Raw genomic sequence first — 71,795 nt, forward strand, 5'->3', positions numbered from 1 at the left:
AGAATCCATCAGTCTCTTTAAATGGATTTTTCTTTCATTTTAATTGGGATTTTCAAGTTCCTCCAATAATATAACTTAAAAGAAGCTCTGAAAAAAAAAAAAAGAAGCTCTGTAAATAATTACAGACTTGAGTGGCTTGTATTGGTGAGCATTCCCCATGGCATCAATACCTTCTCCTAGAGGACTTATTTTGGCAGTTACATCATTGAGGGAGCGCTCAGCTGAGGTTTAGAGAGAGGATTAGAGCTATATACATCCTAAAATGCACAATACAGTTCATACCTTCAAGAATTGCCAGAATAAGGCATGACTTTTTAGTACCCGTCCACATATTCCTGTAGTGAAAAATCTATTTATAGTGATGAAGGTCTAGAACTCAGCTTTATCAATTCATGAACTAGTTTGGAAAGATTTTAATATACACTCAGTTTTCCAGGAATGAAGCAATTATGGGGAAAGATTTTTCTCTTTTATAAGTATCTGCAAGTTTTAAAACTATCTGACATAGTTTTAATGTCACCAATAGCAAAGCTACTCTTAATGTTTGCACCACTGTTAGAAGACACCTATATCAGTCTGCATCTGCAGCTCGTATAGTCGGGGTAAACCTAAAATTAGCTGACACACTTGACTATTATGTCTCTGTGAGTTACAACTAAACAATTATGTATTTACAAAATGTATATCCTGGGATTAATTCTGTTTTTTTTCTTCCAATAAAATGTGTATTTTGATCATCTTATCTATGAATTTATTGTCAGAAAAGTAAAGAGGATGTTACATGATGTCAAGTTTTAAAAAAGGAATGTTAAGTCTGATAAATGTAATGGAAACCTGATATAAACTCATTCTGTCTCTTTTGACTATCAAGAGTCAAATTTCAGGATCAGAGAAGGAATGAATGAGAGAGAGAGATGCAGAGATGAGTCCCCAGCCATGCAGTGAAACTGTGCATTGCTGTGTCCACTCGACTCTCTTCCACTCACCCTACATACCCCTCACCCACCCTACATACCCCTCACCCACCCTACATACCCCTCATCCAGATGGTTCATGTTAGCCATCAGTCACCCCATCTCCAAATATAGAAAGAAAGAACTTACAGCTGTGTTTGAGTGGAACCAAACAAGCAGTGGGCAAATTATCTTGAAACAACAGCCCTTAGGCAGAAATCATTGAACTAAATTCTTTCAATGTTAAAAATATGAATATGGAACCACAATATCTCCTGGGATATTTAACAATTACATAGGCCTATTTTAAGGGAGGGAAAAAGTCACTGCTAAGTACCAGATATTTCTTGATTACATACAACACACAGGAATTTGACTTTTTGTGTTTCTTTAATGTTTATAATTAGCATGAGTAAAGAAAATCAAAGCAATTCAAAGTTTGGGATTTAAAAGAAAATAAATTAGCTCGGTAGATACCTGAACAATAGATACCTCTGGCATTTCTCTATTACAGGTCTCTCAACATCTTTGAAAATGCCACTAACATCCCTTCCTTTACCTGCCGAAGAACCTACTTTTTTCAACTGATCAGAAATAATGGTTTCAAGAGAGAACCTCTAGGGCACATATGAGCCTGACAGAGACAGTGTCTCTCCCATGAACACAAAGCATTCTCTTGACATTTCTTACCTATACCTATACTTTATGAGTTTATATCCTGCTTCCTTAGAATGAGTCAATCCTAAGGATGATGGAATATTCCAGACAACTTTATGTTTTTACTGGAAATATATAAGCTACAAAGAACTACCTCGGTTCCCGAGATTTTTAAGAATTTTAGACTTGGCAATAATGATTTTAAGCTATCAGTCTCTGCCAGTAAAGGTCATGAGACAAAAAAAAAAAAAAAAAGGGTAAAAAAAAAAAAATACATGTTTGACTCAGCCAAAGCTGGGAAATACAACCAGAGACCTGAGTGACAAAGAACTCCTTTTGGGCAGCTGGCCCTGAATTAAAGGAGTTACCATAAAACATATCATCCAGAGTGGAAATGTGATTAATAATTACCTGAGAACAGGTAGATGTCTTCCCCTTCTAACAAGCCAAGATGTAGGCTAGTGCTACCTAAAGGGTGGATGTAAGATAAAGATTCCCTAAGGGGAAAAGAATCCACTATGGAATCAACTCTTGGATTCTTCAGGGGACTTTCCCCTGTGATACCACCACAGGAATGAGCTTCTATGTCCATGATGTTTACGCCAAAACCTAAGTTCTGTTTGGTTACAGCACTTTCTTCTGTTAGCAGTAGTGTCAAAGCGAGAGATGCCTCCCCTCTCCTCCAGGCGTTAGGACTACAGGTGGAGGGCTAGAGAATCAGTAAGCATTTCCGATAAATGTCCAAGAGTTCCCCAGGGAGATGACTACCTAGGCAGAAGGGGCTGGACTAGTTCTGCTTTATGCAAATGAGGTTTCCAGTGGGGGCGTTTCTGATTGATAGAAACTGTTGTGATTGGTTGAATTGCAATCCTGGGTGTGGTTTGATGGTGTGGTTTACCTTGTGCTAAACTGTCGATGTTGCATGCTCCAACATGCCTGGGCACATGGGCTAGGCTGGAACCTGATTCCCAGAGGCCTCTGATATTTACCCAGACTCCAGGAGGCTCTGTGTTCATTTCTCTTTCTGTGGTTTTGTTTATCAATTTTTTTGTGGCTCCTCTGATTTTGACTGATATTTACTGTAGTTTCCCATTAATATTATCAGTCTTTCTTGAGAGTATTGGCTTGAAAAAAATCACCAACAGTCATCTATGTTGGCCCCACCTGGGCAGTTCATTATAGTGCAAGTTCCTGGGTCTGTATCTGTATCTTTGCTTGGGAAACTGGAACTCTGAATTTTAAAAGCCATTCTGAAAGATTCTTATGTACATGAAAGTTTCAGGCACGTGGCATGAAGAGTGGTTTTGTGGCAAATGATGCAATCAAGTTCAGCGCTAGCAGTCATCTGACAAAACTGAGGCTACTCTTCCTGGCTTGCAAAGCTGGAAAACCAAACCAAATCAGAAATAAAACTAGTGAGAAATGGACTTAACATTCATATTACTGATTCCTTAGTGTTTGTTTTTAGAGGCAGCCTCTACAGTGTAGAACATATTGATGAGGATTGTTCAAACTGGGGAAGGGGCCCTTCCTGGTGGCGTACAAGTTTAAAGCACAATACTATGAAGCAAGTCGCACCCACTTTCAATCCCAGCTGGGGGGGGGGGTGACCCACATGGTGCGGCAGACCTCTCTTTGCCTGCTTCTCCCCTCAGCAGTCCATCTGCCTGTTCTGCTCCCCACTTTGTCTCTGGTGAATTCTCTCACCCCTTTGCACCTCTGGCCTGTACCCCAGTTCTGTATGCATAAATAAATAAGCCTTAAAAAAAAACAACTAAGAAAGAATACATTTGGCAACAGAGCATAGCAGGTATACAAATTAACACTGACCCCATCGTGAACACTTTTATCTTCTTAGTTATCATTGTTTTCCTTGAGACGGATCCAGCTGCGATTCAATGGCACCCTCAAATATGCAGACATCCCCAAGCCTGATTATTTCCTTGTTCATTTATGGGTTAATCTCTCAACAAACTCTTTTATTAAGGTTCTACTTCATATTACAAACAGGGTGAAGAGACATGAGAGAACAGGGAAAAACATAAAACTAGGTACCCGATTCTAAGCTGACATGCCATGACGGTGAGGTGGGCACAGAAACAACCAATTACAGCAGGGAGCTAAATACGAATTTGTTGGAAGTAGGACACCATTGCAGTGTACTCGTTCTGAGTCAACAAATCAGGGAGACTACAGCAGGGAGTAGCTTTGGAAATGTCCCTGGAAGGATGAGTTCCATGCAGTGAAGAGGTAGGCCCGAGGAGCATTTGATGAGTTCACTTCATTCCCCATCTTGTAGCATTTAGAAGTGGAGCAGACGTACACAGAAACAGGTAACTGAACCCAGGTTAGCGTGAGGAGGCAAGCGTGCGCAGGGTCAGATCTGTGCTGTCACTGGTCACTTGAGGGGCAGCTGTCTTCTTGGCCACAACCAGAAAACAGTATCTCCATCTCTAAGGTTACTGCCTGACACTCAGATGAAAAAGTCCCCCACTGGGGGACGGGGATGTGAGAGGGAGGGGTCTGGGCCTCACAGAGAACTTGTGAGCTAGGGGCATTGCCACAGCTCATGGTTTTGTCATATTAAAAAGTATTGGGGCAATAGGACTTTGTGGTCAGGTTTAGGCTTACTTCCTCCTTTATGTTTTTAGAAAACATTCAGCCAGTTTCACCGGTATGAGGAGGGTAAACAGCCTTTGATTTTCTTTCTTTCTTTTTTTTTTTTTTTTGAAAATGACAGGTATCTTGAGTGTCATAGAAGACTATAATTTTACATAAAATTAAATACTACTTGTTACTGTTTTTTAATAGCAACTTAGAGCCAACAATTTAAAAAAGGCCAGAAATTGTATTTCAGACCTGACATTATTGCCAGAATATTTGGGGGACGAGATAATTCTCTGATTCTCCCTTCCTCACATGTAGATGGGAATTTTAAATTGACTTTAATGAGGCCTTAATCAGATATGACAAGCCTTACATGTTGTGCAAAATGATGATGAATGTACAATTCCCATGTGCTTCCTAGTGTCTCTTTCACAGGGGTCTGGAGATCAAGTCTTTACTCTCTGAGCATAATTCCATTTCACTCTCTGATTCCATGAAAACACATATCTGAGGATTGATGTTCTATCAAACTCTGTATTTACTGCTGGGGATTACAAAGATGTCACCATAAACGTAAGCTTTTAAGACGTTATTATAGTCTTTTCCCAGGCTCACAGTATCTCTGGATCCTCCTTCTTTGTGTCCCTTCTATTTGTCAGTCTGTGTCTTTGATTTTGCTCTTCAAAAAGAAAGAAAGAAAGAAAGAAAAGAAAGAAAGAAAGAGAAAAACATGTTCCCACTGCAACTCACACGTGAGCCCTGAGCAAACAGTAAGGACACAGCAAGGGCATTTTGAGAGAGAAATTCTAGTTGTGAGAAATAATGCACACATTCTATAAAGACAGTGAGCAACTAAGGACGTTGGAGAAGATTAATTATGAGAAAATCAAATGTACAAGGAAATGAAGAACTGTGTTGAAATTATAGATTTTAACAGTTGGAAGAGCCCATTTGAAACTTTATTTTTCTCTCACTGCCTGGACAAGAGATCTTACAATGTTATTATCAGGGAATGAATGTGAGTCCATTTAAATAAATCCAAACTGATCCCAGCTTGACTTTAATTCTATTTCTTTGTCTTTTTTTAGGATATCACTTACAATGGAATTACCATCATGTGCTCCAAATATTTATATGTAAATCCCCATACTTACTCCCTGAACATTACCTACAGGCAAAATATTCCCTGAGTGACATTCTAATTTTACAATCCGATCACTCCAATTGCCAGCATAATCTAGTTCTCATGAAACTGAGCAGTATGAAAACTCCAGAGACGGTGCCCACAAATTATTCATACAACACAGGACAAATACCCAAAATGGGTAGTGTGACAAGTTCAAGGTGCCAACAATTAGAAACAGAGAGATAGGTAGGTCTCAAAGAATAATGGTATAGTTACTGGCACAGGGAGCTGACAAGAATCAAACAGATAAAATCTGTTGACTTTGTTTCTGTTGTGTGTTTGGAACAGCCAAGAATGCCAATTTGGTATCAATGAGATTATCACCAGCCACGGTGTCAACGGACCTCTCCACCTCCCAAGTTCTAAGACTAGAAAGTGGGCTGAGATAATGCCTCTGTCCACACAGAAAGCATGTTGTATGATCCTTACAGTGGCTGAAGAGAGCAATGAAAAGGAATGACTTTTAATTTCCAAAGGGCAGAGTTAAGCCCCCAAATAATTCTTTGGTTTGGGTTCTTGGGGGGAAGAGTCAGGAATTATCGTGAACATTCCCCAGCCAGAGTCTAGGGCTCTTAGACTTTCCAGTCAGCAGTGCTTACTGTGTCTCCCATCACTTCTTTTTCTGGGTGGTGGAGTTTTGCTTGAAGTTTTTGAAGTCCCTGTAACAGAATTGACATTGAGTAGCGGGGTCAATGTCCTTGTGAAGATGCTTCACAAGTCTCCATATGGAGAGGACTCACTTTGGAAACCAGGGCTTGGAGTCTACTGCCATGATTCAGTGGGATATTGGGGTGTCCTCTGTGGAGAAGAAGTAAATACATTTTTTTTAAGTAAGAGACGGAGGTAAATATTTGAGACCAAGATGAAGGATGATAAATTACATCTGAATTTCAAGTTCTTCCCTTTCTTCTCAATGTATACTCCTTGTGAGTCCCATCCAAAGCCCTTTGATTCTAAGGTTCCCTTAAGAAGAGGCAGACTTTCTTATCCCTCAGAGCTTGGCCATGTGACCTATTCCAACAATGAAGTAAGAGTAGAAGTTTCAGATGCCAGTTCTGAAAAGAAGCTTTCAAAGCCATCACACATTTCTGCTAGCTCTCTTGTTCATTTGCCTCCACCATGAATGGGCATGTCCCCCTTGGGGACTGATCCTTCAGTGTGGCTCATGGCATGCAGACACAAGGAACAGTGCTATAGCCAACTTCCCGTCAACACACGACAGAGCATGTTGGTCAGATTTGAACAAAACAGCACAGCCACCAGGAATGATTCTGAATGTGAGAGGCTTAAATAGAAAAGTTGCATTGGTCTGGTTCAAGTCAAGAAGAAAACTACTAGGAATGATGTAGAATATGTGATTTCTCTTAAGTAAGGACTGAAGCTGAAACAGTTATAGACCCTGGAAAGAGCTTTTTGGTTGGCTGCTTCAGGGGTGCTGAATCTGAGGTTCTAACACAGTTGGGCAGGAGCCCATGATGGGCATGAAGTGGGGCTGAGCAGGGACCACAGGATCCAGGAGGAGCCGGCTGGACATGCATCCGTCCATCCCTGAAACTACACTGGCCTTCCCATGTCTAAGCCTCCGACCTCCTTGCTCTGGATGCTCTTCAGGGGAAGCAGGTATTCTTGTCACCAAGCCACACTCCAGGAGCAGGGTTTGGGTAGCAGAATGAAGTGATCTGCCGGGCACTGGAGCTTGGGCCAAGTCCACACAGTGCTCCAGCAGATCGATGAAAACATGTGCATAGACTGTGATAGTCTGAGCGGTGAGACTTCCTAGGGGAACCAGGCCATGTTCCACTCCCACCCTTCAAGTCCTTACAAAATGTACTTGTGACCCATCATAGCAAAGGGGCAAGGAAAGGGACTCTGGGGCTTGTGGTTCAGCCTAAAAATACGACTGCAAAGCCACCTCATGGAAGAGTTTGTCGCCATGAGACACTAAGACTTCTGAGTTGATTTATATGATAGCATCATTGCTGGATAAAATGACCAGCCTCCAGCTCCTTCCAGATCATTTGCCTTTCCAGGCTTCGGCCCATCTACCTCCTGGCCTGTGGTATGTGTGCAAAGAGCCCACCAGACTTAGGTGGAATAAATGCTACTCATTTAGTATTCTTGCATCTTCTTGCACTAGACTCTAGCTTTTCATAGAAATTGTAATAGTAAACTAGAAAAGCATGGTCCGCCTTCTCCCAAAGCTCACTGCATGGAAGGGAAGACCAGCGGCAATAAAAATCCAGTTCATGGGCCCTCATGGGTGGCGCAATGTGTTAAAGCACAGTGCTATGAAGCTTTCTGAAGCCCCTGCGGCATGAGTTCAATTCCCAGCCAGGGAGGTGACCCACAGGGCGCGGCAGACCTCTCCTGACCCTCCCGCTGCTCCCCTCAGCAGTGTACTTCATCAGTTGGCCTGTTCTGCTCCCTGCTCTGTCTCTGATTAATCCTCTCACCCCTGCACCTCTGGCCTGTATCCCATTCCTTGTAAGCATAAATAAATAAATCTGTAAAAATATGGTTCTTTCATGAAATATTATGCATGTTCCAAAGGAAATGTATAGAGAGCTGTGAAGTCTAAACCTGGCCCGAAGGGCACAGAGGGGCCGCTTAATGGGCTGTTTGTGACTACATGTGTGATGCCCGTGGTTTTTCTTCTGGTGTAAATTTGCTTTGGCTATTAAGCCCCATTTGTGGTTCCATGTGAACTTAGGGCATCATTTTTCTATTTCTGCAGAAATGTCAGAGGCTTTTGATAGGGATTGCATTGAACCTGTAAATTGCTTTGGGTGGTATTCACAGCCTAATAGTGTTAATTCCCCCAGCTCATGAACAGAGATATCCCCATGCCTTTCCATTCAGTTGTGTCTTCTTCAATTTCTTTATCCGGCATTTTATAGTTTTCAAGGTATAAGTACTTTACCTCCTTGGTGAGATCTTTCATTCTTCTTGATGCTATAGTATAAAGTGAAATGGGAATGTCTTCTATGTCAGCTTGGTGAGCCTCTGTCCTACATGTGAATAACAAGTCTTCTTTTCCAGGGCTGAGAGGTTTCAACCAGATTGTGTAGATGCAGTTGCCTCTTCTTAACTGGGCTTCCATATCTGAGGTGCCAGCCAGCCATGGATGGAAAATAGAGGCTGCCAGTTTGGTCCCAAGGGTGGCACCTATGCTGAGCACGTGCAGGCTGTTTTCTCCTCATTACTCCTCAAGTGTAACAAAATAATAGCCACTGAGGTAGCATTTCCATTGTGTGAGCTGTTAGAAGGAATGTGGAGATGACTTAAAGTAGATGGGAGTATGCCCATAGGTTATATGCAAATACTACAAATTTTCCTACATGGGACTTGCAGATCCGTAGATTTTGGCATAGGGAAAGGTTCCTGGACCACCCCCTCAGCTCCCAAGAGACCACTGTGCAGTATTTTATTGGTATTCATTGTATTTAAAAGTTTTTTATTATGTATATATTTTTACATCATTCTTCCTTTTTGCACAACACATGCTTTCTCCTTTCAGGTCCCCACAAAATTCCCACCACCAAGTCACACATGCACCATCACCATAGTCCCTTGTGCTCTTCCCTACCCCACCCCCCGTTTTGATCTGTCTTCCTCTCCCTGTGCAGTGTATGTGCAGTGTGTGGTTCCCAGGAAATGCTCACATGTGTTTGATGGTGTCGTTACCCTTTACAGGTTAACTATACAAGCCCAGAAGCCAGCTTGACAGACCAGCTCACTTTGAGGAAAGATATTGAATCCCTGTGCCTCAACTTTCTCATCTGTAAATCAACAGTATTCTGATTAAATTTTATGGTTAATATATATGTGAAAGAAATTTAGAACACTGCCTGGCACATGGAGGACTCCATCAAGCTGTCAATTATTATGGTCATTAATGAAACCCTAGTATACACCATACTGGGAGAGAAAGTACCAGCATCTGCCCAGCATCAGCTCTTTGGGAAAGAGGGTTGGTGGGTACCTGTGGAGCAAAGGGTCTTGAAACAATGAGAAGGATTTTCCCACCCTCTTCTAGAAAACACTAGCCAAGGCTGGCAAGAAGATGATGACAAGTGTCACTGAAATAAGCACCATGATACAGTGAGTTCAACGTTGAATACAAGAGAAATGTTTTTAAAAGGTCCCCTGGAGCCAAATGGAGGCCCTAGGCCGGAAGACCCTGGGCAGCCGTCTTGCGTGTCTGGCCCTCGCCCCCTGCTCCCACTGCTCTTGAGTGGTTTAGCCTCAATTTACACAGGTAGGTTCCATGCACAGAAAGGCTACATAAGCCAAGCAAAAGGTCAACAGAAAGACAGAACTTGGAAGCTGACTGTAGGTCTGAGGCATGCAGCTGGAAAGGGGAGAAAGAGGAGTTAAAGTAGGGGAGGGAAGAACACCAGGGGTGGTGGTGATGGATCCAGGCGCTACGTGGCGGGAGGACCAAAGGGACTACACCTAGGGGAGGAATCGGAGACTGTCCCAAAGTAAACAAGGCTCTAAGGACACCAAGAAATAATATACAGTATCTCCTCAGTGAAGAAAAGAATTACATCGAATTCATTTCTAGCATTTTCACTTCACTAAAGGAGGTTTTTTTGTAACATTTCCCTTAGTTAGTGGATAAAAGAGAAGACTGTGGGTTATTTCAAAGCCACCGCTTCTCTGCTTCACCCCACCCTCAAGCTGGAGCAATCATCCATTTGTTGATACAGATTTGTAGTTCTGATGTCTGGTGTGGGGGTGGAATCCACCAAACCTGTGCCTGTAGAGCTTGTTGAGGACACTTCCCAACAGGATCTCATGTCATTCTCCAAGCCACCCAGTCACATACAAATGGCTGCATTTATGGTGGAGAAATCACAGTTCACGGAAGTTAAGTGCAGGTCTGTGTGCAGATGGCTTGCCTTGCAGACAGTCTGGGCTCAGCCCGGGCCATGCCATTCCAGGCCCAGCACTTCTCCTGAGTCCCCGGAAACTCTGTTTCTCTTACTGCTCGCAGTAACAGAGATTTGTAGGGATCTTCAACTGGCATCATGCTCTTTACATGCTGCAAAAATAGGAATGTAAAATGGCACCCATAACTTCATGCAAAGCCTTTGGGGAATCCACCAAAGTTTTTGGGTGATAACTTATCACCACCACACACCTTTTCATCTGCTCAAGCTCCTGGTCTTTAATAGTGTCCTGAATATCCATTTGTCAATTTACATACTGTCTGTGCATTATCATCAAGAAGTATAATTGATTCAAAGAACACTTGTGCTATGCATCTGAACATAGCTAGGAGATGAGAAACAAGAAGTGTGGCCCCTCTCAAGTTTTCTCATTTCTGGCAGCTAAGGGTGAGGAGTGAGCTCAGAGCATCACCCTTCAATGCATCTAGCTGGACCTCTGCAGAGGCTGTCTCCCAACCCCCCCACTCCCTCCCTCTCCTTCATGGCTCCAGGAGACCTTCTTGAGTCTACCTCAAGCTCCTCAATGTGAAAGCCGCTGACATGATCTGGGCAGGAAGTGTGACCTCATAGGCTTTGGTTCCGCAGGCTGTTTTTTGAAAGAAAACAAGGGTGTTGGTGGCACTTGCTTTCCCAAGACCTTCATGCTCTTCTATTCTAGGAAACAGCAAAAGCACACAGATTGCTGAAGACTGAACTCTGCAAACACCTGCCTCCAGCCACGGTTCACTCCTGGCCTTGCTCAGAAGCTGGGAGAAATGGACTTTCCCTTTCTTAAGGAACTTCCACACCTGTTGATGTTCTGACTGCTAAGTCCTGGATCACTCTGCTGACTGTCACCCACAGGAAACTTCAGATTCCAGTAATTATTTTGTCATTTATCAATGGGAGGAAGAGATGGGGAACTTCCTTAGGAAAGTACATGTTCGGGCAAATTATTTGTCAGAATAGATGTGTTGCTTTGATGGAACTGGCAGAAGGCTGTCTGTTTCTTGAAAACTTTTTAAAGCTGTAGCTAAAGTCTCCCCTGTGTTACTAATACTGTATAAACTGTTAACAGACTGCCACTAGTATTTGTAAGATGCAATAATAACACCTTGTTCTCTGCTGCAGGGTTTGTTGGCTGAAACTTAAAGTTAGTGTGATTGAACATATCCATATCATATTGATCAAATATCAAAGGGACAAGTGACTTACTATTCTATTGCAGGGCAAACAATATTATGCTCCAAACAAATGCAATCTATGCAAGTGTACTTTGATTTAAAAGTCTTTCAAAGGGTATCAGAAGCTTCCCCTAATTTCTCAAAAAGTCCCGTAAGCCAGGATCTATATTTTCTAACAGGTTTTGTATGATTTATAGAAAACATCGATCTGGAGCTAGAGAATTAACCAGGTTTGATTTACCATATGAAGACTACAAAAGTAATCCACTAGCAGTTATTCCATTTAAAAAAATGTAGATTCAAGTGGTAAATTAGAAAGGAACTTAGTTCTTCCTTCTAAAGCTACTAGAACAGCACTATGTACAAGGTTTCATTGGCTTAGGCAGGTCCTTCAACTGAAGATACACATCATGATGAGTGCTAATCATAAAGGTTTAATAACTTACACACATGTATATATGCTTAATTTGTAAGTGAAAAAGCAAATTATATATTCATGAGAATCATATACTATTTTTAGTGCAATATTGCTTATGCTGCTTAGGCACGTCCGGGCTCACAGAAGCTCAAGGAGACCGCCCTTCCTCTCTGCAACTGCCTGTCCCTGTTTCCAGCTGTTGTGCAGAAGACACCAATCCCCATGATTGTTTGAAACTTGGTAATGAGGCTGACACTGGATGAGAAAAATACAAATACATGTATTCTTTGGGCTCTAGAGCCAATCTTAATCAAAGAACTCCTTTTCATTATATTGTTTTGACTACAAGTCAACTATTATAAGTCTAGCTTTTTTAAGTAAAATGTTCTTTCTTAGCAAAAAAAAAAAAGTTGATTTAGATTTACTGAGACAATGGAAAGAAAATGAATAGGAAATCGTCAGCAGACAGTCTCAGGGGTCCTTCAATCTGCTCTCCTGCCTTCCATCCTATATCTGTATAATTTAAGTCAACAAATCTGACTAGTGCAATTAGTAGATGCCATCTGTTTTGGCATCATTTTTCTATTTTTAATATATAATCCACCTTTTTTTTTAACATCTTTTGCAGAAAATCTGTGAAGTTTGAACAAGCAGCTTTCCAAGATGTACCGACTCTCTCAAGTGATGTCAACACCAGTAGCAAGTACACGTAGGAGCTCTGCTACCCTCAATTATCATTTGAATGATTAGACTTCTTTTAGCAGTTTCCTCGCTTTGATTTTGCTGATCCTCATACCATTAACCATCTGTCAGTAGCTTGTGCTTCCTAAATGCCAGTGTTCACTTTGGCAATGATTTTGACTTCATTTTTTTCCTTGAGAGAAATGTGGTACTTTTCCTTTTAGTAGGAAAAAAAAAATAGCTGTTTTTTTTTTAGATGCCTGTGCATAAATGTGAAAGGAGGTTGTTTATCAGATACTATTAAGATGCAAAACTGTCTATGAAAAAAATAGTGAATGATTTGGTAGCTACTTGCAGAAAACAAGGGCGTTGTTGAAGCGGTAGTGGTTTCACTTTCTTCCTTCCTCTTGTTATTTTTTTATCCAAACTCTGCTTCTAACCCTCCCTCGCCTACCTACAATTTTCTCTTTATAAATCAACCAGCTCCAAATGAACGTCTGAATTCCTTTCTAGACATAGATAGTAATTGTCAGTAATGGAATCCAGTTTCACCAAGCCTGTCTGTCAGAAGTTTTCACACCATTACTGCACAACATGAAATTCCGCTTTAGAGTTCAGAATATTAATCAGCTTCAGCTTTCTCCAACTGAAATCTGTTGTCATGTCTTTGGTTCTTCAGTTAAGATGAAATACATGTATATTTTTTAATGAATACATTAGAAAATCTTTTTTAATGAATAATACTGACATTTCATACATTAGAAAATCTTTTCGATGAAACACACAGAACTTGATTTTTCACACACACACACACGTGTATATATATATATATATATGGACGTGTTTTAAAATGCACCAAGGAGCCAGTCTGGACAGATGACTGAATCCCTCAGCTCACTGAGCAGGTTCAGATAACCAGCATGTTGCTTAATTGACTTTAGTTTTCTATGGCTCCATTCAAGTCGTTTTCTTCCCCCCTTCATAAATCAGCTTGCTGTTACTGATTTATTGTGGGAGCTAAGTAGCTGCCAAATGGGTGTTGAGTGAGAGAAGCAGCAGAAGTCTAAATCCCCTAAGTTATTCCTGGCTCCCGGGAGAGACGTGATGACCAGTACCCATCCTGTCCATTGGGAGCAGCTTCAGCTGGAATCGGCTGAAGCTGGTACAGGGCCCTCACACGCCCTGAAACCACCATTGTTGGCTATCATGCATGCTGGTGGCGGGCGATGAGTACTTGTCTCTCATTTATTTACGCAGGATCTTCCAGGCCTGGGTCTGAGAGAGAATATTCTGGAGAGGTGTCCTCCACATGCATTTTCCCAAGGTATGCCAAGGGAGTCTTTCCTAAGAAAAGCGAATACTCTTTCCATATGTCTTATTTTGTTGTTTTTCGGGTTTAAAAAGAGAGGTTTTAGCGATGAGTATGTGGCTAAATATATGCATGTATGTTTTTTGGTACAGATATATATTTTCAGTTCTGTGCACACACAAGCAAAATCTCACATAACCTAACAATGGGCATTTTGGGGATGGGAGGGCTAGCATGTGGGTGACTATGAATTTTTTGGTAAATAAACTACTGAATACTGATGAATGGTTACTTTTTTCTCGTATTGATGTTTTCTTGTATGAGCTTTTCTATATCACTCTAAAAGAGAATGAGATGCTACACCAATATCCACATGGGTCACATGTTATGCTCCACTAAAACATGTAGTGCCTGCCACTTTGTTTAAGTTCTGCAAGGAAGACCCTTTACTACTTCCTTTTCTTTCCACCTGTCCTTGTACTTATGCGGATGGTGCTGATGTTTCCTCTCACATTTTGTGAAGGATGTCAATAGGATGAAGGGCTCATGCATTGTTCATAATAGCCACTTGCAAGAAACCTTAGTGTCCACTGAGAGAGAACTGGAGCAAGAGGATGTGATCTAGCTGCACTCTGAAATAGTATTCAGCCCCAAGAAAACATGCAATGTTGGCATTTACAGAAAAGCAGAAAGGATCTGAGGAAATGATGTCTAGTTAAGCAAGTCAGAAGGACAAAGACAAATATTGGACATTTATATGATGGACTGTTTGACAAAGTAAAAGACCTCTAAAGACCAGTGGATATTGTTAGTGAAATGAGGCATTTGGGCTTAAGGAGAAGAGTTGAGGGGAACAAAGGGCTTAAGGGAAGGTGGGGAAGGGAAGTGACATTTTTATTGCAGAAGTGATTGGTAGTCAGGAATGCAAGGAGGTGTTTCCATCCACAGAGTCTAGGAATGCATTTTTTTGTGTGACTGGCTGTACTGGCTAGGGAACTTCTTTGTTCTCCTCAGCTTTGCATGTGAGTACCTGGATGGTGACAGTCCCTTTGAGTGCTGCTCCTTCGACGCCCTGTCCGGCTCATACCTTGCCTGTCGCCGAAGTCCAAGACTCCTCACCAATGGCTACTACATTTGGACGGAGAACAGTTTCTTCTGTGACAAAGATGGCAACATAACTCTGAGCCCATCCCAGACCAGTGTTCTGTACAAGGAGAACTTGGTTCGGTAAGTAGGGGACACTATATGAAGGAATCCACCGTCCAATCCACCCATTAATTATTCTTTTATGTAGTTGTTCATTCAACTATAAGGAGCCTATTTCTCCTCTAGACTCTGGGAACACAAAGGCTGATAATGGGCAGGAGTAGCTGACCTAACAACAAATAAGAGTGAGACAGTGTCACAGAGTCTGGAAAAGAAGTCTGAATAGAGTTGAGGGGGGGAGTCAAAGGGACCTGCTTTTCCTTGGGGTCAGGTAAAAATAAGCTTCTGAGATGGTTGAACTGAGTCTTGAGAGATAGTGGATGTTAGCTAAAATAGGTGTAAACAGAGAGAGATGGGCATAGAGTCCTGAGAAACCCTGTTACATACTGGCCAATGGCATGTCATTTAGGGGTACAACTTAGAGTGGAAATGGCTGCTCAGGGAAGGAGAAGATGGAGCACAGATGCTGGGCTGGAGGGAAGGGTAAATCCAGAATATGGAGCTGGGGATTTATTTGGTGGAGGAAGGGGAGCCATCGACGAGTTATCAAGTTTACTGTTAGGGAGATAATACTGATCACCATGTAAAGGGTGGGGGGTCAGGAGTAGAGGGGCGATGTTGAAGGCAGGGTACTGAAAGACAGCAGATGCAGGAATCATAAAATCATAGCAAAGAGATAGTTTTAGAAGTGCAGATATTCTGTGGTCATGGTTGTTGTTTAGATGTGCAAGTTCTTGCTAAAAATGGGCTCTTGCATGAAATTGAAGATTCTGACTTTGTCAACTGCCTATATAATATCATATATAATAATACCATATATATCATATGTCTATATAATATAAAGTATACGTAATATTTGACCAATACCAAATCCAAAATAATAACCAAGGGAGGAAATATGTGGATGAAAGAAGATAAATGATTTCACTTCTGCAGGGATGAATCTAGGCAATTAATTTATTTTGTTTCAAAAGCACCATATGCTGACTGTATCAGTCAGCTATCAGTACAATAATGCTGTGTAACAAACAGCTATAACATGTCTATGGCATATAGCAATAAGCACACAAATTCTTACAAGTTATTTGGGATAGGCTGACCAAGGCTGGATAAGGCTGAGTTTGGTTTCATGTTGGAATCCACTTATCCATTTCTTTTCTTTTTTTTAAATATTTATTTATTGATGCATACAGATCTGGGGTATAGGCCAGAGGTGCAGGAGCAGTGAGAGGATTCACCAGAGACAGAGTGGGGAGCAGAACAGGCAGACTAACAAAGTACACAGACTAACAAAGGAGCAGTGGGCAAGACAGGAGAGGTCTGCCGTGCCATGTGGTCACCTCCAGGGCTAAGGATCGAACTCATGCTGAAGTGACTGTAGCTTCTTAGTGCTGTGCTTCAACCCGCTGTGCCACCAGGGAGGGACTATCCCTTTCTTTTGAATCCACTGGAAAACAAAAGAAATATTCTTCTCATGGTAATCAAACAAATGACAAGGGAAACACCCCAACTGAAAGGCAGAGGACGGCTCTGGACATAAATCACTTTCATTGAATTCTCTGTCTGGAAACTGAGATAGGTGCTGTTCAGAATTCACCACATCACCCTCAATTCTCCCCCAGAATATTTAGAAAGAAAAAGAGAATCCGCCGGCCCTTCTCTTCTCTCTTTGACCTCAGTGCTTCTGAATCCTGGTTATGTGACAGCATCTTTGGTGAAACTGACTCTTCTCCCAGTGAGGACCTCTGGTTGGAGGGGGTCAGGAGGTTGGACACCCACCACTGCAATGAGAACAGTGAGTTGGAATCTCCTTTTCCATATTGAGTGTCACTTCTGAATGGGAGCAACTGGGTGGGCTGATATTTGACCAATACCAAATCAGCAGGACAGAGTAAAGAGATATAAAGGATGAGCTGCATTTAAAAACTAGCTTGAATTGCTTTCCTGACTACTTATATGATCCAAATACAAAGTATCCATGCCATGCAAAACACCCTAATTTTAATGTGTAAGTTATTAACTTGATAGTATCTGGAAAATATTTGCATTTCTCTGATGTACCCGATATGGGAGGAGAAAGGACACTAGAATTATTAGAGTTCAAGTCTCTGTGTGGGCACATTGGAATAATTATTTATCTTGGCTAAGTCCCAATTTTCTCATTTTTCAAACAAGATATTTTAAGTAGACATAATTATATATGTGTATGTATTACTACTGAAATATATGCCATATGTGTATAATAGCTATGTCATATATAATTGTGTCATGTAATACCTTGTAATTAATAGGTACATATGTACACATATACTGATACATATCTGCACATACAGGTGTATATATATATATATGTGTGTGTGTGTGTGTGTGTGTGTGTGTGTGTTTGTATAGCACATATAATGTTCTTTTGAGTGATGGAAATTAAAGACACATCTTAAAGTTCAAAAGGACAATGACTATCAGTTATAATTCAATACTTGTGCAATCATTGCAGTCATAATTTTTTTATTACTTGAGTGGAAGTAACTGATGTTATTGGCACCAATCATCTACCAGGTGCTGATTTAGGGCTGAGGATACAAGGGTGAACACAGGCAACATAACCTCTCTCTCTCATTTGCTCTTGGGGTTCAGACCTCCGTTGACTAACCGCACAAGTGAATATAAGGTAATATTAGGGGGAAGCACCAAGAAGGAAAGGTGTGTGCTATATGGGAGGTTTCACTCACTCAGAAACTCAGGGAAGGCGTCCTGTGGAAGTGGCAGTAGAGCTGAGTTCTAGATAATGAGGGAGTTTTCTGGGTCCCCAGAAAATGAAGGGGGGTGATGAGCATTCTGGGCCAACGAGACGAAAAATACTAGGGTTTACAAAGTCTATTAGGTAGTCTGCTGGGTGAGGGAAGACCACTTATTTAGTCCAGAACATTTGGGGAATAGAAGTGAGTCCAAGTGGAGCTAGCAAGGGCATCTGAGGTCACTGGCATTTGTAGGTTGTTTCATCCAGGTAGCCCAGGTAAGGCCTGCAAAATATTTGCACATATACGCTGGACCTTTTCAGACTATGGTAGAGAAAGTACTCTAGAGATGGAGTCCAAGTCCACGAATGCTCTGGAGTGGCTGAGCTAGGTTAGGAAGAAGGCAGAGTTGACCAAAGGGTGAACCTACTGTTAGGGGAAAGGATGTCCTGAACAAACTCTGCAGATATAGGTTTTGTGGACTCCACCCCCTACTCCAGTCACTGAAACTACAGCTCCCAGAAACACCAAAGGGAGGACTGTGAGGACCTAAGGCCAGAGCTAAGCAGCCATTTTGAAACATTTGGGATATATAGAGAGGAGCCATGTTGAGCTGGCTCTCACTCTCTCCCTTGGCCTCATGGCTGGTGGCTGGTTGCTTGGCTCTTGATGAGCTTTCAGTGTGTTGTTGGGGTCCAAGTCAGCAAAACGGGTAGGACACTCTAGTTAACTCGTATCTCTCTGACTCTTTCCCTGGGCTGTTCCTTTCCTTTCCCTTTGTAAATAAACCCGCTATTGACCCCTTTTGTGTGTGCCTGCAATACAATTGAATTTTAAGTGCACAGGTGAGGACCCACAGACAGGCAACCCAGTTCACATCGGGTTGCCCTGTAACACTACCTCTGTGAGCTCTATGAGCTCAATACTGAATGCCTGAGTAGGACGGAATTAGCCTGCAAAAGAGAAGAAGCACCCAGAGAGGTGGGAGGAAACTGAGAGGGTGCTTTGTAGTGAAAATCAAGGGAAATCATGGCTCCAGAATGATACACTTCATAGATAAAGCCAAGAGGATTTGCTAGCATGAGCCAAGACTGTTTTATGGTTGGTACCTGGTTTGTATACAGTATATTGTTGAAATTGCCTCAAGCTCTTAACACTAGGTCAAATTATTATATTTACTGTAATTATGACGAATCAAGATTCAGGGTGAAATGACTTGCCCATGTACATTTGGTTTATAAACAGCAGCGTTGGAATTCGGCCCAGGTCTGTCTAGTTTGAAGACCCAGCCTTTGCTCTACTGCCAGGAAGAGTTGCTCCTGTCCAAAGCAGAACCCAGCACTTGCCACATCATAGCCCAGCCCAAAGAGCAAGACATTTATTACAATATATAATCACTTGAAGGTATAGTACTTAGTTGTTACTATTTTTCTCAACTTGCTTCCTGAGCAGAAAATTCAAACAGTACATTTTTAAAAACTTTTTAATTTGCAGTCATTATAGATTCACAAGAAGTTGCAAAAATAGTAAGCAGAGGGCCACCTACCCTTCCTCCAGCTTCCCCCACTGGTAATGAGTTCCTCAACTATATATAGGACATTGTCAAAACCAAGAAACTGACATTGACACAATATCCATTCAGATTTTTTGGGCTTTTGTATGACTCATGGTGGAGGGTGGGGGGTGGGGGGAGTATTTAAAAAAATAAACTAAGTGTTAAATGAATAAACAGATTCTTATAGATGAACATATAATTAATTAAATTGATTGCATCCTTGTTCTTCCCAATCATAAGGATGTCAAAATGGGATTAGAAAGGCAAGGACTTGAATCTGGAAAGATGGGATGAAGATATTTGAGGAAGCTTCTGTGTCATGTTGAGGAAGCTGAATTTTATCCAGTCAATCACAGATTCTTGAAGTCTCTTCCGCAGGGTGTGACACAATCTGATTTGCATTTGCAAAGATCAACTTCACAGGGAGAGGAGGTTCCACTGAGAGTACCTGACTGACATAGCTTTGAGGCAATTAAAACTAACAGGCATCCTAGAATGCTGTTCTGGGAATGAGGGGAGGGAAGGATTTGAGGACTGTTTTTCAAGGTAGACTTGACAGGTTGGTGACAGATGGAATGTAGTGATGAGAAAGTGGGAGGAATCAAAGAATCCTGACGTGTTTAATTCGGGGGACTACTTGAAAAGTTCTGCAGTCACAAAAGACAGTAGACACTATGGCAGAAGAGTGAGAAATATGGGCAGTTAATTGAGTGGACCTGAACTCAAGTCCTGAAACTATTTTTTTTTTTTTAGGTCCAGGGTATTCTTGGGCAAGTTAATTAATCAGGAAACTTAATGATCTTCCATCAATTTATATATAACATAAGAAAAATGATTGCATTTAGAGTTATGAGGATGAAATGCAGTGATTCATGACAATTACACATCAGCACAGGGGATGGTGTTTGACTTAATACTGGTTAGCTGCCGAATGGCTGAAAAGAACTGATTTGGGTCAGGAAAAGAGCCAGTTTTATTTCCTATAAACTGAATTTGAGTCACTCTGGTAAGTAGAAAACTAGCCAGTAGAGCTTCAGAAATGTGAGAATGGCGTTAGCAGTAGGTGAGGATCTAGAGATGCTGATTTGGAAGTCAAAAAGAAAAGTAGAAGAGGTCCTTGGAGTAAAGATGTCTACCTATTGAATGAGGCCCTCCCTGGTAGTGTAGTGGGTTAAAGCACAGTCCTAAGAAGCTAAAGCCACTTCAGCATGACTTTGATCCCAGCCCCAGAGGTGACCCACATGGTGCCGCAGACCTCTCCTGACTCACCCGCTGCTCCCCTCAGTAGTGTGCTTCGTCGATCTGCCTGTTCTGTTCCCCACTCTGTCTCTGATGAGTCCTCTCACCACCCCTGCACTGTACCTGTCCTGTATCTCGGTTCTGAATGCAGAAATAAATAAATCTTAAAAAAAAAATTAATGAATGAGTGGAAAGAATGGAATTCAAGGAGTTGAACAGAAGCTGTAATCATCAAGCTCAATGTCAGATCTACTGTCTTAGCCAGACTTGAAGGGTCCAGCACAGGGCTGATAGTGAAAGGTATCACGCTGCACAGCAGGTCTCGGGGACTTATTCATATGGCACAATGAAATGTATACTACTGAAATCATGCAGTATTTGTCTTTCTGTGTCTGGCTTATTTCCCTTAGCATAATGCCATGAGGTTCATCTTATGTTGGCAAGCATATGTCGAGAAGGGAGCCCTTTTACACTGTGGAAATGTAAAGTGACACAGTCAGTAGGTCTTGTTTCCTTAGAAAACCAAAAGTAGAATTACTGTATGATCTAGAAATCCCATTTCTGGGTATTTGTTCAAAGGAATCAAAATCAGAATCTCAAAGAGATCTCTATGCCCCTGTGGTCATTGTGGCAATGTTCATAATAGCCAAAACCGAGAAACAACTAAAGTGTCTATTGATGCAGAATGGATAAAGAGAATGTAGTCTGTAGACACATGGAAAAACATTCAGCCTTATGCAGGATGCTCACTGGGGAATCAAACAATTGCAATTCAGGAAGCACAGTTGGCAAATCCAAAACATGCCCTGAGAAGGAGTCCAGCTTGGGGGTCCTTATAAAGGGTCCTGCCATTTGCAACAACATGGAGGGAGTAGTATTCTTCTCCCCAATTTCTAGTGGTGACACTAAGGGGAGAAGCCCGAACAGATCAGATGTTTCCCTGGACAACACAGCTAGTAGGCAGGCTCGCCTGGCTTCAAGCCCAGGAAGTCTTGAGCAAGCAAGTACTCTCCATGCTACATTCAGGAAAGGCTCTGTGGGGGAAAGTTCTCGAGCAGGCAACCCAGGGCAGGATGTCATGGAAGAGAAGATCAAAAGGGCTGGCTCACAGTGCACAGCTTGCAAGGCTGAGCCAAGCATCCTGTAGCCCAGGAGAAGTCCGGTAAGCAGGTTCTGTCTGGAATCTCCAATCAGGAGGCAGCACAGAGGTCTTCCTACAGAATCTCAGCTTCCCCTGTCATTGTACAAATGCCCACGGGAATAAGGAGCACCCATTACTTTCTATTGCGATATAATTTTTTCCTTATAAAATAAAATGTGCTCACTTCAGTGATTATTTTTAGTGTTTTCATGAAGTGGGTTATGTAACCATGACCACTTTCTAATTCCAGAACATTTGTATCACCCCAAAGAGAACGTCATCCTCATGATCAGCTACCCCCACCCCCCGCCATTCCCTTCTGTCCATGACAACCACGAGTCTACTTTCTGTCTCCATGGATTTCCTGTGTTGGATGCTCATTGCTTTTTAAGGATGCCTCTGCCTCTTGTTGGTGCTACTGATGGAGAAGCCGCTTGCTTCCACCCATGAAAGTTCCCATCCCTGGGTGGATTTTCTGGGGCACACAGAGCCATTCTCTTCTCGGTTCCTAAGCACTGTTTCCCAAAGTGACAACCCAAACCTTCAGGAGACGATTAAACAGGCTCAGGGTATTCACTGGTGGTCAAACAGCTGCAATTCGGGGAGTACAGGTTGACATTCCCCAAGAAGGGGTCCAGGTTGAGGGTCCTTATAACGGGGGAAATAAGGTTGAGGTGATGGGAGATGAAGGGATGGATGAAGCCATGGGCAGGTGGAGGACTGGCAGGTAAAAGTCCCTTTATCAGCCCTTTCAAACAGAATATTCTCATCCTGTTGATTTCTTGGAATGTTGATGGTTTGAGGGCTTGGTTCAGGGATGTAGCCTTTTCTGGGTGATTTCCTCTGACCCTGTTTAAAAATGGCTCCAGTGATGTCAACTTTTTGCAGCAGTCATCATCACTGCATTTCACAAGAGAGGCCAGTTCTCCATTCCTCTCGCGCAATCCTAATAAAACCAGAGAGAAGGGTTCTGTGTAAAGCCTTCCTCGTGTTTCGATTTTTTAACACTGACTGTTGGCTTTTTCAACAAGGTTCTTTTAACAATGGACCAGTCAGAACTTTCTGCTTACTGCACAAAAATAAGGCATCATTTATCTTATACTTATTTTTACTTATGCTTTCTCTTTAGGGCATGGTAGTGATTGACACAAGTTTCCTTTAAGGTAAAAGATTCCCTGAAACAATCTTAAGAGGCCACCACAGTGTAGTGGTAAAGATGGCCCAGGATGGGGCAAAAATTAGGGAAATGATGCTTGGAGGCTGAAGTTTGGGAATCACTGTTTTAAAGGCAATGTTGCATAGATTTGGAAATTAACATCTAGTTTTTCCATAGTTGCCTTTTTGAAATATGTTCAAACAATTTTAGAGCTATTGGGCCACAGCAGTTTGCACGTGCATGAGATCATTTGTTAAAATTCTTATGGTTTCTGCTAAATATAACAAATCAAACCACCCCCCTCCCAAGTCAGTAATTAGCCAAACCTGGGTGCATACAGGACTTTGAAATCTCTCATCTCTGCTGTCAACTGTAATCAAAGCTTCCCCAGACTTCTTTGCCGGATTTACCAAAGCCCCGTGACTTTTATCAGCAATTTATTTTTTCCCTGGAAATGTTGTCTAGCTAGAAGACGCAAGAAGAATTCAAAATTATATTGTTTTGCTGTTTTCTCTCTGGGCAATGGATGCAATCAAAACTCACTTCCCCTGATTTTTTCTTGCTTCATTTTTTGGGCAAAAACGGATGGATTTTTGCCTAGTTTATGTATCCTTAGTTCACCCCTTCCACAGCTGTGGGGACACCTTTCCTCATTAGTTGCAATTCATTCTTTAGCCAAGGCATTTTGCAGATCCCCAAACCCCAATATTGCAATTGGGGATGCATTTCCAGAGCCCATGAGTCATAGTGAGAAAGGATAGGGGGTCTATGCTGCCTGGGGTGGGGGGGGGGAGAAGGGATGAACAGAACTTCCGTTCTATTTCTGCCAGTCCAGGGAAAGAAAGGTGAGAAGACTTCAAGGCCTCGCTCACTCTCCTCCCCTCCCACCCCGAAGCCTGGGCATTACCCCTCTCCACCTGGGGTTTGGGGTCTGCAGTGCTCTCTAGAGATGATGCCTCAACATAAATATCTACTCTTTTAAGATTTGTTTATTTATGCATACAAGAATTGGGTACAGGCCAGAGGTGTGGAGTGAGGGGTGAGAGGGTTCACCAGAGACAGAGTAGGGAGCAGGACAGGTAGATTGTCTGAAATACACTGTTAGGGGAGCAGTGGATGAGACAGGAGAGATCTGCTGTGCCATTTGGGTCAGCTCCCTGGCCGGGGATTGAACTCGTGCTACGGTGGCTGCTGATAGCTTCATAGTGCTGTGCTTTGACCCGTTGTACCATCAGAGAGGGACCTCACCATGTATTATGGCAACATATGTATGTGGCTTTGTCTTTCCCCACCACCCCCCACCCCAGCCAATAATCATGTCCACTTTACAAGCAAGCTCTGGAAGTGTGCTTGGAAGAAACAGATTTATCCTTTTAAAACAGAAGTAAACTACATGGACTTTACATCAATGCAAAGAACAGAATGAAATTAATATCTTCAGATATAGTACAAAAGAACTGTTTGCTGGGAAGTTTTCAGACTTCTGATTATTTCATTTATTATTCAGGTTGAGGAATAAAATTAAACGTCACTTAAGGAAAGGGTCAATCGTGAGGCAAATCATGTCTTTTCAGAGATGACAAATCCTTGATTTTTTTATTATTAAGATTTATTGTGTTTTCCCTCTTTAACGCTGTCTGTTCTGCTAGAGAATTCTGAGTACTATTCCCAGTGTTCTAGATGGGCTGTGTTTTCTAACTCACCCAGTTCTCAGTGGCAGAGTCAGAAGTTCAACAGGGCAGGCAAGGTGACTGCACAAGAATGAGCTCCCTGCGGCCACCATCTCACCCCCAGGTCCTCAGAGTTCCCTCGGGCACCATGCTTGAATACATCAGCAGCCATCCGGTTCCCAGCAATTTCTCCCTTCCACCTTCGCCAAGTAGCAGCCTCCCTTTATAAAATAGCCTCCTTTTTAAAATAGCCATCTTGAACCATGATGGATGTACAAAGAATTAGTCGTATTTAATTTGGACAATTTGGCACAAATGTCTATGAACTGGATGCCATCACCACAATCAAGGTCATAGTGTTAAGGGGAAGGATGTCCTAAGGAACTCTGCAGGGTCTTATGGACCCCATCCCCTACTCCAGCTTTCTGGACCCTACACCCTACTCCAGTGATTGGAACTACAATTCCCAGCAGTACCAGGGAGAGAACTGTGAGGACCAAAGGGCGGAGCTAGCAGGAATTCTGGGACATTTGGGGGATAAACAGGGTGTGATTCATCTGTGCTCTCTGGCTCGGGAAGCAGCTCTCCTGACTGCGTGACTCAGTGTGTTCAGTCAGCCTAGCTGTAAGTTATTCCAGTTACCTTGTATTCTGCTCTCTTTCCCTGGGTTGTTTCCTATTCCTTTCCCCTTTTGTAAATAAACCCGTTATTGACCCTTCTGTGTGTCCCTGCAGTATAACTGAGTTGTGAGCGCGCCGGTGAGGCCCCACAGGCAGGTGTAACCAACACCCCCCCCATTCTGTTATGTCCCTCTGCACAAGTGTGTTTCACTTTGAACCCTCCTTCTGCACTAAGGAGCCATTTCCTCTTCAACTTTTAAGGAAAGATGAGAACAAACTGAAACATCTCAGCTACAGAGCCATCTCCCACCCAGTGCAAGTAAATGGTGGGCGTGCTGGCATTAGAGTGATCATTGCCTACCTTGTACTGAGTGAGACTGCACACACACACACACACACACACACACACACACACACACACCCCTTTGCATGATACGGCATGCCATAGTACACACACCACTCCACATACACCACATACACACACGCACCACACAAACACACACACACAAAACGCACACACACTGAATCTTTCTGTTTTTCCAGGAGGCAATGTTGACTGTTCTCTGACAAATGACGGAGACCTAGAGAAGTCAGACACAGAATTTGTGAAAGCTTCTCCCAGCCACATCGAGTCTCCAACGTCTGAACATTTCCCGGGGAATCTCTGGGATCATTCAAGTGAGTTTTTCTTCTTAGCCCCTTCCACCCCCAAATAACCCTTCCTTTCAGGGCCCAGGGCAACTGAGAGATGATTAATGTGCATTTAGGAACTGGTATAAACCTGCCTCAGGACAGGAGGGCGGGACCTGCATGCTGGCAGTGAGGTGCCACGCTTCAGAAGGACTGGGTGCACAGTATTTTACTTATTTTCTGAAAACCCTGAAGACATTTGACAAAATGTTAAGCTGTGTTTGAGTTGGGTAGGGTATTCTTCATATTTAGCTTTGTCTTTGCCACATTCCATGAAAGGCAAAAGAAAGAAGAAAAAACTCCTTTAGTGCTTTGCCCCTGGCAAGGAAAATTCAAAAATATTAATGTCTTGATATTTCCTGTCAGGAGTAAATCTGAAAGAAGCTCAATAAGATAAGCCTGCCCCTTTGTCTCTGGTTTGCTGAGATCATATTAATGGTGTTTGCACACGCAACACATCGGGTTCCGTCATTCGTGGAGTTCTCTCATCCCACGGAGATCAAGCGCGCAGCTCTCCATGAGTGAACTCTAATTCAGAAGCAGTTCACTGAACTGTCTACAACTTAATATTGTCATCTGCCTATGGAGATAATTACGGTTTCTACCTCTTAGCCATTAACATAATTTACGTAAGCCTCCAAGCACCATGTGTTAAGTGCGCTAAATTCTCCCAAAACACGAAAACGGGATTATATAGGTTGAGACTAAATGGAAAGGCAATGTTTTCTATTTATCTGTCTTTAAAAATTCATAATTTTTGACTTCACCAGGCCTCCTTTTTTTTTCCACTCCCAACATGCCCTGCTCCATTTTGTTCCCAGTGTAGCTATCAGACAGCTATTTAAGGTTTTTTGTTTTACTTTTTGTTTTTTTTTTAAGTCTTCTTTCCAGGTGCTGGGATGACATTAAAAGCAACTTTTATTGTTTAGACCATTTAGACGAGGAATCAAGGAAGGCTTCCCGAAGGAGGTCACACTTAAGCTACATCAAATGTATACAAATGACTACTGTATGTAATCACATCTATGTGACTACTGATGGAATAAATCAGTGAACACCTGTCCAAACTCACACAGCTCATATCTTTGTAGAACTTGAATTGAAACCATTTGTTAAGCTGGAAATGTTTTCCAAATTCTACATGGAATGAGAGAAGACTAATAATAGCAATACTTTGGAAGGATGATTGCATGTTCAATTGAACCCTCAATGCCTTATTTAATTCACGGTGTACATAAAATACTATACATTTGCTCTGGCATATTTCACAACTTTTATATCTCACTTTGCCAATCTTCAGAATGCTGCCCAGATTATAGGCAAAGTAGGTTTTGTTAGCAGACTCAATCTTCATTCATAGCATAAATAGCAAAAGTCAATACATTCATAGCATCAAGTCATTCCAAATTGCCACCAACTCTTGCAAAATCAAGCTTTCTGGAACATTTGATGAAATTTCAGTCAATGTCTGATTTACTTTGCTTTCCATTTTTATGTGGTAACCTAAAGTCAGCTCTGATTTCTTTTAGGTGATCAGAGTAATTAGTACCCAAGCTCACATTGGTTTACTTCTTAAATTTATAACTGCTGGAGGGTCTGCAGCCACTTCACTGTGGCTTGAAAACCTGAAGGTCTCTACTGAGAACAAAGAGATTTCTTTTCAAGGACAAATGGTTAGAGTATATCTTCTCTTGTTTGACCTCTAGAGATTTCCAGTATGCAAAGTTGTCATTCCCTTTCCCTGCCCCATTTCAGACAAGCCATGATGTTCTGGTGACATGTAGGTTTTAAATCTTGGCTCTGACAATACATAGCTGCATGACCTTGGACACATTTCATTTCTCTCAGCCTTGGTCTCCTCCTTTGCAGAACTATGCTTGTGTTTCTTCCCTCAGAGTTTTGCTGCGTTGATTAAATGAAGTGTAAATGTGCTTTGTGAATTACAAGGCACTCTCCACATTTTAATTATTAATTGTTAGTGATAACAATAATATATTAGCATTATCATCTTTAAGGTTGGATTTCTGCAAAGCCTTCTGCCCCCAAATTAAATTAAAAGGCAAACCTAAAACTTAAAAGTATAGCATCATCAGGCCCTCCCTGGGGGTGCAGCGGGTTACAACACAGCACTAAGAAGCTAAAGCCGCTTAGCATGAGCTCGATCCCCGCCTGCCCCGGAGGTGACCACATGGCGCGGCAGACCTCTCCTGACCCGCCCGCTGCTCCCCTCAGCAGTGGACTTCGTCGATCTGCCTGTTCTGCTCCCCACTCTGTCCCTGGTGAATCCTCTCACCCTCCGCATCTCTGGCCTGTACCCCAGAGTTCTGTATGAATGAATAAATAAATAAATCTTTTTTTAAAAAAGTATAGCACCATCATTTATTTTTTAATGACAGAACTGATTATTTGCAGAAATTTTCTAAAGAGCCCAGAATATCATTTGATAACTGTCATTTCTCATCTGACAAGTTGCTTCAGCTGACTTGCATTTGAAAACTGTGTGTGTATTGGGGGGGGGGGGTTTCATGTGCTTTTGTTACTCCAAGATGAGTCCATCAGCAGTGATTTCTAATTCATTTATTTTTATCTTTCCTGATAGAAACCAGTTTGTTACGAGAGATTTCCTTTCAAGTCATTCTGCTTCTTGCCTGCCTAATCATTTCTGCCTGTGCCAGGTAATTTAGGTTTTATTTTCACACAGTGATAGTGCATAATTGATGAGGGCATAACTGGGTAATGCTCTTACCTTCTCACAAATCGTTTTAGGTTGCCCTGTGGTTAGGGTTCGCTCATTTATCTGCCCCTGAAAACTGCCTCTTCACCTATCACCACCCGCCTCTCACCATCCCCCAAGAGTGAGAAGCCTGTTTCCAGTGAGTGAAGCATGGGAGGAAGCTAACTTTACCGCCGAGAAAAAACCTGGTGATGCGTTATCTGTACATGTACAGAGACCAATTTATCTTGCTAGAAATTGGGATTACCACAAATCCACACTTGCTTAAATCCTCAGTGACTCCCTGTGACAAATACAGTCTAGAAATGCCTGGAGTTCCAGGCACCTGAGGACCCCAGTGAGACTACACCTTTGCTGTTGTAGTTTCTATGTCCTAACATAAAGTCTCAGGAAAGCTACACAGCACCTCAAGTACATGATGCTATATTCTGATAACAGGCAAGCTTCTCTTCTGTCCTGGGCCCACCTCATCTTTCCTCACTCCAGACTCCAGGGCCGTGATCAAGCCCCTGGTGTGCTTAGTCCACTGGTGCCTCAGGGCCTTTGCACTTGCAGTATGCTCTGCCTAGCAGTCTCCCCAGATAGTCTCATAGTGTGTGTCCTTACTTCTTTCTGGAACCTGAAAATCATCATCATCGTCGTCATCATCATCATGATCAGAGAGCCCTTGCCTACAAACCCGGTATAAATAGCATACCACTCTTTTGCGTACCTCACTTTACTTTGGTCCAGACCCCTTATCTCCTGTCCCCATGGCCTACTATATATTCACTTGTTTGAATATTAATCATCTAAGGCCTCCTTGGTGGCACAGAGGTTAACAACACAGTGCTATCAAGCGATCTACAGCTACTACAGCACAAGTTTGATCTCCAGCCAGAGAGCTGACCCACATGGTGCAGCAGACCTCTCCTGTCTCTCCACTCACTGCACCCCCAACAGTGAATTTCAGTAGATCCACCTGTTCTGCTCCCCGCTCTGTCTCTGGTGAATCTTCTCACCTTCCCATACCTATGGCCTGCACCCCAACTCTTGTATGCATAAATAAATAAATCATTAAAAAGTAAATACATGTTAATCATTTCTCCCTATAAGAATGTGAGCTTCCTAGGAACAGGGATTTTGTGTATCTCTTTCACTTCTATGCTTCCCAGTGCCTGGGGCTCAGCCATGTCTGTCCATCAGTGAAACAGGGGTCTATGTTACAGTCCTGGGGTCTCAGAGGCCCCGAACGCTGAGGATCCAGTGCTGCTTGCTTTCAAGTCCTCTCAAGGGTCAAATTCCTTATGTGAGCTGGTGTTTTTCAGTGCGAAGTCTTGGATCCCATCCCTTGAGATACCAATTTAGATCTAGTGAAATTCAGTCTTTTAAAATAAGCTTCCCAGATAATTATGAGGTATGAGAAGTATTTTTAGATCACAATGGAAGCAAAAGAACAAAAAAAGGGGAAGATTCTATGGTTAAAAATTAACTTGCAAAATTCTGCATTATATATCCCAAGTTGGAGGATCATGAGTATATTAGCATAACTGAGACCCAGTGGGAAATGTAGTGAAGAAACACTAGCTTTATTTAACTTAGACTTTCCAAAACCTAGCTGATCACGGAAGCTTTTCATTGATTTAATGGAACTACTAATGAATCTTCCCCTTAGGTTAATTTCTGTAGATATTTCCCCCTTCTCTTATGAGGGGAGCTCACACCCCATCCCTTGAATGTAAGCCACATTTAGAAATTTGATTTCAAGTGTTGAGTAGGGAAAAAGGGAGGAAAAGTAATTTTGTAGCCAAGAAACCTAGTACATAGGAACTCACATGGGCAATGGGCAAGGTAAACTTCAACAGAGATGGTTCCGCTGACAGCATGTACCCCGGATAGGATATGATGAGAAAGACATTTTACCTCTGTGGCTTTCTGAACTCAGTCTAATGTGAGAAACCCCAATTGGAGGGGCATGATGCACTTTATTTGACCCATATCCCTCAAAACCATCGAGGCCATCAAAACCAAGGAGAGTCTGAGAAATTGTCACAGCCCAGAGGAACCTAAGGAGACATGACTACAGCAAGCAATGTGCTCGTAGCTTCCTGAATGGGATTCTGGAACATGGTTAAATTAGGGAAAAACTGTAAAGTCCAGTAAGATGTGAGGTTGTTTTAATATTGATAAGACAATGGTGATACCTTAATTTTGGCTATACCACAGTAGCTACAGCATTTGGTCTTCGCATCAACAAGGCACAAACTTCCAGTCACTTTATGTCCCTGTCAACACTTGCTATTTTCTGTTGTCCATTAAAGGGGTAACAGCTTGCTCAACATCTATTGAACATCAGTTGTGTGTAGCTTTAAAGACTTTGAATAAAGTTTTTCTAAAGAATTTTATGAACATGCTGTAAGAAAGTATAGATATTTGCAGATACCCAAGTCTCATTCCAGCTGGGTAAATACCACGGTGTGTAATTGCCAGCTCGTGCCAAATTGTCTTCCAAACTATGTACCATTTTTCATTCGCACACACCATTTTTCTTTCTATTGCCCTTTCTCCCTAGCATTTACTGTTGTCAGTTTGGCATGGTGTAGGGACATTAGCCATTCCAATAGATGAGTCATGATATCTCACTATTTTAGTTTTTACCTTCCTAAGGACAAATGTTGAGCACTTTATCTTATCATCATATATATTCTTTGATGAAATGTCTGTTGACGTATTTCACTCATTTTTGAACGGGTTGTTTGTTTCTTATTGTTGAATTTCAAGAGTTCTTTACATATTCTGGATTGAGTTCTTCATCAGATACATGGTTTGAATATCATGTAATTTCCCTATATTGTTCTTTCTTTTCTTATTCCTTAATGGTATCTTTCACAAAATATTGTTCTTTTATCTTAATAACACACTGTTCATCACCAATCACTTGATTTCTTTGAATGGAGATTGTGCTTTCAGTAATATTTAAAAACTCATTGCCAAGTACAAGGCACACAGCGTGTAGTTGGTGGTTTGCACTGTGGTCTTTCACTGGTTTGCGCTCAACTGGCATCAGGTCCGATCCACGTGGGGGCTTATTCTTTTGCCCATGATCACCAGCTGTTCCAACAACACTTGCTTGATAAGAGTATTCTAGCTCATCAAATTCCTTGTGCACTTTTGGTAAAAACCATGGGTCTGTTTCGGAGCTTTTCTCTTTCATTGATATATATGTCTATTTTCCGGTATCACACTCTCTATTACACAGCTCCCCAGTAAGTCTTAAAGTCAGATGTCTATAGTAAATCTAAAACAACATAATTGTTTTGTTAAGTCTGAGCAATTCTATTGTTTCAGGTGGTTTCTGGGAGGAACATTAGCCACTGTCTTCACCTGCTCTTTGATGATAACTATTGCTTGTAAGTAACTTGCCCAAGTGACTGCTCCGGGCTCTATATTTCATCTAGTTTGGGTCATTTTAAAATATTTTCTCTTTCTTATCCTAGATGTTGTCAAATCACTGTTCCTCAGCCTTGCCAGCTATTGCAAAGACACCTCCTGTGCTCGGTAAGTGTTGGCTGTCCATCATTGCTGGACAAAGATAATCTGGTATCTGAGGATTGTTTCTGCTGAGTCAGAGGTGGCAAGGACTTCTTACAGCAAATGTCCTGAATGTTCATCCTGAAGAAGCTTTGTTACCACTAAAATCTGATAGGATTATCATCCTGTCTCTTAAGTTTTTACGACAAAACAAAATTCATTGTTAAGTCAGCAGGACTTAGGAAATAATGTGATTTTTAAATGTTAAATCATTTTAAAGTGTTTTTATAGATTCATAGCATCGCTCTTTACAAAGACCTCGTAGGAAGAGGCCTTTACCTTATAGTTTTCCAAATAGCTGGCAAACTGCCCATGAAATGATCTCAGTAACAAACTGTGATTTCTTTTCCATCTCTCACTCCATAACGATCCCCCTGTGCGCTGACTACCGTGGTTCAGCATATTTCAAAGGGTTACTGGGGTCTGGGTGAGATGCTCACAGAATTTCAAGCAGCCTGCAAAGCACCTTCCATTGCAAGATGGATTGGGTTAATTACCTCTGCTTCAATATGGCTGGCAGAGACCAGCTCCCAGAGCCTGGAGACTGAGGTCTGCAATTCAGATTGGTCCCTGGCCTTTGCTCTCGACACTCTGTTGCCCTACTTATGAAATCTTGTGTTCATTCTGAAATCACAGTGGGACTTAGTGAAGATTTATTTTGTTTGGGACTCCAGCCAGTATTGATTTACTGTTTCCGTGAGTGGTATGTCCCTTTATTTCCTGGCATCCCAGGTTGGGGAGGAGAGGGTTGTTGCTTAACCTCGGCTCTCTCCCCAGCAGCACAGAACCCAAAACCCCACGCTGCCAGCTTCGAGAAAAGAACTGGTTTAATGAGAGGTCACCTGGCAGGAGACTGGAAGCAGGATTCTCTGATCAGTCTCCCCAAGGATGGGACTTTGGGCCTCATTTATTGGGTTCAGAACAAATATAGGAAATGAAGTAGGTAGAGTCTCATGAATCACACTGTATGGCAAGTCCGGGGCTGGGCGTGCAACAGAATAAGCAAGCTCACTTCTGATTTTTGTCCCCTCACTATGAGGCAGGTTCCTCAGCCCTGTCCTCCAGGGCTATTTTTGATCAATGTGGAGATAGGGAACATTTTTCTTGACCTGTGCTCTAATGTAACTGTCAACTTGTGAACAGTCAAGGGTCCTTCTCCCCCCCTTTATTTAAAATGGGTAGTGCTATTTTAATCCTATTGTGGCAAGCACCCTGTTGCCCCTGCAAGATGAGCAGAGGAGCAAGAACCAGCACACCCTCTGAGCTCCAGGATTGGCACCAATGGGCTGAATGGGGTTTACTTGGTAGTTAAAACGGTAGCCCTGAGGGTCTCCCGAGACTTCTTTGTCCCTTAGCCCTGTGAATTCAGGACACCCCTTTCTCTGGGTGTGGGCAGATCCCTGACCGTAACTGTGTTTCCTTCTGTGGTTTGCAGGCTGAGAGGTCCCAGTCAGGATGGGACTCACAGTAGTTTGCAAAAGCGTTTCACCTAAAGAGCCGTTTTGTATGTAACTCGAGTTGCAAAAGTGAAAAGATGATTGTTTACCAGATGGAGCCATTTGTACGCATTTCTTCCAGTGGGGTTCTAAGAGCACACACAGCTAATTAGAAAGCCAGGTACCACCTTGTTGGGCAGCCCGGTCATGAGGGCAAACTCACTTGAGGCATGGCCTGGGACTGCCATTTCTAGAACTCTCTGGGATCTTGTCAAAGAGCAGACATGTACATCCTGATGCCAGTACCCGAGAGGGCTTCATTTCTAACGTATCCAGGTAATTCTTTGTGCATTTTAGCTGTGAGAGTTATGGAATGGCTTGCAAAAAGCTTTATTTACCCTTTGATTTCTAAAGGGAAATCATTTCAGAAGTGATATACTCAATTGGCTAATCCTACTAACCCTAGTAAGTCACCTATTAAACAACTATCATTAAATAGCACTATAATCTAATAATGGTACTAATAATCCTCTAATAGTAGAGTGTTAGTAAAATAGTATTCAATATTTACTACATAGCAAATTCCTACTAAATAATCTACTAAATTATTTGTTTTGAGATTTATTTTATTTAGTTATGCATACAAAAACTGAGGTGTGGGCCAGAGGTAAAGGGGTGAAAGGATTCATCCGAGGCAGAGTGGGGAGCAGAACAGGCAGATCCACTGAAATATACTGCCGAGGGGAGCAGCGGGTGGGTCAGGAGAGGTCTGCTGCGCCATGGGGATTCAGTTCCCTGGCCAGGATCGAACTTACGCTGCAGTGGCTGGCAATAGTTTCATGGTTCCTTGCACCATGAGGAGGCCATTTCAGAGAACGTTCAGCCGCTCAGCCTTGGAATTAGCTTGTTGGGCTGTGCTCTGCTGGGAGCCCAGTCCCGCCCTGTGGGAAGTTATGGAATCTCCACCAAGGGCTGGGCTGGCAATGCCAAGGCCTAGAGATCTCAGTCTTTAGAGATGTGTACAGGACCTGGGGAGTTGCATTTATATGAGGGAAGAGCAAGAGTGGAGTTCGCACAGAGACGAGGGGCACACTAGGAGCAAGGTCTCCCACACAAGGAGGGGCGGGAATGGGGAGCAGGGGAGGCACCTGAGAGGGTTTGTGAACCTGCTGCCTCTACTCTGAGTTCCTTGCTTGTTTGCCCCTAAAAATACTAGCTCAAGGCCAGAATGATAGTTCCAACCCTTCCCTACAGGCTCACTTATGCAAAAGACCTCTTCTCTGATTGATTGTATACATCTTTAACCTGTTCATCTCTGGTTCCTTCCTAAATTTTTTCTATTTCCTGTCCACTCAGCCTCATGTACCTACTCTTATATTTAAGACCTTGAAACCAAGGACTATTGATATTTTTTCTTTTTTTAATCCATCTCAATGTCTTCAAAATAGTGGGTACTCCATAAATATTCATTAAATGGAGTCTATCTGCTGCATCATTTCGAAAAGTACTTCCTCTATAGCCCAGAGTTCTGTGCCTGCGCAGTGAAGATGTTGCAGTCCTCTCCCTCATATCTAAACATGCCCAGAAGCTAATAAGTCAGACACGGTTATTAATAGCAGAATGGAGAATGACTCAGATGTCTACTCCAGCAGTCAAGGATGAGAATCTAGCAGGATGGCAGCACAAGCATAATGCAGCTCAACAAGCTTTGGCGGTGCAGCCGTCTCACACTGGCCGCTCTTGGTATTTATAATCGACCTGGTGCCTTTGCAGTGCGTCATACTCTTAAATATAAGAGTAGGTACATGAGGCTGAGTGGACAGGAAATAGAAAAAATTTAGGAAGGAACCAGAGACAAACAGGTTAAAGATGTCTCGGGTCACATCCCTTTTCATATGCTAATATATGCTAATACGGTTCTCTTTTTACATACTTTTTATTGAAATAACATGGCACCTAAACACTGCCAATTTCAGGTGTGCACCCTTGTAATTCACATCTGTATATACTACACTAAGTTTGCATAAACAACTCTTTAGCAACCACTTTCTTTGTTCTGTTCGATTTAAAATCTGAAAGTTTGGAGACTGTTGATGTTGTTCATCCTTCTTCCAAGGTGCCTTTTGAATGAAGGTCTAGTAGGTACTCCATATTGCCCATCTTGTGTTAGCATCAACAGGGTATGTCTGCACACTGATGATGTCATAGAAACAAGTGGGTAACATCTGTCTCTACTCCTATATGCGAGTGCATCTTAATGTCGTTGGTGAACGAACGAGTATATGTCAGAGAGTAGAAATCTGGGGAAAACCCAACTGCTCCCCGTAGGGATTCCTGTTCTAGACATAGAGAGACACATATAGGGAAAGAAAACAATGTGAAATAGTAGTTAGCTAAGTCCAAGTTGGGACTAGAGGCAAACATTTCGGTAGCCTTGCAGGGGAACAGTGGCGGGAAAAAGTTACTCTCGTGAAAGTTCCACTCTACTTTTTATGGTTATTCAGGCATGTGTGTGTGTGTGTGTGCATGTGTGCACAGTGCTTATTGTAGATATGCATTTCCTGTGCACATGGATGAATTATGCATTTCTTTCCCTCTTTATCTGATCTAGGTTTGCCAAAATTTGACAACCACCTAGAAGTATTGCGGATGAATGTCCAGAAATTACCTGATTTGCTGACTGCTTGGAATCAACTGCTTTATTGGAAGGGTGTGAGCAACTAAATAAGTGAGAAAAAGAAACGTTTCATTAGTGATGAGATTTTTAAAAAGAAACTCACAATTGTAATATGTTCATGAAAATAATATGTCTTTCCTGGGCAAATGAACAGTTGGAAAAGAAAGGGCTGGGAAAAACACCTGGAGTAAGAGCTCCTCCACTCTCCCTTGAGGCCGAGGTTCGCAGACTTTAGTTGTCATTGGCGAAGACTTTGAGGTGCTTATAACAGTGCATGTTCCTGGACCCACCTATTGACACCCACCTCTGCTGAACTGCCCCTTGGAGCAATGAAAGCAAATTTTCATAATCAACACCAACTTGAAAGTAAATAATAAAAAACGTGAAGTATCAATTGCACATGTCTGCACCTAGAATGAACGCTGTAAACGGTTATCATTCTCCCTGAAGGACGGTGGTGACAGTAAGTAAGGATGGAGAATGGAAGGGAGAGTCATTGACGGAACTCTTTGCTCCTCTTGAGCCACATTCTTTCCCAAGTTTACCACTTTCTTGTGCTCAAGACGAACTTTCAGTCAAACGGCAATCAAAATATCCAACTGCCAGACCAGGCGTTAAAGTTAAAATAGAGGCCAGGCGGAGTCCTCAGCATAGCCAAGTGACACGTTGCAGCAGACATATCTCTCCCATGATACATGTTTCCAAAATACACGTGACCTGCAATTCAAAATGCCTACGTGATGTTGCTGAGCTAAACACGTAGGTGGGGAATTGTCTTCTGCTTAAAATGGCAATGTCCACATGTTAATTTTTTTTGTATCATGCCTGTGTATCATAATGTATTTAATATACTTTTGGTCAGAATATTTATACTAGTGTGACATTGTGATTTATAATAATAGGTATGTATTTGGTCTCTATTCCTGGTCCTACTATAGAAAATCTAAAACTCATGGAAATTCCTAAGTGAATAGCACCATAAAGGTGTCTTTACTGAGTTAACTAGGCAAGTCTCGGAAGCACTTAAGGAGAGGGGCTGGTTCCCAGGAGAGTCAACCGTTGGGTTAGGAGATGGAACCTCTAGTCCCCATCCTCCCTCCAGTAGCCAATGATTTAATCAATAGTGCCTAGTAATGATGTTATCAGAGAATTCCATGTTCTCTACTGCCTGCCCCATGCCAGCGGCCGATGAGGCAAAAGATAAGAGTTGAATATTATTATGTGCTTTTATTATGAGCTTTGCCAACAAGTCTGAGAATGGCCGAGTGTCAGGCCCCAATGAGACTGTCCTGACTCCTACTCTTTAGTAGGGAACAAGACATTCTATGGAATGGCCAATATGAGAAGAGGTATGGAGGGAAGGCACAGGGAGGGGGAATCCCCTAAGGAGAACATACCTTGACTTCTCAGTCACCCTCTTACATAATATATGTACCTAATAAATAGCAGAAAGTCAATATTTGCTGATTGCACCTGTTTGATGTATTAATTATGCAGGACTTCTAAAGACCCTTATTGGAGCTATTATTTTGTTGCTCTTATGAGAGCAAGTAATTTGTATATTTATTCTAACTCATTCATCTTCTACAATCCAATCACTGCAATTATTGATCACCTTATCATTATTTTTCACTTGTTAGAAATCAGAAATTTTATTAAAATAAGTAAATAATGCTATCAGTGTTCAGGAAGCAGACCTCATTGCCGAGTACAAGCTGAGTGTGTAATTGCAAGTATCCTATATATATAAGAGCAAAAGAAAGGCCTTCCTGATAAAACATTTACAAATTCAGAATACTGGGAAGAGTATAGTATGTCCTTTTCTTGAAAACAGAAAGGGTTGAGGCATGAAAAGAGAAGCAACGTACCAAAAACAGGTAAAGTAGAAAAGAAACTAGAAAAAACAACCACAGTGGAAGTCTGCAAACTGTAATAATAGATATAATAATTAGGTTGCTTATTCTGCACCCCTGGTAATTTAAAAGTACATGATTTCTTAAACCACATATCAACACTGGTAAGCAGGTGTGATAGTTGATTTTGTATATCATTTTTTGCTAGATTCTGGTGTTCTGTTATTTGGCCGAATATCAGCTACATGTTGCTGTGATGTTACTTTTAGTTGGGATTAACATGTACCGTCAGCTGGCTGTAAGTAAAGCAGATGATTCTCCAGAATGTGGGTGGGCCTCACCCAATCAGTTGAGGGTTTCCCAAGAAAGAAGGGTTTCTGCAACATGGAAGAAATTCTGTCTGAGGACCCCAGTTTCCAGTCCGTGGACTCAAAACCATAACGTCATTTCTTAGCTAACCCTCCAGCCGCCGGCTCGCCTGTGCATTTGAGACAGCCTCGGGAAAAGAAGAGCGGTAGAATGAGTTGCCCCAAGTCCTGCTGGAACAGGGGACTACGTGATGGGCTGGAGAGCCCTGTGCAACGCTTCGGCCGCCACACTGACCACGAGTTGCCATGCTAGACAAGAAGCATCAGGTCCTGACTGAGGACCTGGTGATTCCGTTTCCAGGAGGGCGGAGCCTGGAGCCCAACCTGGCAGGCACAGTCAGGCCTGCGAGCAGGACCAGTCGGTGCGCGCCTGGCGGAGCCCGACCAGAACAAACTTTGGCATTGCTTTTGTCCTCCCCAACTCAGGGACTTGTACCAGGGGCGGTCCAGGAAAGGGGAGGTTCCAGGTTCCGGCCCCACCCAAGGAAGGGTGGAGCTGAGCAGAGAAGACCTGGCTGAGGAGGAGCAGAGAGAGGAAGAGGGATGGGAAATGAGATGGAGGAGGCCATGCTTCTGAGGGACGTGTGAAGGAGCTGTGCTTTCTTCTTGGCGTTGGGCTTGTAGCAGAGACCTGGGGGACACAGAAGGAGACATTTAGAAAGATGTGGGTGGAGACCCTTGGGGAAGTTAACCATGGCTGCGATGATCTTGATTTTGATTTCACTTCTTTCATCCCAGCATTTCCTGGCCCCTTCTGTCCCTTTCCAGTGGGTGACCACTAGAAGGTGCTTCAGACTTGTGGCCAGCTTTTGGACCTCCACAGCCCTGCTTGGGGCCCACCCTCTTTGGCTGGGCATTTATCTACAAGGCAATGAATAACTTTGGATGCTTTTTTGGGAACTACTTTGTCTATCCTTTCCCGTCTCTTCTTTTCATTACACACTAATTGTATTCCAGTTCCTTTCCAGGAGGCCACCCACGAGGGGCAAGGGATTAAGTCTCAGCACTATGAAGAATCTGCAGCCACTGCAGCATGAGTTTAATCCCCGGCCAGGGAGTGACCCACAGGGTGCAGCTGATCTCTCCTATCTCCCTACTGCTCCCCTCAGCAGTGTATTCCAGTCAGTCTGCTTGTTCTGCTCCCCACTCTGTCCCTGGTAAATCCTCTCACCCCCTGCCCCCCACATCTCTGGCCTGTACCCCACCTCTTGGATGCACAAATAAATAGATTTAGTTAAAAAAAAGTTCCTTTCCACCCGAAAGTAGATGACTGGATTAAAAGATGTGGTACATATACACAATGGAATATTATTATTCAGCGATCAAAAAGATGAACTCCTGCCTTTTGTAGCAACATGGATGTTGCTGGAAGGGGTCATGCTTAGTGAAATAAGGCAAAAAGAAAAAGAAAAATACTGGATAGTTTCACTCATAACAGGACCATAAAGGACCAGCGGGGAAAATAATAGTGAATAACTATATACCAGAGACATTTTATGTGGGTGGAGTAGGAAATGGGATCAAAAACTGGGGGAGGGAGTGCACAGGACTACGGTGATGGTGTTATAGGACAGCAAATCTGTTAGAGAACAAGGGGAGAGGGACACCCCTGAAGCCCCAAAACCTGCCTGCTCTAAGTGGGTTCTGCCTTCCGCCCCAAGAAGACAAAACATATAAAACTTTAATGAAAAGGGACTGTAATACAGTGAATATACAATACAGAACACAAAGAATAGAACTTCTAAATCAAGCACCCGAAGTGACCCATCCCCTCGTGGGCAAAAGTCCACCCAAAGGGATCGGCCCAGAGCAAGGCCTAAAAGCTGCCACTAGACTAAAGCACCTTCTGGCCAGGACCCATGGAAAAGGGTCAGAAATGGCCAGGCAAGTCTGGGAGGAAAAGAGCAAAATCAAATCAATATAAATACGGCCAGAGTCACCTCCATGCAGGTCTCTCACCCACATCTGCCTTAGCCAGTCCAGGGCCAGGGAACAAACCCGGTTTCTCCCTCACATGCTCGCTGCTCCATGTGGCTTCCTTAGGTCTCCTCCTTCTCCATCCTGCTTCATTCTCTTTTCTTCTCCCCTTTTCTCTGCTCAGCTCCACCCTCCTTCTGGGTGGGGCAGGGACCCTGGAACTTCCCTTTTTCCTAGGGAACCCTGTTACAATGGCACATGGGTGATTTGGTAGTGGGATGCCCATGGGGATTACAACTGAGATGGAAAAAGGCACAAAATGATGTAAAAATAAGCTATCATATATTTTAAAAAAGAAATACCTGTGATAAAATTTTAAAAAAAGTGACTGTGCATTAAAAAGAGGCCTGGTAACTTTCCCACAGCTCAAGGTGAGTAGGAGATGTGGGTTCAAACCTAGGCTGTGCACCCGCAGCCCTTGGCCTCCCCACTGCTGGTGGCTGCTGAGGAAGGTGACGGCAGGGGCACTGGGCCTTGAAGAACAAGCACGGCAGAAGCTGCTCCCTCCAGAAACACGAACTCAGGAAAAAGTTTCCTGAGAAGAAACAGAACAAGAGAGCCCCGCCTCACGCTCTGCACAGACACTATAGTCAGAGCCATTTTGATGGCACATCTCTGTGTGGCCAGAGGCTTTAACCCTCAGCCCAGTCCTGCCCAGGGTTGCTTCTCGAACAGGCAAGCCCTCACTGACTGCTGTAGCCTGATGACATGTGGGCCAATGACTTGGTGCGCACGTGCACACTGGCCCAGGGGCTCTAACTGCAGCCTGGCGGAGTCCTGGCTGTGTGGCGTGTGACCACACCCTTGGCTTGTGACAAACGCCACAGACGCATTTCCCCGAGCATGTTGCCTCTGTTAAATGACACATGCTGTGCTGGCTGTGTGGTCCTCACCTGGTGACCTTGCCATTGGCCGTGTGGCCTTCAGTGAGGCTGTTACAGGGCAGGGAGAGAGGGGCACGACTGAACCCCCAAACTTGCCTGCTCTAGATAGGTTCTGCCATCGCCGCATCAGGACAAAACATGTAAGACCTTTCATGGAAAGGAACTTTAATACAAAGAGTGTGCAATATAGAAAAGACAAAGTATATAATTTCTAAATCAAGCACCCAAAGTTACTTGTCCCCTCGTGGGTAAAGTCCACCCAAAAGGGACGGGCCCAGAGCAAGGCCTGAAAGCTGCCACAGTCTAAAGCACCTTCTGGTGGGTCCCATGGAAAAGGGTCAGCAATGGCCAGACAAGTCTGGGAGGAAAAAAGCAAAATCAAAACCAAGATAAACGCGGCCACAGTCCCCTCCCCGTGGTCCCTCGCCCACGTCTGTGCCCCCCAGTCCAGGGTCAGGAATGAGAGCCGCCACTTCGGTATCTGCTCCCTGTGCCCCTGGGTCTCCCTCTGGCCCCACCCTCATCTTTCCTCTTCAGTCTCCTCTCCAGATTCTTCTCTTCCCTGCTCAGCTCCACCGTCCTTTGGATGGGACAGGGAATCTTGAACCTCCCCTTTTCCTGGGGATTACCCTGTTAAAAGCCAGTGAGTCTTAGTTTCAGGACCCTACAAATGCCACGGGCTGGGAAAAGTAGCGGAGCAAGTGGACTTTTGGTGAGCTCTAGCAGAGGAAGCCACACCTCATTTCAGGAGGGCGGTGAATCTCAAAGCAATTGTATGAGTCACTGTCCTGCCGCTCCCAGGTGGGGGCCGGGGGTGCCAGGCTCCCAGGCAGGTCATGCTGGTTGGGGTGTCATTTCCACCAAATGTTAATGCCAGTAAAACCTATTGTAGTTACTTGGAAGCAACTCAGAGGCAAAATGGTCTGCCCTTGCTGCAGCGGACGCCAATGGCTCCCCCTCCCCCCCACAACGAACCCCACTATTGCTCCTGCAAAGCCTCAGAGCAGACACCTGCCCACTTGGCATGTTTTCTATCAATGCCACATTTCCCTACCAGGCCTCCACAGAGGGCTGATCATAGATTAAAAAAAATCCCCCACTGTGGTGGTTTCACCCCTCCATCTGTCCCCTGCCGGGTGAAATCTGCTACAGCTGCAAGTTTCACCTGCCAGCAGGGGAACTTAGAGGTGGGGGGCCGTTTTGCAGGTGGATGCTCAAAGCTGGCAACCCCTTTGCAAAAATTTACTTAGGCCTTTGTAGCTTTAAAGGAAATAAAAACAAAATAAAAATGAAATGCTGAAGGGGACAAAGGAGGGTGCAGCCGGACCTCTGTTTTCAACAAAATGTCACTTTGTAGTTGCATCATGGGCCAAGAAGGTGACGGCTCGCCACCACAGCCCAAACAGCAGCTTGCGTGGGTGCAGCTCCAGTTATGCTGCTTGAGGGATCTGGGGTGGGGTGGGAGGGAGGGCTTCCGCTGTCAGCAGCTCCGCTTTCTCTCTTTTTGTAGTAAAGGGAAGAAGTCAAGAACCCCATTCTAGAATTTTCCACCTTCACGCTCTGCCTTGTCTCTTCCTGCTGAGTCAGAACCTGGGAATGCCGGTGCCCGGGACAGCTTGACACGGCTGCGCCGGGGTCACAGCTGACCCGGGCTGGGCCGACCCAGCTACTGCACTGTTGTGCCAGGTGGACAAGGTGTTGCCTCTCCAAGCCTCCAGGACCCCACCTACAGCACGAGAGGCAAGGACTTCCTGATTCATAGCGCTTGTGAGTTTGACATGAGTCCGTGGGTTGTGCGTGCAGTTTAACACAGTGCTGGTTTCACCTAAGCAGCCATTGTTAAAAGTATGAGTGGTAGCATGTGGGCATGTTGTAACCTGTTCTGTGGGGTTCCGACCCCCTTTCCCTGGTCTGGCTGGCAGACAGGAGAGAAAAATCCATCTGCGTAGACTTGAAGCAGCTCTGCAGAGTCCTACTGCCCGAGGGTAAGGGCAGCCTCTCCCACACCAGGGATGGCCAAGGAGCCTGGTGCAGAAGATTCCATAGCCGCTGTCCAGCCCTCCTATCGCCACATGGTGTTCTCCACAGAGAAGAAATCAACCTGGCTTTTTCTCTGCTAATATAGAGCATAAACTTTAAGTCAAAGCCTCTTAGACTAGAAGTCACCCCATCTGAAAAAAGTAAATTTTAAAAAAAGGAAACACATGTTTGATGTCAGCCACTTAACTTTTCTCCCCTTCATATGCTAACTCAGGCTCCTGGTGGTTGAAACAGTGGCAGAATAAGGTCTGGCAGGCTGCTTCTGGGGTTCACAGCTCCATTTTGATGTTTTATTTTTTTTAAAAGATGTATTTATTTGTGCATACAGACCTGGGGTACAGGGCAGAGGTGCAGGGGCGGTGACAGGATTCACAAGAGACAGAGTGGGGAGCAGAACAGGCAGACTGATGAAGTACACTGCTGAGGGGAGCAGCAGGTGGGTCAGGAGAGGTCTGCTGCGCCCTGTGGGTCACCTTCTGGGTGGGGATCGAACTTGCACTGAAATGGCTTTAGCTTTTTAGTGCTGTGCTCTAACCCGCTGCACCACCAGGGAGGGCCCATTTTGATGTTTTAATCAGCTCTTTGTCTAACTACCATTGCAGCGTTTATTCCAGCTAGCAAATGCTAGTGGTGGAAGTGGTTTTCTAGACTCCTGGACTTCATTTAGGCCAAGCAAAACACGCCTGCTGGCCACTGCTCGACCTCCATCCTCCCTGGCAGGGTGGCATGAAGCCAGCGTGGACGTTGACATCAGACCAACAGACGTAGGACGGAACTGTTCTGCTGTGCACCTTCTTGAGTTCATTTGTGAAACAGACATATTTTCATGGCTGGGGGTCTCTCTGGCTGGAGGAGGGGCCCAGGCACGTCAAAAGAGGATAAAATAAAATAAAATAAAATAAAATAAAATAAAATAAGAGGACCAAATAGGAGAAACCGCTGGAGAGAGAGGCAATCCCTGAAAGCAACTAATTTCATCTTCTTCTTCTTTTTTGGTAAGTGCTTTTCCCTTCGGTTCAATAAAAAAAAAAAAAAGAGAGAGAGAGAGAGAGAGAGGAAACTCAAATAAACAACAAGGAAAAAACCTTCCCTATCAGCCCGCTGCTCACAGATAGCCGTCATCCATGACATACTGGTTTTTGGCCAAGAAAACGAACCGGCCTTGGCTGCCAGGTGGATGACAGGAAAACAGGCCACTCTGCAAGAAGACCCTTGGCCTGGGAGCAGCCGCCATCTGGGGCCAGTCCTGAGGCCAGTGGCCGGAGGCCTGCTGGAAGGGGGGACCCACCCTTGACAGTCACCTCGAGCTGCAGGTTCTCCTGAGGCCTGGGGCTCCACGCCACATGGGAATAAGCCACCTTGCACCCTTGGGGACCGAGCAGGGCACAGGACAGAGGGGTTTTTTTAAGATTTATTTCTGCATACAGAACTGGCGTACAGGCCAGAGGTGTGGGAGTGATGAGCTGCTTCACCAGAGACAGCGTGGGGTGCAGAACAGACAGGCAGATCCAGGAAGCACACTGCTGAGGGGAGCAGCTGGCGGGTCAGGTGAGGTCCGCCCCGCCATGTGGGTCAGCTCCAGGGGCGGGGATCAAACTCATGCTGAGGGGGCTGTGGCTTGTTAGTGCTGTGCCTTAACCCGCTGCGCCGCCAGGGAGGCGCCCAGAGGGCCTTTGTAAAGATGGTGTATCAAAAGGAAAGCAAGACATAAGCGAAAACTAGCGCACCCAGCGTCACGTCTTCGCCTCGCCTCCCTCCCTGTCTCCTTTCCGCGCTCAGCCCTGCCTGGACTCTGCACTCAGGGCTGGCTGCCTCGCAAGGGAGGTGGGCAAAGAGGCACTGACGCCAGAGACAAGCAATAACCAGGAGGCGACACCAGGCGGCCATGGCGCCCAAGGGATGTGGCGCTCCGGCCCCTGCCTGCAAGACAGACAGACAGGCGACAGGCGGGCGGAGAAGCCTCCTGGCGTCCCTGCGGCCGCGTGTGCTCGGCCGGGCCTGCGTCCAGCGCGCGTCCTCTGCGTGCGGTGAGCCTGGGGGCGCCGACGCCATGTCCACCTCTAGGCCTGCCGTGCCGCGCCTTGCACCGAGTCAGCCCGGCCTGTGCGTGGGGCGAGTGTGTCCAGATTTTCCATGATGCCTGTCTGCGCCAGGTTCATTCTAATTTAGCTGTAGAGATTCTGATTTGATTACATCATAGCGCCAAGGGAATAGAAGCTTCTCTCTTATTTCTGTCTCAGGGTTGGCATAGAAACCCCAGAGTTGTTCCTGAGAGGCAGCTTTGGAGGGGGGCAGCATGGACGGTGAGCCGAGTCAGGGCTCTCCTGTTCTTCAGTGCGGTGTGGCCGTGGGCGAACCGCCTAGCCTCGCAGAAGGTTAGTTCTGTCCTGAGCAGCGACGGAGCGTCTGGGAGAATGAAAGCTCTCTGTGCCTCTTAGTATAAAGTCTGAGGTGACTGCGTCCACTCTCACCCCGTTTCACCCCTGAACACACCCCTCTTGTTTATCCCACTGCAGTCCCCTTGTGCTCACTGGCCCATAGCAATCCGGTTACAGTGAGAGTCAGAACAGGCCGGTCTTTGCTCAGACCCCCTACCGTCTGGAAGCGCCAGGCCTCTACCAGCCTCAGCACTCAGCTCCCTGTCGAGCCTCACCACTCGCCCCACGCCAGACAAAACCAAGGTGCTATTCTCTAGATAGGACTTAGGGTCCTTCTAAGGCAAAGAACAGCTGCTCCCAGGCCCCCTCTGGGAAACAGACGCTGGAATACAGACTGGGATGCAGGCATGTTCCCCACCAGGGTGCCCACACTTGCTGCGGTCTGCCCCCAGGTCTCTCCCTGCATGGGGCAGCAGCCTCTCCTGGCTCCCCTAATCCTTCTGTGCCTGTTTCCCCCACAGCGCCCAAGGTACTGGCAGGCTCTGCATTCCGTTGTTTTCATGTGTTTCCTCTCTCCTTCATGTTAGCTTCATGAGGAGGGGCCCTCTGCTCTGGCTGCAGCTTTTGTGCTAGGAACACATGTGCACACACACACACAGATACACACATGCTCTTATGGACTTGTATATTATGCTTCTTTGTCTATTTGTATATAGCCATAGTAGATAAGCAAATATATACATATGTCTGTGTATGTGTGTGTGCACGTTTGTTGAATGAATAAATGATCTGAATGAATACATGACATCTGTCCATTTGCAGACAGTGGAACAATAGGCTGAGATGCTTCTCCTCCACTCGGGTCCCATTTTCCTTTGGTTTTAACTGTCCACTTCACGTGAGTCTGTTTTTCCTCGTCCCAGGCCCTGCTCTCTCAGCTCGGTCTACCTCCCTTTCTCCACACCCTCCTTCATGCTTCTGCAGTCAACTTTCCAGCCCAGCACCAGCCACCTTCCCCTTGCCCACCCCTTGAGCCTGGCAGCTATCAGTCACAGCGCATGTGCTTCCTTCCTAGTGTGGTTGATTTGTTCACTTCCCATTGCTGGAGCCGCTCCTTAGAGGAGCGGGTATTTGTGCAGGAGAAGAAACGGGGTTGTAGGTTGTGAGTTATAATGTAAACATAGTACTTGGTTGAGAATCAGTGTCAGAGCCTGTGCTGGAATCATCTTGGCCTCTTCTGGTGTCTGCTTTCCAGCTGGTTCACAGGATGCTTCCTTCCTCTAGGGCACCACGGGGCAGGGGAGAGGAAGGAGGCAGGGCATGTGCATGGCAGGCCAGGCAAGGGGGGAGGGCAGGTAGATAGACCCCAGAACAGGCGTGGCAGAGCCCAGACCTGCACAGACAGTCTGCACAGGCGGTGACACACTGCCTGGTCAGCCCTGGCAGAGGACCTGGCTGCAGAGTAACTTGGCTGCTAAGGCCAGGAGGCATCCACGCCGGGATGTCGGAAGCACCTCTTGGTCTGTGCGCCCTTGTCTTCCTCTCAGATCCAAGTCTACTATTAGTGCTAATCATTTACGAGATGAGGCCAGCTAGACCTGTCCGGAAGCCTCGCTGGCTCTGTAGCACAGCAGACTGGCTGGCAACTCGGAGAGGCTCTAACCCAGTCCAGTCTCCTCTTATATTGATGAGCGACTCAGGTCCAGAAGGGGAAACTGAGTGCGGCCATTAGGAGAGCTAGAAAGACTTACGGTCCAAGTGGGCGTTTTTTTCTTAACCTAAGTGAATTCATTTCTGTGACAAGAACGGTCATGCCTGAGCCCACCCCTAATCGCACGCCTCGTTCCAGGAAGCAGTCAGCCCTGCAGCCTCCTCGCACCTGCCTGTCCGTCACCTCTCCCTGTCTCCATTCCTCTCCCACCTCACTCTGTGCCACAGCACCGCTGACCTTCAGCTGGGTCTCCCCACCGCCTGCATCCTCTCCCCTCGCAGCCTTTAGTCAACAAAGCAGCCAGAACAGACTCCTATAAAGGCAAACGCCACATCCCTCTCCTACTTAGCCCTGTCTAGTTTCTTACTGTTTCAAATAGGACCTTGGAAGAGCCTGAGCCAGACACCCCAAGATGCCCAGAATTGCTTCTCCTACTGCCACTCTGCTACTCTGGCACGCAGAGTGTTTTGAGCTAAGAGCAGTGAAATCCCTTGGGAATGAGGAAAAGCTTTGTATCTGCCCTGGGTCCTTGACCCATCCCTAATGGAGGAAAAGGTCGTCATGTCCTAAGCTCCTGCCCTTTTCCTAATTAAAGACGCAAGCCAGCGCCCCTCACAGGACCTAGACGGATGTTGGGGGGGGCGTCTCATCTAGGTGTCAGCTCATCAGTGAACATGTCCTCTCTAAGAATCTCATTTTTATTCTCAGTGAGGATGAAATCACCCCCTTCTCTTTGTCTGTAAATTCACTTCCCTCCCCTTCCCCCCTCATCTCCGGGTCCCTAAACACAGGCTAACTATCCCTACCCACCTGTTATTCCTTAGAATTTACACCCATGCAAGTTCTCTTCTCCAAATGGGTCTGATGGCAATTGGTCCTTATTTCAGTGTCAGCGTAGAAGAATAAGGACTTCTGGTCTCGCTGAATTGTGTCGGGACAGAGTAGGTGCTCAGAAAACGGAAGCACTTTAAAGAGACGATTCAGCCATTGGGACTTCAGAAGCAAATTATGACAGAGACTTGAGTCTTTGGTTGTTTTTAAATCAAAACAGATAATAGATAAAGCACCACACGCTGCAGTTGGGACTAATTTATGGTTGGGTTTGTTCATTTTCGGGTTCTCATCTGCCACTCGCTCTCTGCGGAGCACATTTTTCAGACATGGTATCTCAGCACTAATGAAATCACTAGTTGCCCTGAGTTGCACTGCTTTTATCTTACAGGCAACATCCTGTCTGTGTATTTAAATATGGCTCATATTTTTGTCCATAATTAGACTAGGAGGGAATGGGATGAGGAAGCTTCTCTTTTTTAAAGATGGAAAGTGTGGGCCCTCCCTGGTGGCACAACGGGTTAAAGCGCAGCACTAACGAAGCTAGTGGCTGCTGCTTAAACATGAGTTCGATCCCCGGCCAGGGTGGTGACCCACAGGGCTCAGCAGACCTCTCCTGACCCACCTGCTGCTCCCCGCAGCAGTGGATTTCACTAGATTGGCCTGTTCTGCTCCCCACTCTGTCTCTGGTGAATTCTTTTACTGTCCCCACATTTCTGACCTGTACCCGAATTCTGTGTGCATGAATAAAACACACCTTTTTTTTCTTTTTTTAAGATTTATTTATTTGTGCATACAGAACTGGGGTACAGGCCAGAGGCTCAGGGGCGGCAAGAGGCTCACCAGAGACAGAGTGGGGAACAGAACAGGCAGATGGATGAAGTACACTGCTGAGGGCAGCAGCGGGCGGGTCAGTAGAGGTCTGCCACACCATGTGGTCACCTCCAGGGCAGGCAGGAATCGAACTCATGCGGAAGCGGCTTTAGATTCTCAGTGCTGTGCTTTTAACCTGCTGCACCACCAGGGAGGGCCGAATAAAACACATCTTTAAAAAATTATTTTAAAGATGGAAAATGTACCCAAAGTCAGCTGACACTTTGTCTCAGGCCTCCACAGTTAAATATGCCCCAGCAAGACCGCAATCTGTCTTCGTGTGTATCCATTTGACAAGTCTTGACTGCGTAATAAGAGCAGGACTCTGGGCAAGGCACATAGGCAGAGCTCAGTCCTTGACTGTGTCTGTCTGTCTGTCCATCTGCTCCTTCACCAACCCACTGAGCCATGCACTGCTCCTGCCATCTGCCCATACACTTTCCACCCGTTGGGTAGTTTTCATCCATGCTGGCATGGTGCCAGGGCAAGCAGAACTGCCCTGCAAGCAAGGACCCTGGGGGCAGGGAACCCTTGGGCTGGCAGTCATGAAATGACATCATAGGGGAGACATTCATTATAGGGATTCTTTTCCAGCAGCCAAACGCTCTCTTAGATTCTTATCTCAACCAAAGCCTACTGAGAAAACAAGCCATTTTCTCTACAAGCAGCACAGGGCTCATTTTCAGAGGCGGCAGTTGCATACAGTGACAAAGCAGAGCGTTTGGCTCAGGCCAGACAGGGTGGAGGGAAACGGTTGAATCAGCCTCTCACATCATTGTTCTCTGTGGCTGTCACCTGAGGGGTTGATGTATTGACTCAGGAGGTGCTTGGGAGCAAGCCTGATTGTGGACCCTTGGAGTCTGGGGGTGCGCATGTGTGTAAGTGTGCACACCTGAGCCTGGAGGCCGGCGTAAAAGCCAAGGCAGTGACAGCAGCGAGGGGACAAGCGAGGTGACTGTGGAAGAGGTGAGGTCACAGAGGGCGCAGGAGAGAACTCAAAGAGACGCAGAGAAAGAGTGAAGGTTCTTGGGGTTTGTGAGCTCGCTTGCCTGCCTGCCTCCCACCACCTGCCTGCCTCTCTAGTGAACTTGAGCACCTGGTTCCCTGAGAGAGCATTAAAGCCTGAAAAATCCCCCGGAGGGCTCCAAGACGCTCTTTATCTGTCTGTCCAGTTGATAGGGGCCCCGCCCTGCGCTGGCTTTACAAGAGGCCCTGAAGCCTCTCTGGGTAACTTGCTCCTTGGGTCACCTTGGGTGGGTTGCTTTTATCTTTTGGGGCCTGTTTTTTCACTTGCAAATGGAGAAAAAAATATTAGCTGAGCCAGACATACAAAGGCAATGCATATAAAATGTCTCAAGTGGTTCTGGCACGTGATTATGGGGGAGCAGAGGCTGTGGGAGATCCCAGCAGTCAGGGGCTTGGATCTCCGGGTGATTCCTAGTCATGATTCACTGTTTGCATACCGAGTTGTTGTTCAAACACTGGGTGATGGCCGCCGCCCGGCCACCGTCTGGCACATCTCCTCGTGTGCAAACCCAGCGTATTCCTCTCAGTCATAGTGTGTGTCTGCATGCTGTGTGATAGCTCTCGAATGCTAGTAGTGCTAGCTTTGTGTGAGGAGAGAATAGGGATGCAAAAATCTCTCATTCTCATTAAGACTTTATTGTTTTCCTCATTAACACTTTAAACTTTGGGCCCTCCCTGGTGGCGCAGTGGGTTAAAAGCACAGCACTATGAAGCTATAGCAGCCACTGCAGCACAAGTTTGATCCCTGGCCAAGGAGCTGACCCACAAGGTGCAGCTGACCTCTCCTGGCTCTCCCTGCTGCTCCCTCAGCAGTGTGTTTCAGTCCATCTGCCTGTTCTGCTCCCCACTCTGTCTCTGGTGAGTCCTCTCACTTCCTCCCGCCCTGCACCTCTATACCTGTACCCCAGTTCTGTACACATACATAAATAAATATTTAAAAAAGAGAAAGACTTTAAACTTCACGATTAGAAACACAGTAACATTTAGAATCTCTACTAGTGTCTAGAGCAGTAATTCTCAAATGCTATTAATCAGGAATGCAGCCCAACTTTGAAGCCATGCTCACCAGGATTGAGGCTCTGTACAATGACAGTAAGATACTGTTATCCCATCTCAAAAAATGTCCAGAGCTTTACAGCTCTAAGAATAAACTTAAATGTCTTAGTTGCTGATATTAAAGTGACTCCTGGCTGTCACAAAACAATTTGCTTTATGAATGTACAAAATAACCTCTTTGAAGGTGGTGAAGAGGGGGGATATTCTGACTTAAACTTTGGAAGTGAGTGGAATCTTTGAGACTAAGGGCAAAAGGAGGCACATAGGGGCGTCCAACTCGAGTTGATAAAGTTGTCACCCTGGAATAGGGATTAACAATTCCAGTCAGCCCAGGTAAAGGCGCATGCCGGAAATGAACAATTAGGAAGCGGATGATATTTGATGGAGCCAGTTTCCTCACCGCTGGAGTAGGAGTTTTCAGACAAACAAGAAAGAATGATCCATGTGATGATGAATTAAAGTTGAAGATATTGGTATGAGCACAGATGAATATAAAGATGGTTACATATAGAACAATCTACAGCTAGTCTGTATATTTGGGTAACATACATGTATATTTCCTCCTCTGTCAGCTGAGGGTGGAAGAACAGTGAATATACCTGTTTTCCAGAATTTGGATTCTAATATCATTCTCTAACAAAAAGAACCAGCGAGCCCTCACTGGTGGCGCAGCGGGTTAAAGCACAGCACTAAGAAGCTAAAGCCACTTCAGCATGAGTTCGATCCCCAGCCAGGGAGCTGACCCACAGGGTACAGCAGACCTCTCTGTCCCACCCACTGCTCCCCTCAGCAGTGGATTCCAATCTGTCTGTTCTGCTCCCCACTCTGTCTCTGGTGAGTCCTCTCACCACCCCCATCTCTGGCCTGTACCTCAGTTCCTGTATGCATAAAAAAAAAAAAGCCTTCAGATAGTCTGCTGCTCATTAGTTGTCACTGTTTGATTTCTTGGCCAAGCTTGGGTCACGTGTCAACCCGGAAGCTGAGCGCTGTGCTTACAAAGCGGAAGAAGGCTGATTGACTTGTCCTTGCAGGTGGCATTTCTGGAGCCAGATGATGGGGTCAAGCATACGAGAAGAACAGAGTGTGGAGGGGTGCTCCTTGGTGAAAACGCAGGGAGCTGCTACTAGGAGAAGAGAGAATGGAGGTGGGGCAGGCAGAACAAGAGACAACTTCTACACTCAGTGCAACACATTCCCGGCAGCGACCCAAACACCTTGGTTCCAGGCTGGGTAATGTCAAAGAAAGACAAAGACAGGAACTAGCAGAAAACCACCAATGTGGAATCTAATGATTCTGAGTAATGCTGGGTGCTTTAAATATTTAACATGGATGTATTAATATCTTCATTTACCAGTGAGAATATTTAGAACCAGAGCAGTCGCTGTAGCTGGTGATATATATGAACCCAGGTAGGAATCACAACGGTATTCACTGTGCTACATTAAGAGTTCGAAACTTGAGTGGTTGTGGAGTGGGTAGAGGCTGTTGTGTCACAGTGTACATGTAGTAATTGAACTCCTAAGTTCAGTAGTAATTTAATAGCCCAATGCTTTTAGCCTTACTTAAATACCCTCAGGAAAGTGAGGAAATCATGCTGATTGTGGCAGTAGCTTCCCAATCAGTAATCACTGGGCTCTAGTAATTCAGCAAACTGCTGATGTGGGTAAATAACAGAAAGCGACAGCCCTGCCATTTAGGGCATCGTTGCAGTCAGATAGACTTGAGCTCAGGTCCTGACATCCCATTTTCTGCAAACCACTTAATGATCCAAGCTCCCTCCACTATAAAACAGACAACAAAGGGAGTTGCATTAGGTAGGCATGAAGATTAAACAGCAGAAAGCAGGTGAAGCCTCTAGCATGCAGGAAGAACTCAGGGCAGGTGTGGTTTCCCTACAGACCGCATCCACAGTGGCTTCCTCTTCAAACAGATCAAGCAATCCTTGCTCTGTAAGGCCACAGTCACCCAACACCATTAAGAGATTCTCCGAGTAGAGCAGGGCACTGGTGGCCCACACCCTCTGTCCATCCTTTCCCAGGGCAATCATCTCTACCTGTGCTACTCTTAATGACCCTCAAGTGCTCAGAACTGTGGCTGGCCCTTAGGGGCAGCCCAGAAGCTGTTTGTTGACTAAAGACTAGTTTTGATTCTGATATGTATTTATTCACAAAGGCAGGCACCGAAGGGAAACTGAAGTCAGTCCACACAGCTAAAGGCTTAAGATATAGCCAACACATTAGCCTTGGTGATGGCTATCAGAGTTCCCTTCTTTCCTTTTCTGTTTTGCAACAGTGAGTGTAGGTCTGGGAGAGGAGGACTCTGAGTATGCCTTCATTTAATTATTCATTCAGCAAACATGTCTGGATTTATTGAGTTATTTTTGGATGAGTCATGGTACTTAGGCCTAGGGAATCAACAATGGAAAAAAAGGAGGATTCTGTCCTCGTTAAGTTCACTGTTCAGAAGACAGACTTTTGATTGGATAATCAGCGAGGAGAGCACCAGTGTAGCCCATACGAACAGCAATACGGAGCCCACAGTGACCAGCGGCGGGCATCGGAAACTCCACATGTCCAAGGAGCGTCTCAATCTCACACACCCTCAAACCTACTCCTCCTTGGTGGTCTCTTCAGTCTTCCTCATTGCAGTGAACAAAGTCAGCAGGAAGCTAGGAGGCCTCCCTGGTCCTCCCCTTCCCTCACTTGTCAGGTCCAAATGTTCTTCCTCCAGCTTCCCCAGGCAGGCCCACTCCACGCCACCTCAACTACTATCTGCCGGTCCAGCCACAGCGTCGCCTACCTCGCTGTCCACCTCAAAGCGGCTTCACTGCTCTCAGCACTGCAATCTTGCCCGGGTCAGCATGACCTGCTTCCCACAGTGTGGCCGAAGTCCTCTTTTTAAGACGTGACCAGAACAAATGCTCCAGACCATGTAAGGCGACCCCTCAGGTTCGGCATAGGGTCCGTGTGCTCACCAGCCCCCCCATGCTTATTGGTCCCCAAACTCTTCCTACCCACTTCCTTCTTGTCTCCCTGCCCAATCAGGCAAGCTGCCTTTTTTCTTTTTTTAAAGATTTATTTATTTATTTATTTATTTATTTATTTTATTTTTAAACATTTATTTGTTCATACAGAACTGGGGTATAGGCCAGAGGCTCAGAGGCGGCGAGAGGCTTCACCAGAGACAGTGGGGAGCAGAACAGGCAGATCGACGAAGTACACTGCTGAGGGGAGCAGTGGGCAGGTCAGGAGAGGTCTGCCGCGCCCTGTGGTCACCTCCGGGGCAGGCAGGAAACGGACTCATGCGGAAGTGACTTTAGCTTCTCAGTGCTGTGCTTTAACCTGCTGCGCCCCAGGGAGGGCCAAAGATTTATTTATTTATACTTACAGAACCGGGGTACAGGCCAGAGGTGTAGTGGGTGAGGGGATTCCCCAGAGACAGAGTGGGGAGCAGAACAGGCAGATCGACGAAGTACACCGCTGAGGGGAGCAGCGGGCAGGTTAGGAGAGGTCTGCTGGCCCCGGTGGGTCACTCCTTGGCCAGGGATCTTACTTGTGCTGCAGTGGCTGCGGAGATCTTCACAGTGTGGTACTTTCACCTATTGCGCCACCAGGAAGAGCCCCAAGCTGCCTTTCCTCTATCCCTCTACTAGGCCAGGCTCCCCCAATTGAGAGCATTCGCTTTTCTCTCTCCTTGAGAAAATTCTTAGTTTTTCACATAACTTTCTGTTCCTTCTCATGCTCTGGTTCACTCCAAATGTGATCACTTTGACTATCCTATCCATCCAGCCCTCCTCCCTTTTTTTTTTTTCATAGCACATGTCCTCACCATTATCACTTTTTGTAGTATTTGTGTATTTACTTATTTACTGTCTGTCTTCTCCTATAATTTGGTTCAGGAATGGTCAAAACCTTTTATAACTTGGTCACCAATCTGTCCCCAGCTATCGGGGCTCAATACACTCTTACTTAAAGAAAAAACTGAGGACAGCCATGAATTTATTAGGTGGTAAATTCTAATATCTTTGTTGCTCAGTTTATGCCCATCTGTATCAGGAATCATTTTACCAACAAAACCACATACATGAAGTATTTCTGGACATATGTGGGCACTCACACATATTAAGGTAGGTGAGGGAGGTGGTCAGATGGGGGTTAGATTTAAAACAGTGGAGTAGATGATCTCAGCCCTCTTTGTTCAGATAACCAAAACCTTGAAAATACCATTTTTTCTCCTAAGCTGAAATGAGAAGCTATAAATTCTAGATTTTGTGGGTGAGCCTCTCTCTGCCTTTGGACAAATGGTGCCCAGCTTAGTTATGTGACAAAGCAGGTGAGATCATTCTCAGCAGCTGCCACAAAATTTGAAAAGGGTTGATTGATGTGACAAAATCTTTTCACAAAGAACATAAATCAAAGGAGATGACTGACAGTGAAGTAAACATTTTAGAACTAGAGTAATTAGGAATATATTAGCAATTAAAATAAACTTATTATCATTAGCAAAATTGGCAGTTACTTGCAGTTTCCCCAGGGGCTTCATTTCAAGTTTATCCTTGTAGATTATATTAAGGAAGGATGCATGCTATGGAAGAGACAGTGTTCATTCCGTAGATTTTGTTTTCTGTCATCCTGGTGCACAGTAGAGCTCGGTGGTTCTAGTATAACAATCTTGTGGATCTCAGGATTTTTGTGAGCTGAACTCAGGTGTTCTAGCACTAAACCTGAACAAGACACTTGTTTGCCCAATTCGCAGCAAAATAAACGGGTGGGTACATTTTTAAAGGCTCTTTTCTCATAATATGTTTTCACCTTCAATACCTGCTATCTCTCATCTTCCAGGAAATTCTAGAAAATGGCAAAACTCCTGAGCTTGAAGCAAATGAGTTAATCAAGGAGATACCTTGGTCATCAGCTTTCTCAGTTCTATCGCATGTAAAACTGTGCATTCGTGGGTAGCACTTTTTGGAAGGTAACAGGGGTAAGATTCTATTTCCATTACCCTTCGATTCCTGCTCTTACTCCTCACTAACAAGAAGGGCATCTTTTAGCATCTTAATCCATCAAAGTTGTACTGGCTGTGGCTCTTTGTTGCTAGTAATGAAACTGACCCAGGTAATGAAACAGAAAGAACTGAAGGATATTGGAGTTCTCATGTAATTGATGAGACGCTGGTTAAGTTTGTAATAAAGAATTTGCCCAAGAGAAAGTCTGACTTTAGTCGTTGGCATCTAGGGGGTAAATTCTAATATCTTTGTTCCTCTTATCTTTGAAATATCTGGTCACAGTGTTTAATGCAACCACTGACTACACCTATATAGTGTCAGGGGGGTGCTGTCCACATGGAAAGACCAATAGGTAGTTTTGGGTTAGGGAGTCATGAAGTTGACATGGAGACCGAGATTAATCACATGGATAATCAATCACTCATACCTATGAATGAAGCCTCCAATAAATACTCTGGGCAGTGTGACTCAAATGAGCTTGCTGAACTGACAGTCCTCCGTATATAAAGTTACATTGCAATGTTGACAGAATAATGCACCCTGAATCCACAAGAATTAAACAACAAAAATTTCACATGGGAATGAACTGTGGTGGACTCTGCCCTACGTACCACCTTCTCGGGCTGATCTAAATGTATCCTTCCCAGAAATAAACTATAACTGTGAGTATAGCAGCTGTTAGTGAGGTCTTTATGTCCTTCCCGTGAACTTTCAAAGCTGAGGGTGGTGTTGGTAACTCCCAAGTTTGAAATTGGTGTCATAAGTGAGCAAAATCTTATGTGGAGGCTGTGAACTTTAACCTTTGCTGTTGACCTTTCTGATTTGCAGGACACTAACATTTGCAGTGGGCAGGAGTCACAGGTCCTCTGGAGTACCTAGAAGTTAGAAGTAGGAAGCAGCACAACAGTCTTGCTGCTGAAACTGGTCAAGACCCAAAGGTGGTGACTTCCCCATCCCTCTGTCCACAGTCCTTCAGGGAAGGTCCAGTGAACAAATGAGGGTCATATGCTTCCACGTGGGCTGTTTGTGGACAGAAGGAAAGTAGCAGTGGTCACGTTGCTTCTATGTCAGAAAACTGGCACCTGGTACCGCCACCTCCACGTGACCTGTTGGATGGAAGCTGGACATCCAGATATGACAAGTGCTCACTTCCATGACAAGGTTATGGGAGACGGTCACTGAGAGTGAGATTCAATCTTTTACAGGGCAGGAAGAGAGGGGCACCCTTGAACCCACAAACCTGCCTGCTCTAAATAGGTTCTGCCATCCACCGCATCCAGACAAAACATATAAGACTTTAATACAGTGAATATACAACATGGAAGACAGAGCATATCACTTCTAAATCAAACACATGAAGTGACCCATCCCCTCATGGGCAAAATTCCACCCAAAGGGGACAGGCCCAAAGCAAGGCCTGAAAACCACCATAAGCCTAAAGCACCTTCTGGCCTGGACCCATAGAAAAGGGTCAGACATGGCCAGACAAGTCTGGGAGGAAAAGGGCACAATTGAAGTCAGTATAAACACGGCCACAGTCACCGCCCCACGGTCCCTCACCCACATCTCTTTCAACCAGTCCAGGGCCAAGAAATACACACGGTTTCTTCACATGTCTGTCTGGTCCATGTGGCTCCCTCAGGTCTCCTTCAGGCTCTCCATCCTGCTTCCTTCTTCCTCTGATTCCTTCTCTTTTCTCCTTCTCTGCTCAGCTCCACCCTCTTTCTGGGTGAGGCAGGGAACCTGGAACTTCCCCTTTTCCTGGAGACTCCCCTGTTACAATTCCACTGTCTTAGAGATGCTCTATTCAGAAGAACTTGGAAGAGGCAGTTTCCTCTGGCTGGGAAGGAGACACAAACCACGGATGCCCTAGGGACTCCTGTCCTTGCAGCTGGGAGCCTGAGGATGGCTGGGCTGAGGAACAAATCAGACAGTTTGAAAGAACAGGAAGGAAGCGAGCATATAGGAGCCTGTCCAGGGGAGGCTGCTATCATGGGAAATGAAATGTTTTCTGCTGCCCTCTGGATCCCACCACCTGGCCCTAGCAGGACTGTGTTCCTCACGGCAATGACTCGAGGTCTGAGCTCCTGCTCTTGGGTGTGTCAGGTATAATATTGATAGAAGGGTCCCCAAAACAGATGTGTAATAATCCACTCTGACAACAGGGGTTTAAGTGTAGTGTATGAGATTAAACACCCAGGCCAGTATTATAGGAGACTCCACTTTCAGGTGAGAATTATGGGTTTAGTTAAGCAGGAAGAAACTGTAGTGACTAACTTGAGAGTAAGGAAGGACTTTGGAGAACGTGGGAGGAGTCAGGAAGCAGGTTGACCTGGGTACACAGAGGATGGGGCTCAGGAGCAGGGAGGAGGCCAGGGGGTGTTTAGCCTGGTGGCTCTCAAAGCCTGCTTCTGGGGGGATCTCCCTAATGCCTAACAAAAACAAATGCTGTTCTTCCTCAGGTGTAAGTAGACACATGCCTGAATTGTTTGTTTCTGTGTGGGGGTACAAGGACATTGACCCATGTTTCAATCTGACAAAATTCTCTTTCACTGCCTTTGACATGAGGGTTTGAACGGGACAGAGGCTGCTCAAACAAAGCCTCTTTCCTGCAGAAACAGCAGGAGGGGCAGGCTTGCTCACTTGCCTCAGCAGTGAGGCCTCCATTTCAATGACATCCTACGGTACTAAAATCACTCCCAAACTTAAATTGAGACTGGATTTTATGGTTCTTTGGTCCTGGACTGTGGCCAGGTAAGGGGCCAAAGCCCCATCCAGGCAAAGCAGAGGGCAATTTATTTAGAGGCAGCACCTCGCATAAAGGACCAGGCAGGCAGAGTCCAGGTAAGCTCACCTGCAAGGAAAGAGGGGGACTCATGGCTTAAGTGGGGCACAGAAGTCTGCACACTCTGTCCCTGTGTGGGGTGTACCACATAGGCGCCTCCCCCGTGGGCTGATGCCATGGATCATCAGTCCAGGCAAAAGTTTCTAATCACTCCCCCTTTGACTGTCAGCCTGGGCAGCAGGTGGGGGAGGTTTCCTCATGCTCCATGGGCTTCCTGTCCTCCTGGGCCCTCTGGCCACTCATTTTCTTTAGGTATCAGCCTCCTTGTTCTGACTGCTGAGCACGACTACTACCCTGTGGTTTTCTGGCAGAGACTGGCTGGCTGTTTCTCCCGCTACTGTGGCACCAAGGGGCATTCAGTGATGCAGGCTGTTTACAGCATCCCAGACAGCATGAGTCAGGGTCTGGCAATTGGGAGGGAGGCTGCAGGCTGGGGTTGGGCTGCAGGGGGCACCTGGACTTGGCTTTTCCAGCTCAGTGGACTCCCCTGCTCTGAACTCCGAAAGTCGTGTCCAGCAACGTGAAAGATTCAGTTTTTCCTTTTTTTGCATAGAAGAACTGGGTTGAAAACCAGAGTTGTGGGGGTAGTGAGAGAATTCACCAGAGACAGACTGGGGAGCTTAACAGGCAGATCAACAAAGTATGCTGCTGAGGGGAGCAGCGGGCGGGCCAGGAGAGGTCTGCCGCGCCACGTGGGTCAGCTCCAGGCAGGGCTCTAACTCATGCTGCAGTGGCTGCCGACAGCTCCATAGTGCTGAGACTTAGCCTCTCACAACAGCAGGCGGCCCTGAGAACCACCAGGTGGTTGAAGACCTGAAGAATGACCTGCCAAATCTTACCACATAGAACCACTCTCCTCAGACAGCAGAAGCAACCTTCATCCACAGCCAAAAACACAAGCTCAGATTAGCAAAGATCCTCCTGAAATGTTGACTCTTGGCTTTTATGTAACGGATGGTGATAAATCAGGACCTTGGAGATGTCAAAGCGATTAAGCAAGGTGGCCACCAGACTGAGCCGCCACAACAGCCAACTGAGCCCTAAGCCAGAGTCAATCCTTGCTAATGTCTCGAGGCTAAGAGGCCGAATGCTTGAGCACCAACAGCCAATCGGCTTTCCCAGTGAAGGCAAGTGCTTGAGCTTTAAGCAATCCCAGTTTCCTGGTCTGCTTCTGGGTCTCCTCCATAGTTTCCTTACCTGCTGCTGGCAAAGAGCTGAGCCACTAATGGCTCTCTGCTGGGCCCTGCCCCAGGCAAATCAATGTCTCCGCAAGTGAGCTCTCCCTCGAAACTTCTAATGTGCCTCAATTTATCCATTTGACTACTGGAGGGCCTGGTGTTTGGGGAACTCATCTCCCAAACTGCGAGTTCATATCCATATCTAGGGGTCCAAGAAGCACGCACTTTCTCTCCACCCACTCCCCCACCCCCCCAACTCCCCAGTTTATCAGTTTATCTAGCTTCCCTGTCCCCACCTCTTCTCAGTCCCTGTTTCAGTCTACAGTGGGGAGATGTCATCCCTCAGGGGTGCAGTGGGCCAACTGAAATAACGCTGTCCCCTCTAGGCTCCTGCGAAGGCAGCAAAGCAGTTTATTTTCTGCCACTTGTCACTGGGTTGTGTAGGCCAAGTGTCCTTAAGTGTCCAATGGAGATCTAACAGTACAGAAGTTCTCAACAGGTTTTTGGGAACTGTGATTTTAAGCAAAATGCTATGTGACACATAAATACAATGACATTATTCAGGAGCCTGCTATACTGAGAGTTTAGGGTCCCCAGCCATGGCGATTATTGTATTTTCAAAATAGAAATAGCTGACTGAGACTGAGTGCTTCACTCATGGCAATTCTCTTCCAAGGTTTTTTGTTTGGTAAGATTTATTTATTTATTCATAGAGAACTGGAGTACAAGCCAGAGGCTCAGGGGCGGCGAGAGGCTTCACCAGAGACAGTGGGGAGCAGAACAGGCAGATCGAAAAAGTCCATTGCTGAGGGGAGCAGCGGGCGAGACAGGAGAGGTCTGCCACGCCATGAGGTCACCTCCAGGGCCAGGCTGCAGCTAGCTTGCAGTGCTATGTCCTAACCTGTTGTGCCACAAGGGAGGGCCTCTTCCAAGAGTTTCACAAATATTGTCTCATATTCCTTGCAGTGCTTGGTATACGTACAGCACGTGATAGATATTTGCTAGTGGGATGAAAAGAGGGAGGAAGGAATTGAAATGATACTGATGCTAGTAAACTTGGAGAGTTTGTTTACTTGCCATAAAGTTGCAGTGAGGAAACCTCTTCTGCAAGAAAATTAATGCAAGGTGCACTGGAACCGAAACTAGAGTATTAGTTACACATCAGAAGCATAGTTTCCTAGGTCAACATTCCTGGAATTAATCTAGAGCAAAAAAGTCAGAACTAGTTTGCCGTTACTGGAATTTAGAAGAAGCTCGCTCTAAGATTTACTTCCACTTCAATACACACAACGTTGGGGTAGTTCCTCAGGAAGCCACACTCCTCCTGCTTATTTCTAAGCGCCAGAGAAAGGAGTCTATTTTGAATAATGATTTGCATAAACAGATACACATCAAGACTCTTTAAATGATCACATTCAGTTTGAGTGAAGTGAACTTGACTTTACTTGGAGCTGTCATGTTGTGATTTATTTCTCAATTTGCCTTCTGCGGGTGGCCTATAATAACCCCAGCTCATTGTAGACCTGTCCTTCGTGCCTCCTGGGGGCTCTAGGAAACACAGAGACCATGATGTTGGGGTGAGGAAAGACATTGGAAACCAGACCATCCTGGTCACTTATTATATAAAGATATTTGTGGTTTCCCTGATATATCACCCACCCAAGGTTCTTCTCTCTTCTATTGTAATGGTAGAACAATTATGTGAAGGCCCTTCTCTTGACAGGTGTACTCTAGATTTTGGTCCAAAGTTAACACAGTGACAATGACCAGGAGATGGGACACTTTTCCTGGGAAACCTGCTCGGTCCCCTTAACCTAGGACACGTCCATCTGTGATGACCATGACTGAGTCATGGGATGTGTCCTGACATCCTGGACAGCACAACCCTTGGAGAGACTGGCTCACTCCGTCATTATTCAGTCATTCAACAGATAATTTGGGGCATCCCGGGTATGTCAGGAATTCTTCTAAAAGCCAGAATTCAGAGATAATACACATCCCCTCCCCTCCCTGCCTTCAAGTAGCTTTTAGTCTAGAACATGATGCGGTACGGAGTGTAGGATTTGGGCACAGAGTTCTGGATCCAATATGCCCTCATAAAGTATACTCGCCAACCCTCAGTTAACTTCTTTGTGATATGCAATGGCAGCATTGCCAGCCTCCAATTGTTGATGTCAGAAATGCTCTTTCAACAAAGGCAGTGTTGAGAGCACAATGCGTGAAAACACGATAGAGATTTTTAGCCAATAAAATGACAACTTCTTTGTTGGTTCACTTCAGCATGCATAAGTACAATACTCCAGTTCTACAGAAATTAAGCTTCACAGGGAAGATTCAAGCCCACTTTGACAACGAGAGAATTCAGAAGTGAGGTTGAGAGTTCAAAAGTGAGTTTGTCTAAGGTGAGGATAGAAGATCAGAGTGAACATGTCAGACATCAGGCTGGCTTTGCTCTTGAGAACTTTTAGTCTGAGGTTGTCTCCTTGTATTTTCTCATGTACAAGCTGAGATCTTTTATTCTGAGCCTGACTTCATGCCTCTGTCAGCCCCAAAACTAAACTTTCTACCTGGGATACCCTGTGGCCCCAGCTCCCTGCCAGAAGCCAGCTCCTTTTCAGTCTCAGTGAACCCCAACTGTCAAAACACACAGTTCAAACAAAGGTGCGTTTGCTAAACCAGCCTGCTGTTCACTGCGAGTCCCGTCCCACTGTGCAGCCTGACACGGGCACAGCCCTGCAGTGACTCCCGTACTGAGCTCCACATGTGCAAATGGGCTGCTCTGCTCCGGCAGGTGCAGTCACCCTTCTAGTGTCACCTGGTTACAAATCTGTGGCTCGGAGCCAGGTCTCCATACCCGCTCATCTTCTCCATCCCACACTTTGCAGTTTGCCACCGTGACATGAGAGCCACGCTTTTGGGGAGCGGCATGGATGTCCCTGCATTTCTAGTTTATGTGTCTTTGGGAATCTCCTTGGAATGACAAATATCTCTTCCCTGGGGAACGCAGTGGCTGAAGTCCCACCGCCCCAGCTCAGCACCTTTGGCCTGGCGTTGGGGGCTTCTGGTACCTCCAGGCCAGTATCTCGGGCTTCTCTGTAAGTGCCTTTGCGTGCAGATGTTTCAGTTGCTAAATTGATTAACATATCCAGCCTTTCATTCCCTCTGTCTTTCCTGTCTCTCAGCCTCAGATCATGCTCTTGTCTCTAGATGACTAAATCTAATAATCGCAATAGTAAATGATTAATAGCTATCTGCTAAAAGAATACTTTTCTCTGCTCTCAACACTGACCTATGATTTTTTTTTTTGAAAATGTGGACAAAACACATAAAAAATTAATTAGCATGTAGTCCGTGCTGTTCACTAGGACTGGGGTGGGAGGAGTTTTTAAAATCTTTTACATACTTTTTTTCTTTTTACAAATGTTGTTGAGCGCAAATATTGTAGAGGGTTTACTTTTGTAAACAAATTAAATGTAAAAATGCAGAATCCTAGAAGATAAAATAGAGGTAAACTTCTTGACATCAGTCAGGAAAGTTTTTGGATTTAACCCAAAAGCAAAAGCAATAAAAAGAAAATCAAACACATAAGACTATTTCATGCTAAATGGTTTCAGCCCAGCGAAGGAAACCAACAGCAAGATGAAAAAGCCACCTGAAGAATGGGGGAAATACTTGCAGAACAAGGATCAAAAATGTGCTAAGAACTTGTATAACTCCAAAGAAAAATATGTAATTTAAAAACGGGTAGTAGGTCTGACTAGACATTTTTCTAAAGAAGATCTATGGATGGCCAGGAGGCACATAAGAAAGTATTCAACATCACATCAGGCCTGGGCCAGTCAAAACCACAAGGAGATATGAACTCATGCCCGTAAGAATAACAATTATCACCAAGACAAGAAGTAACGAGTCAGAGGGTGTGGCGGGAAGGTAGCCCTTGTGGATTGCTGGTGGGAATGTGGTTTGTTGCAGACCCTGTAGATATAGTATGCAGGTTCCTCACAAAATTAAAAAAGAACTACCCGATGGCCCATCAATTCCGCTTCTGGGTTTTGATCTGAAAGGGAAAAATATCTCTACCCCAAGAGGATATAACCACCCCCCACCCCATGTTTACTTCATCATTATTCACAACAGCTAAGACACAGAAACTAAGTGTTCATCATTGGATCCATACAGAAAATGTGTATAAAAACAATGGAATATTATTCAGCCACAAAGAACACCCTGCCATCTATGACGCCAGTAAACACGGGAGAATTGGAACTCAGGGCATTATGTTAAGTAAGATAAGTCAGACAGGGAAAGACCAGTACTGTATGATCTCACTTGATGCGGGGTGTAAGCAACACCGAGTTCAGAGATACAGAGGACAGACTGGTGGTGGCGGGAGGGGCTGTTGTAGTGGGTTATGGTGTCAACACATACACACACGCAGGTGACAACTCCGGAAGACACATACATTACAGAGGAGCATCCGCGCATCTGAGGATGAAGGTGCTTACTGATACCCTTCCGAATCTAGAATTGGGGTCGAGCATCTGGGACACTTTTGGAGAGAGTGGAGGTGCCTGGGGAAACGGGCAGGGAGGACTAGGAGTTGTAGGAGGTTCCACGCTTCCTCTACTTCACAATTAAGAAAGTAGTGGGTAGGAAAAGTGGATGGAGGGAATAATGGGTTGTGATTTTAGAAGACTTGTTAGCAGGAAATTGACTGGTGGTGGGTGATGGCTTTAAATAGATGAAATCTAACAGTGACAACTAACCTTTATAACCGAACCTACTGTTTTTAAAAAGTGTCTCTTATTCACTCAAATTATCTCATTAAAGCTTCACAAGGCTCTCTTGAAGTTATTATTATTACTCATCTGACAGAGGTGGAAACTGAAGCTAAGGAAGCTAAGGTCACTCAGCCAGTAGATGCCCTGAAAGTGCCAAATGCGGCTCTCCTGGCCTGGGAAGGTGTTATATAAAATACAAAGGAGGCCCTCCCTGGGGGCGCAGCGGGTTAGAGCGCAGCACTGAGAAGCTAAAGCCACTTCAGGGTGAGTTCGATCCCTGCCCAGGAGGTGGCCGCCTGGCGCTCAGACCTCCCCTGACCTGCCCCGGCTTCCACAGCAGTGTACTCCTTTATTCTGCCTGTTCTGCTCCCCGCCCTGTCTCTAGTGAAGCCCCTCACCGCCCCTGCACCTCTGGCCTGTACCCCAGTTCTGTATGCACAAATAAATAACTCTTTAAAAATAAAATACAAAGGAGCAGGGGTGGGAGATGAGGGCCAACTAGGAGGCACGCTAGAGGTAGTTCAATCAGGAAATCAGAGTCCCGTGGTTTCTGTTTCCACTGGAAGTTGACGTGGAAGGAGACTAGGTTGGGTTGGAGACAGTCGCCCTGTGGGGTCTCCCCGCGGATCAGCCAGAGCGCGGAAATCGCGGCGGCGCCTGGCCCAGCACGGCCGCCGTAGAGTCCCGGTTACCATGGCTCCCAAGTGCCCCGGAGGACGCGCGAAGGTGTGACCGGAAGAGCCGAGGGAGCCGAGGAGTGGGGACCTATTGCCCAGGCCTGAGAAGCCCAGAGTCGTCATGGGCCGGAGTAAGCGCCCCTAGTCGCGTGCGCCGTTGCGCGCCCCGGTCCTGGGGGCCTCCGGGGTTCCCTGGGGCCCTGGGCCCCCCCCAGACCGCAGCCGCCCCTTTGCCCTCTGCACCCCAAGCACTAGGTCGCCGCCTGCCTCAGACCCGGCTCCTCCCCTCCGAGCGGGGCGGTGGCAGGCCCGGGGCGGGCGTCCCACACACCGTCCGCGCGGGGCGCGTCTCCTTGCAGTGGGAGTCTCCGGAGCTGCTCCAGAGCCTTCGCTCGGCACCGGCCAGGAGATTTTGAGCAGTGCTTTCCTCTGTGGGCGCCTGCTCGCTCTTCTCCAAACGAAGGCGACCAACAGTATTATGGGCTGCTGTGCTTTCAAGCTTGCCGAGCGGCTGGAGAGGGTTGGGGTGAACGGGTATTTGGATGAGGCGGAACCTTGTCGCTACCAGTGTTTCTGACCTTTCCAAATGGCTCTTCGGTATAGTTCAGCCTAATTGATCTCTGATTGTAAAAGTGTCACACTTCCGACTTTGAATCAAGAGACAGACGGGGCTTTCTGCCCTGGAAGAGCCGACAGCCTGGGCAGCGGAGGGCAGATGGTTTATAAATGTTAAAGGCCCATTCCTAAATCAGTTATTTCCTCTCCCTGTGCCCACCGGTGGTCCCGCCCCTGATGTTTGCTGTTCATCAACATATTTTACCTCCTGTTGGTTACCCGTGCCTGTCCTGATGGCTGTCCACTTTCATTTATTACATAATAGCCTATGAGACTTGGTGTTCCACCCTGCGTCAGGAAATCAAGGGTGGATGAAAGGATAGGGTGCACCAACCTCTCACTTAGAAATTACCCATCACCATAGTGAAGAAGAGATAACACTATTCTCAGCTTTCGCTCTTTCCACAGTTCTGCACACCTGACATCTGAAGAAGAAAGTTGGGCTGCTGGCCCAGGGTGCCAGTAGCTCACAATTCTCCCGTGTTTACTGGCGTCTAGGCAGTGTTCCCAGTGGTTTCTGTGTGTTAACTCCTTGAATCCTCACAACAATCTTGGCAGGTAGACACTGGTTTGCAGATAAGGAGCATAAAGCACAGCGAGGTTAAGCAGCTCACCCAGGGCCACCCAGTAAGTGGTGCGCCTGGCTTGGAGCGTAAGCATTGACGGCGTTCCTGGATGTTTAGCTCCACTGTCTCCTGGGAGTCAGGGAAGGTCTGATGAGTAAGAGATGCCGTGTCACAAATTCTCATATTTAAATCCAAAGAGACTACTTTAAATAGTAATGTCTGCCTAGGAGCAGTGTCGAGCCTGAGGACAGTAACCAGGGGAATGGGAAATGGAAAATGAGTTCTTTTCTGTGCATTGAATCTGGTGTAGATTCTGCTTTAGAGAAGACCTGGCTTTTGAAAAATTTCCTATTACTGAGCTTATTTTGTATTACTTTGCCTATCAAATTAGGGTGATTAGTCTCACAGAGATGTGGCCTGTGTGGCTCCAAAGTGCATTTAACCACAGCCCCACAAGATGTTACTGTTGGGAGGGAGGATGCTCGAAGGTCTCCAGCCTATCAAGCTGTGCCGATGAGGCTTCTGCTGTGCAGAATGTTTGAGCATCTAACCCCACATCTTGCACTTATTTTGTGTTGGGTCAGAGTTAAACCACAGGAGGCTGCAGCTGACTGGCTTTTGTCCTCCCGTTTTATAGGAGAGAAAAGTTCTTTTTACAGGAGAGAAAAGTTCTTTTTACGGGAAGTGCTTTCCATTTACTTACAACACAGAACTTCCAATAGGGTCATTATGTTGCATATTGTATTGTAAATATCATCATCGAAACCTTTAAATCCTTTGCTTTATTCTTTTAAACCCTCATTTAGTTGTGAGACATTATTGTTCATCTTCAATTTCAAGCTCTTTGAGGTAGATACCATGTGCCAGCTATCAAGTGCCTTGTTTAGTTATACACCCACAAACACTAGCTAAATGCTTTTTATAAATAGCTTTAAAAGGAAAAGCTTTATTAATGAAAAGTGAACATCCAGGAAAAGCATCCTTTAAATAAATTGTTTCAGTTTACATATCCAGCATATGCATCAAGTTTAAGAAATAAACAAACCAATTAATTATGGGTACATAGAGAAATTTTTGTTTTGTTTTTCAAGGAAGGCGGTTTCAATCTGAAATTGCATTGATATGTTTAACTTCTGATTTTTGTCATGTAGGTGACTTCATTTAACTATAGCTTCACTACTGGAACAGTTATTTCCTTTCTGTGATTAATAATGGTTAGGCAAATACTCATAGTCTTGAGCAAATTAAAATATTTTGACAATTCGCTTATGAGTGATCATAGTGAAATCGCTCACTGTACTTTAAATTTACAATTTGAAACATTTTCTGCATAATTCTTAACTATTCAGTCTTTGTTTAAGAGTTTACTATAAACCTACTGAGTGCTTTCTGCAAGACCTGCAACTGTCTCAAATAAGCACAGCAGAAACTCACTTGAGACAGATCATTGGAAAAACCTGGTGAGGTGTTAGGCAATAGAAATGATACACTTTAGTGCTTCTTTCTCCAGCCGTTCTGGACTTACATCTCTGTGTAAGATGACTAGGCGATATATCGGACCGCATGTAAAGGCATCTGTTTTCATGAATGGGACTGTGCTCAGGAATATGACGCTAGGAAAATGCAAAAGGTCTACCTCATGATCACTGCAGCTTTCTGTCAGAGGTGTGTGGGGCAAATGAAGACGCTCAGGCTTCTGTCTCGCTGCCCCTCTGGCTGTCACCTCCAGCCTTGAATGCAGGAGGCGCTTGGGGGCCTGGGCCGGGTACGTATGTGTAATGGTAACACCTGGAGCGTGATGTGAGTGGGCATGCCTGAGCTGAGAAACAGGCTGTGAGGGCAGTGACAGAGAACAGAATGGTGGCAGAAAGCCCAGGAGAGCACAGGTGTCAGAGCGAGCCCAAGAGAGTACGGTTCTGCTGGGTGCTGGAGGCCTGTCAGCCTCCCAGTCCCCAAGGCCTCTGCCCACCCTGCACCTGGTTGCCTCATGGTAAGTGGTCTGAAAAGGTCACTAAAAGCCTGAAAAGCCGCTGGGGACTCCAGGGCTCTCCTTTACCTGTCTGCCTGGCTCCACAGAGAACCTTCCCTGGGCCTTGCTGGCACAACAGGTGCTTTTTTTTTTTTTTTTTTTTTTTTGCTGGAGATGGAATTCAGTCAATTCAAGGGTTGGTCCTCTTAAGCTGAGGAAGCAGAAGTCAGAATTCTGAGCTGCTGAAGTTGCTGTCGTTTATGGGACCGAATATAGAAAGTTAGCCTGGAACAGGGAAACGAAGACTTCATAGGATAATGTCCTCAGGTATGTAGACAAAGCTTGGCTGTGCACAAGCAAGAGACTGAGAGAAGTAGCAGACATCACCTGCTGAGCTGGTGTCAGGAGGACACCTGGAGGTCATGCAGGGCTGGGAGATGTTGGAGGCCTGGCCCATTCAGAGTTAACACCTGGTTGAACCCAATGGGTATTCAGTTGACACCATCAGGAAAACCGTCAACAAGGTACAGGGAATATACCATCAGTGCTCACAAGTGCATCCACAGAGTTGGCTCCAAGAAGCGTGTCCCTCGAGCATGAAAAGAGACTCGGAATTTGCAGTGAAGGAAATGAGCGCTCCAGATGTGCGCATTGACACCGGGCCCAGCAAAGCTGTCTGGGCCAAAGGAATAGGAACGGCCCCAACATATCGGTGTATGGCTGTCCAGGAAACATAATGAGGATGAAGGCTCCTCACACAGGCTGTACACATTGGTTTTCTATGTGCTTGTCACAGCTTTCAACAGCTTTCAAAAACCCACAGTCAATGTAGATGAGAACTAACCACTGAGTATCCAATAAAATTACAAAACAAAACAAAAAAAAGGCTAAGTTCTGGCCCGAGAATAATGATCATGCTCTAGGACTAAGTTCAATGCTAGCATATTCTTTTTAACAAAAAATAAAATCAAACTGAACAAGGTACTTTAACTGCCTGACAGAGTAGCCTAGACTTTCAACAGTGCTTCAGTGGAACAGTTACATCAGACTACAATTAAAAATTGCTCATAGGGGGCCCTCCCTGGTGGCGCAGTGGGTTAAAGCACTGCACTAAGAATAAATAAATCTTTAAAAAAAAATCGCTCATAGGGAAAACATAAAAGTGGGGCCATGGTCAAGAACACAATCAGTTAGCAAAGATGACAGAGATATTCAAATGAGTAGAGAAGGCTTTGAAGCTTATGTTTTAATTTGTGATTACTGCCATAACAAATCACCACAAACGTGTCAGCTTTAAATGGTGCAAACAGGTGACATCACTGATTCTTGTAGCATCCCTGCAGGGGAGAGGGGAGAGGGGGAGATCAAGGAAGGAGGGGGAGCACAGGTGTCTCTGGGGATGGTGCAGGGTGAATTAGGGAAGAAATTCTATTGGGTCTACACCTGGGGGCGGTGGAAGCAAACATTTAGAAATGAACAATGATGTAAAATCAAAAATAAAAATAAGTAAAAAAATTAAATCCTGCGGTGGCAGAGGAACTAGGCAGCTCATTACAGCATTCACTGTAGCCAGGGTATGCTTTGTTCATTTGTTTATCAGGCAAATAACTGTACCTTGCAAGCTTCAGCTCAGGTGTCTCTGTGATTCCTCCTTTGACTTCCCTTTCATCGCTCCAGGGCACCAATCACTCTCTCTCTGCACCTGTTGTACCTCTCTGGGAGCTCCTCCCGGAGATGTTTAATAACACAGGAAGAGCCCCTCTATGGTACTGGCTTAGGTGAGGACTGACTTGACCCGCATGGCCACAAAGCTCACAATGGTGATCCTGAATCTGTCAGAAGAAGCAGGACAAATGATACTCCTGTCTTACGCAACTTCTTTTGATGACAGTAAAGGAAAACTAGGCTTTAGAGGCTACAAGAATCAGTGATGTCACCTGTTTGTAATCCATCTATTTGTATATATCGATTTCACACATGTATCTGCTCGTTCTTCCAAGAGATTTGGAAATTCTGCAAAATCTGCTACAAACATGGATTGATTTACTTCTAATACAGCAAGAAAGAGTTGTTCACAAGGCATGATATAAAACTTGAAGAGTTATTGGCTTTGAGAGTTTCTAGAACCTTGCTTAAAACAGTGAAAAGCTCTGGAGAAGCAAACACAGCTCAGTAACCTTCAACATTCCAGAAGCTTTTTCCTCCTGCCCTACCCCACAAAGTCACGTTATTGACACTCTCTCAAGTTACTGAGCACACAAACTCAGGAACTGAAAACAAGTCTAGTGTGGCTAATTGATTTCAGTTAAACCTTTAGATTCCTCAGGAGCATTCTGCATTCTGTTAGTGAGACCAGGATGAATCTGTGGTTAAAATTGTCAAAATTTTAAATTGCCCCACCACCCACCCCAAACCCGGGCATGCAGACACTGATTAGCGCCCTCTGGAAAAGCCACTGCTCAGATTCCCTCTGAATGGCTAATTCTGGCATTTGAATTTTTCCAAAGTAAGGAAGAGAAAGCAGTATCTTTTACAATACCTCAGAATGTTTTTCTGTATCAAATGTTAGGCATGGGAACAACAAGTCTCTTGAAATAATGGCATGATGACATGTTCATGCTTTCAAGGCATTTTAAAATCCTTAGTATGAGTTCCTCTAAATGAAGTGCTGCTTTATTTATAATAGGACTTTCAAATGGAGAACAGTGCTCCCTGAGTTAAAGAATGTTTGGACTAAATTATGTAGTGCATAAAACTGCAGATGGGTTCCTGTTTAAAAGTGCGCAACACTATGACCCCAATAC

At 45.1% G+C, this 71,795-nt stretch overlaps 2 protein-coding genes across 8 annotated transcripts in view; both read left to right on the forward strand.

Moving 5' to 3' along the window:
• Positions 1-11,069: 11,069 nt before the first annotated feature.
• On the forward strand, positions 11,070-37,146 carry TMEM71 (transmembrane protein 71). Its single transcript, XM_012722932.1, has 10 exons — positions 11,070-11,217; positions 12,568-12,648; positions 13,878-13,944; positions 14,944-15,156; positions 16,758-16,930; positions 25,795-25,929; positions 28,541-28,616; positions 32,003-32,064; positions 32,152-32,212; positions 36,293-37,146. Exons 2-10 carry the CDS (start codon positions 12,603-12,605, stop codon positions 36,306-36,308), a joined length of 849 nt encoding a protein of 282 aa, XP_012578386.1. The 5' UTR covers positions 11,070-11,217; positions 12,568-12,602; the 3' UTR covers positions 36,309-37,146.
• Positions 37,147-65,863: 28,717 nt separating this feature from the next.
• The window catches only part of LRRC6 (leucine rich repeat containing 6), a 109,410-nt gene continuing 103,478 nt past the window's right edge, over positions 65,864-71,795 (forward strand). For all 7 annotated transcript variants that reach the window (XR_001145295.1, XR_001145296.1, XM_012722951.1 and 4 more), the window contains exon 1: positions 65,864-65,972. Coding sequence is in view for 5 of the 7 variants with exons in the window: in XM_012722951.1 (XP_012578405.1) it covers positions 65,963-65,972 (10 nt within the window). In the remaining 2 variants the exon portion in view is untranslated. The remainder of the gene's footprint in view (positions 65,973-71,795) is intronic.

The sequence above is a fragment of the Condylura cristata genome, unplaced genomic scaffold (genome assembly GCF_000260355.1).
Source record: "Condylura cristata isolate star-nosed mole 26May11 unplaced genomic scaffold, ConCri1.0 scaffold00009, whole genome shotgun sequence".
NCBI classification, from domain to species: Eukaryota; Metazoa; Chordata; class Mammalia; order Eulipotyphla; family Talpidae; genus Condylura; species Condylura cristata.

Excerpts from the sequence above, each read along its gene's own strand:
- TMEM71 (XM_012722932.1), top strand. The coding sequence starts at position 12,603 with ATGTACCGACTCTCTCAAGTGATGTCAACACCAGTAGCAAGTACAC. Across the intron at positions 12,649-13,877 it reads AACACCAGTAGCAAGTACAC|GATCTTCCAGGCCTGGGTCT; the intron begins GTAGGAGCTCTG and ends TTATTTACGCAG. Across the intron at positions 28,617-32,002 it reads ATCATTTCTGCCTGTGCCAG|GTGGTTTCTGGGAGGAACAT; the intron begins GTAATTTAGGTT and ends CTATTGTTTCAG.